The 56,163-nt window shown below is 41.5% G+C and overlaps 1 protein-coding gene and 2 pseudogenes across 3 annotated transcripts; 2 read left to right on the forward strand and 1 right to left on the reverse strand.

Moving 5' to 3' along the window:
- The first annotated feature begins 299 nt into the window (after positions 1-299).
- On the forward strand, positions 300-55,041 carry LOC147200764 (sodium/potassium/calcium exchanger 3-like). 2 transcript variants are annotated; one of them, XM_086120537.1, is made up of 17 exons: positions 300-1,040; positions 11,603-11,716; positions 30,814-30,890; positions 35,409-35,483; positions 39,982-40,066; positions 40,447-40,550; positions 45,458-45,532; positions 46,068-46,093; positions 46,180-46,233; positions 47,147-47,277; positions 48,174-48,340; positions 49,344-49,593; positions 49,692-49,858; positions 50,017-50,131; positions 52,018-52,130; positions 52,435-52,500; positions 53,044-55,041. In XM_086120537.1, exons 1-17 carry the CDS (start codon positions 419-421, stop codon positions 53,194-53,196), a joined length of 2,394 nt encoding a protein of 797 aa, XP_085976663.1. In that variant the 5' UTR covers positions 300-418; the 3' UTR covers positions 53,197-55,041. The 2 variants fall into 2 exon arrangements, with proteins under 2 accessions (XP_085976663.1, XP_085976664.1); XM_086120538.1 differs by lacking the exon at positions 35,409-35,483.
- On the forward strand, positions 14,854-16,303 carry LOC147200765 (uncharacterized; annotated as a pseudogene).
- On the reverse strand, positions 16,464-17,491 carry LOC147200766 (uncharacterized; annotated as a pseudogene). Its single transcript, XR_015101846.1, has 2 exons — positions 17,201-17,491; positions 16,464-16,918 (listed from the first exon to the last, which is right to left on the reverse strand). The product of XR_015101846.1 is annotated as an uncharacterized LOC147200766 (transcript).
- Positions 55,042-56,163: the final 1,122 nt, after the last annotated feature.

Below are 56,163 nucleotides of genomic sequence, written 5' to 3' on the forward strand. Positions count from 1 at the left end.
CTTTATTTTCTATCTCCACTTGAGAACGCTTCTTGGCGCTTTCCTGAGAGTTTTTATTCTCCCTGGATGACCTTATAGTTGTTCGACAGCCAAGAATTGACTTTATAACATTTTTTTAAATCCAAACCTCTGACGTGCATGTAGTAGTTGGAAGGCTTTTATTTTGAAGGTAGTCAACGCCGCTCGCTGGCGGCAGATTACCGTGATGCACAGTAATGACAATCGCAGTGGCGGCTCACTTGACTTAAATTTTGCGAGTGGAGGCTGGTTTGACCGCAGTTCTGAACTAGTTAACTAGCGTGCGTAGACCATCACATGAGTAGTTTGTCGGGAAAATACTTAAAACAAAACTCGCCTCGAGGCTGCAGTTGTCAATCATGTAATTGTGGTGCACGGTGCTCCGTCATTGCTTGAAAACATGCAAACCTCTGCCAAAAATGTTAGAAGCGGTTCATGTATACAGACGTTCACCAAGACTTTAAAAAAGTGCGGGCACGCATGCGTGCGTCCACTGCAGGTGCCAAATCCACAAACTCAACATTCCCGCTGGGAGCAAGCATGGAGGGTGAGCGAATCCGTACCACCGCAGTGGAACATTGAGCCAAGAAGAAAGAAGCGATCGACTGCTCGTGTTGGTTATTGTTGGGCTTTTCTCGCGGAGCAGTCCTCGCAACACAACGTCGCAGGAGCCCTCCCGCTCCCCCCCCAAAATAAAATATCATCCCTCTTGCCACTCGAAGGCTACTCTTCAGTAATATTTCATCTGCTCACGACACGAGAGGGAAATCAGTTCCATCACGAAGTGAAGGAGGTCACAACTGGTTTCCTCCTACTCGCGACAAGCATGGATGTCGCAACCGAGGAAGGGGTGTCTCTGTCGGGTATCCGACTCCGGAATTGTCCGGGGCAAGTGATGGCCAAGTTGAGGAAGACGAAAGCAAAGAGGAAAAGGCGGAACGAGTTGCTTCTAATACAGATTTGCTTGTTCGGAGCTTTGCTACTCGTCTTCAAGGGATTCTCCTTCTTGGCTGACGGTTCAGGTGAGAATGGAATTTTTTTTTCTTCCTCTCGCAGTGTGCGATGAGAGTGAGACCTGAGTGAGTATCATGTGTGTTGAAATGGGTTCCGACCCGTTGTTATTGAACAATGAGAGTTAACATTATACTCGTTAAAAGGTTGTTTGTTCAGCGGTGTAGAACATGGTGGAATGGATAATTGTATAATATATCATTTGAAATGGCTTCTGCTCATGTCTGATGTGAGTTTTATGGTGAAAATCACTATGATCTTTTTTTGTATGAAAAGTGAGAATTCACTTTTCGGGGTTAATAATTAATGGGCTATTTGCCCTTCTTAATTTTACAAAATATGCGCCGGCGAAATGCGTTCCTTTAAGTCCCCAACAAATACAGGTCGAGATCGGTCGAGATGACCATGACTGTGATGCTCCTTAATATATTGGCTCCTGCAGTGTTTCTTTTGGCAGAGTTGTACGCACAGCAGCAGCATCTGTTTTCAGGATGAACTAACCACTGCGGTCAAGCCAGCCTCCACTCGCAAAATCGAAGTCAAGTGAGCCGCCACTGCGATTGTCAATACTGTGCATTACGGTAATCTGTCGCCAGCGAGCGGCGTTGGCCACCTTCAAAATAAAAGACCATTTGTTTGGGTTAAAAGAAATTAATAAAAGTATTAAATAAGTAATTTCTTGGCTGTCGGGTAAAGATTCACAGAGGAAGAACAAGAACTCTCAGAACAGCACCAATAAGCGTTCTCAAGTGGAGATAGAAAATAAAGTCAATGGTAATTCTACATCAATTTCACCTGCTAGTAAAAAATAATAATAATAATTAAAGAAACCAATCTAGGTGATCGCGCAACCACACCAGGTTGTCGACACACTAGGGCACGCCAGGTATACAAGCACAGTACTGGCATTATTATGTTAGGCGTTCAGGGCAACTTGTCAGAAATCAAGTCAACATGACAGTTTTCAGAGGCCTTTTATTTCAAAATGCAAAATCGGATCCGGACGAGGGTGGTCTGGGTGGAGAGCCGGGGTGCTGGATTCCTTCTTTTAGATGTTCTAAAAATGGACGAAAAGATCAACATGTTCGAATGCAGGTCATCTTGTCACTTTTCAGAGGCCGACATCAGATCCGAATGGTCTTGTTGGATACCTGGAGTGCTCTCGTGTCCTGCAGGTCTGGTTCGATTGAGGGATAACTGAAATTCGTTTTCAAGAATCTTTTGAAATTTGGAGAGGAGCTCAAAATGTCATATTTGAGAGGCATTTTAATTGGTAATGGAATATTCAATCTGAATGCCTGTACTGAGGTTGGATACCTGGGGTGCCCGAGTGTGTCAACAACCTGGTGTGGTTGCGCGATCACCCAGATTGATTAAAAAAAAAATTTTTTAATATCAGATGAAATTGATGTGGAATTATCATTGACTTTATTTTCTATCTCCACTTGAGAACGCTTTTTTGTGCTGTTGTGAGAGTTCTTGTTCTTCCGGGGTGAACGTATCGTTAGCTGACAGCCAAGAAATTACTTATTTTATATTTTTATTAATTTCTTTTAACCCGAACAAATGACGTTTATGCATGAGTGGTGGCTCTTTTATTTTGAAGGTGGCCAACGCCGCTCGCTGGCGGCACACGACCGTAATGTTTGTTTGTTTGTTTGTTTGTTTGTTTGTTTATTGAACATAAAACATATATACAGTAATAATTTGACAGAAAATAAGGTAGATAAAAAAAGTAAAAAGAAAGAAATCAATCTTCATTCAACACAGTTATTATGTTCAAGGGAGTAGGAAGAAGTAAAAAACTTATCTAGTCCTACCCCGTTATGTGATTGTATCTAATAAATCATTTTTATATCAATCAGAAAAGAAAAAAGTAAGAAGAAAGAAGTCTCCATTAAGGCTCATACTTTACCCTTAACCGTGATATTTTTACAACTTTTGGTTTGTATCGGGATTATATACTTCCACACCCTGACACTCTTGTGTCAATTTTCTCTTAAATTCATAATGGATATTTATATACCTTTCTCTATTTATCAACTTAGTTCTGATTTATCATTATATTTAATGTTTTGAATTTATCATTTTAACTCTGATTGATGTAGGTTGTTTGTACTATTTTTTTGAATTTGTTTTTTAACTCAGCAAGCGATTTACTCATTTTCAGGTCCGTTTCGAGATTATTCCACAGATTAACACCTTTGATAGATACACTTCTTTGCTTGATGTTTGTTCTTGTTTTGAGTTTTTTGAATAAGTTGGTACCTCTTAAATCATAGCTGCTTTCTCGAATTTCGAAAAACTTCTGAATGTTTTGGCAGAGCAGGTTATTGTGTGCTTTGTACATTAATTGGGCGATTTTAAAGTCAACCAGGTCATAAAATTTCATCGTATTTAATTTGATAAATAGTGGATTTGTGGGTTCCGTATATTTTGATCTATTAATAATTCGAATTGCTTTTTTTTGTAGGTTGAGAATAGGGAGTGTGTTTGTTTTGCAGGCATTTCCCCATATTTCCACACAGTAGGTCATATATGGTAATAATAATGAAGTGTACAATGTGTACAAAGATCTCTTATTTAGCACTTCCTTGGTTTTGTAGAGGATCCCTACGGTTTTGGCTATTTTTCTTTTTACGTTATCGATATGTGGCTTCCAACATAGTTTTGAGTCTATTACTAATCTGAGAAACTTGGTTTCATACGCTCTTTCTATCTCAATTGAGTTTACCATAATTTTAGCTTGGTGTTTGATTGGTCTTGTGCCAAAAACAATTAACTTCGATTTTTTCAGGTTAAGTGACAATTTATTTCTGTCGAACCAGTTTTTTAATTTGTTTAATTCGTTTTCTACGGTTGTCAGGAGCTGTTTCAGATTTATTCCAGAACAGTAGAAAGTTGTATCATCAGCAAATAGGACACATTTAAATTGTTTTGAGACCTTGCAGATATCATTTATATATAAGATGAATAGTTTTGGACCAAGCACTGACCCCTGAGGAACTCCGTGAGTGATTTTTAGTTGATTCGTTTTTTTATTGTTGAGTTGCACGTACTGATATCTGTTTTCTAAATAACTTTTTATCCATTTATAAGCTACACCTCTAATGCCATATCTTTCGAGTTTGTTCAATAATATACTGTGATCTATTGTGTCAAAAGCTTTTTTTAGATCTAGGAAAACCCCAACAGTAAATTCTTTGTTGTCTATATTAGTGGCTATTGCTTCCACAAACTCCATAACTGCCATTGAGGTGGTCCGCTTTTCCCTGAAGCCATATTGATTCTCACTTAACAGCGCATGCTTTTGTATAAAGCTATCAAGTCTGCGAGAAAATAGTTTTTCTAATATTTTTGAAAATTGTGGTAGTAGTGATATTGGTCTATAATTTGTAAACCGATGTCTTTCTCCACTTTTATAGATTGGAATAACTTTAGCAATTTTCATTTTTGATGGAAAGATACCAGCTTTGAATGACAGGTTGCATATGTGCGTGAAAGGTCGCACTACATATTCTATAATCTTCTTTATTATTGTCATGTCAATATTAAAGCAATCAGTTGACTTTTTATTTTTAAAAGTTTTTATAATATTTGATACTTCTTCTTGTTTTACAGCAGTAAGGAACATCGTGGAGGAGTTTTTTTCTACATATCTATCTATTTCAAACAAGTTTGTTGGATCAGGAATTTGTTTTGCTAGGTTACTGCCGATGTTGACAAAATACTCATTAAATTCAGTTGCTATTTCTGCAGTTTTTTCCAAAATAGTATTTTTGCCTTTGATAAAATACTCTGGATAATCCATTTTTTTAGGACTATTTCTGATTACTTGGTTAAGTATCTTCCATATTTCTTGTGTGTTACTTTTATTCTGCTCTAATAGTGCATGAAAATGATCTCTTTTACTGGTTCTTATAATATTTACTAGTTTATTTTTATAGGTCTTATATTTTTTCTGCTTCTTCAGTTCTCAATTTTAAAAACAATTTATATAAATTGTTTTTCTTTTTACATGCGTTTTCTATGCCTTTCGTTATCCATGGCTTACTTGGGTCTTTATACTTTTTGGAGACTTTAGTTAATGGAAAATGTTTATCATATAAGGAGATTATGGTAGACTGAAATACTTCAAACGCTGTATTTGGGTCTTCGTTTGAATAGACCTCGGTCCAGTTTTGTTTTTCTAGGTCTTGCTTAAAGGCGTCGGTGGAGCGTTGGGTTCTTTCAGGTGGTACTTCACATAGCCGTTGTTTCTTGGTTGCCCAGCTTTCATTCTCGCCATGATCTTAGCTTTCAGGTCAGTAGCTGCCTCGCTCAGCATTTCATTCATTGGGGCTGGCCTCCCAATCTCATCATCTGCATTCATTGGGGCTTGCCTCCCAATCTCTGGTATGACCTCCTCCTCTGATCTGGCAGCCTGGGGCCCTTCACCATGGAACCTGCGTTGTACCTCATCAATCTCAAGTTGTGACAGCAGTTGCCGTTTGTGGATGTTGGAACACTGAGCTACTAGTTGTTTCGTGGTCAACCGTGACTGTGGGTTTCGAAGTAACCATTTAGCCCACATTCTCTGCATGTAACCCCTCTGACTAGGGTTGCTTGAGTAGTAGCATTCCAACAGAGCCATGTTATCGCATCTCGCCCATCTCCGCTTTGTTCCAGTAGCCCATTTTTCATCAAGGTGCTCTGGTTCCCCAGCACCTGACGCAGACCTTGTTTGGCCGGGCGACGTCTGAGCCGGCATGTCATTCATTTTACTGTCTCTCAACATTGTATGAGGTAGGCATTAGCGTGAAGGATCTTGCCCAAGGACCCACACTGGATGGTGTTATGTGCTCATTTTTTGCCCCAGGCGGGATTCGAACCACCGTCTCCCGTATGCCAAAAACTGCAAATGTGTATCGTACCACGTTCAAGAGACGTGTAGGCGTACTCGTGCTGGACAATATGGTAAAAATCTTCAATCATTATTTTGGCCAGGGGGGGGGGCAACCAGTCAGAGACTAAGAGCCAAATCTTTTACTGTGTTACTGTAAAGAGCCACATCTTACACATGGGCATCCCGTCCTCGCACGCACGCACACACACACACACACACACACACACACACACACACACACACACACACACACACACACACACACACACACACACACACACACACACACACACTCTCGACTGAAATTGCCAAAATGACCCTGAATTAAAATAGCTCACAACGCCAATACGTCATTCATTAAGCACACAACTAATTGCTTACATTTTCAGTCATAGTCAATAATAGATAAGGTAATATCATGACTGTAATGCCTCTCTGTACCTTGCCTGAAATTAACTTGGTTCATGCAAATGGTAATTTTCAAGTTTTGCCTCGAACACTGCTTATGCCTCCTGACAAAGGGGGGGAAATTCTAACAATTCTACAGGCCCATTACTGACAGGGGCCTTACAAAACACTATTTTCAGTCAGAAGCATTGAAGTGGTGCGGTCCAAATCCCTGGCAGTGCCTTGGCTGGGTCTATCCAATGAGGTGTAGCTGGCATAACCCTTGGGTGTTAAATGCATTTCTGTTGTCCCTATTGTGTTCTTGCTCACTCTTAATTAGTGAGCTGGAAGATCAATTAATTGGATTATTTATGATGTGCTTAATTAATGAGACTCTGCCTAATTGAGCTTGACGTTGCGGAACAGGAAGCAGGGCACTCAGCGCCTCTTCACAAGGGCCCATTAATCATTTCTACACTCTTTTATTCGTGTGCAGGATAGCAAAACAGGACAGGAGGCAGGGAAGGGGCAAACAGTGGAGCATTGGCATACACACGGGCGTCTTCCACTGCTGCTGTGTGATGTGGTGAAGGTGAGGCCAAGTAAGAAGTTCGATTGTGCCCAGAAAACATCTTAATAACTGGGATTTTTTTTTTTTAAATTCAATTTGAATCAATACCCTCAACTCCGGATTTGGCAATGATTGAGCAGCCCTCCAGCAGAGTTCTCCCAAGTATGAAGAAAATGCACCGGCGTTGGTGTTGAAGAATGCGCAGATTTAGGCACAGTCGAAAACCCAGTGAATGCTCAGTCATTACTCCATTCACCCCTTCCTTGTTTAGACAATTTTGTTTTGGACAAGTCATTATAAAGTCTTGTAGGAAGTCTGATCAGGTAGGTCAGTGGCACTCCAAACTGTGATCTGTGGTTACCATCATCATTTGCTTCTCGTTTATCACATTCATATCGCAGCTTGCTGTAAATGTGACAGGTGAGCATAACTTGGTAGTACATTTAAATGAAAGTATTTGACATGTATTTAAACAAAATATTGTCATGCTTGGCATTGCATTAGCGACACAAGAACAGGACTTGGAAATCGGAATCTGAAACATGTCCCTTCACAACAGTATGTCTTCAGAATAAAAATATTTTGTGATCTTTGATTTAATAAAGGCTTCTGAACGTGTTAACCCATTTAATCCCAAATTTTTCCCAGACATTTAAAAGTCAAAATCAGGTGTCATTGGTAGCCCTTTTAAGTAATCAATAATAAAACATTTTAGAGCCCTGTAAATTAAATCATTGTTGTCCTTCACAAATGTGACCGGTGGGATTAAATGGGTTAAATGAGATAACCTGTGTAAAATCACCATTGCTCCCATTTGCTGAATCTGGATCAAATTTCAATGACATTTTTTTATCATTGTGCATGCACACCTGTGCACCACTTCTGTGGACCCTTGATCATATTAATACAAATAGAGGAAACGGGAGAAATAGAGGAGTGTGGATATTTGAGATGCAGTTGCAACCTCATTTATGATCACCCCATTCACTGATTCCACTCATGCATTTTGGTGACAGAAATTCTCCATGCTTCACCTTTTTGCCACAGTTACATGAGAAATTATAAATATAATGAAGTATTCATGTACAACACTATTCTAACAAAAGAAAAGTGGCTTCACTCGCGAACAATGCCGCCAATTCGCCGTCGGGAGACGTGAAGCCACCGGCGACCATATTATTTTGCCACTCGCTAAACCCGCCTAACTTAAATACATTGATTTCTCGACGGGATTTTGGATTGGATACAATTTTATTGTCAAATGTGCAGATGAAATTTCTTCCCTCTCAAGATATTTTCCCTGTTTCTATGGTAAAAATACCACCGTGTATGACACACAGTTGTGCTAATAAGTCTGGGAGAAGCGCTACATCCACATTTCTTCAGTAAGAATGCGATTTACATTTTTCTCTTATAAGGTATAACTGTGAGTGCTACTCAAATATTCGTCTGCATCATGGTGTCAGAACGATCAACATTGAAATGAAAGTGAAGCCCAGTGGGACAAGATTTGCTGTGAAAAGTAAACCTAACCTCTGTCCAAGTGCAGAGCGACAAACTTGAATGTGGTGCGCTTGAAATATTTTCAGTGAGCATGCACACCTGCGCACTACTTACAGTATGTGCATCCCTGATTATAATATAAATATTTCATGGGTCAAAGTCCGGAATTTCACTGATCGGTATCACTGAAGATGACAAAATGTAGTCACAATTTTCCAAAATGTACATGTACATTGATGACTTTTTGGTAGGATGACCCTTCCCGGGTGGTGCTTTGTCACCGTTATCAGCACATTAATTTAATTCCTCTATTCAAGAAACTGGATTCTTGGGGCTGGTGCATTTTCTTGTGAATGCTCAGGTTCAGATCTTTCCCAATCCTTTTGGAGTGTTTGTGCAACTTTTTAAAGGAGGGTTTCTTAGCTTTCATTTAAACCCCTTTTTACGCCTGTTTCACCAAAAAGAAAGCACATCAGAAGTTCAGAAGTGAACGTTAGGCGAAACAGTCATCAGAAACGTTTCTTTTTTAACAGAATGAAAAAACAGAATCCAAAGACGCTCTTTTGAACCACAAAATAGATAGAGGAGACCAAAAACACAACAAGGAGCTTGTCTTGTAGGCTGATAGAAATCTCTTGGGGCGTATGATCATTGCTTCACAAAGTAGAGATCTTCACATTAGAGATGGCTCATCCACTTTTTCCGCTTGGTCACTTTCAAATCCAGCCGGTTCACTGAGAAAGACCAACAAGACTGCACTGCAAAAATCATCTATGGACATTTACCTTTTGAAAAATAATTTCTAGACTTTGCCACTCTGAGTGGTACCAAATTTTAGTTTGGCCCATGGATTAAAAGAGAGGAAACAGGTGAGAAATAAAGGAGTGTGGACATTTGAAGGCTTTTGTGACTCCAATCATGCATTTTCTCCACACTTCGCTTTTTAGCCACAGCCACATGTGAAACTATAAATATAATTATTATTGTAAAACACGAGTGCAACCAAATAAAAGCCGCTTGAATCGCAGTACATTGTTAAACCACACATACGTAACATTAGAAATGTTTCATAGTAACTGTCCATCATTAAAAGTTGTATGGTACAATACAAACAAATGACCTTTGCGGTGTTTGGAAGCAGTCAAAAATATGCAAACAGTACCGAGACATACAGTATGTCACGAATGAATTATGATAATTGTGTCCTTTAGTGAACAGTCTTAAACTATGTGTCGCACAGCACAATGCTGCCCCAAGAAGATTTGATTTGTCGGCGCACTGCAAACCGAGTGGATGCCTGTCGTATGTCAGATGAGGTTTTGGAGATGACACACTGTGTCTTCAGAGTTAATCAATAAAAGTAGAGTGGATAAGAGCGGCGATACTTGCCTTTTGAAATTTGAAATTAATGAGTTCCACAGAAACATAATTTTTTTTGTCTCAAAAGCTGTTGTGCATTTCCTTAACAGAGACTCTCTGCGCTTAACTTTTTAGCCATAGGCACATTTTGTCACTGTCAGGTGGAAACGTCGCATGTCCAAAATGCTGGTCTGCTTGGTCTGTCCTCATGTCGACTGATATTTTTACACATTATTCAGCAATTTAAAGTGTTGACAATCGAAAAATAAATCTCTTAAACTGTCAACTGTGACAATAACTCCACTTACTCACTTCGGAGGCCCCCTGCAACATAATGTTTCCTCAAGTTTCAAAGTCTGGGATGTTTTAGATAATAATACGTGAACATGATTATGTTAGAGACATTGGACGAAGTATGTATTGTGAAAAATAAATTGCTGTTATATTTCAGTGCAGAAGGAACTGGTCACCATGAAGGTATGTTCAGACAGATTAATTTCCGCCCCATTAAACTGCTAAATTATCCTCTAGTTTTATTTATTGTTGGTTTGTGAAGATGATGTATTCACAGTCGTTTGTCGCTTTTATGAAACATGAATGGCTTTTTGTCCAGTCTGGGGTCAGCTTAAATGTTGAATTTAAATGAGCTACTGAACATGATTTTGGGGAAAGTATGTTCATGTTGGTGCGCAACGTTATGGGAGAAACATAAAAGCTGCTACCTTGAGCCATGCAGTGTATGGTGTCTTTTTTTTTATGTTTTTGCCTTCTTAAGATAGATACAGAACTGTAAATGACATTCAATCACTATTTGGGTTAAAAAACAGCATATGCTGAAAATTTAGGAACTTAGTGTAACAATACGTGGTGGTATCACAATATGAAATTTCATATACCCATAAAGCGGTCCAATGGTTAGCGAGTCGACCTCACAGAGCAGAGGTACCGGGATTAAATTCCAGCTCTGGCCTCCCTGTGTGGAGTTTGCATGTTCTCCCTGGGCCTGTGTGGGGTTTCTCTGGGTACTCCGGTTTCCTCCCACATTCCAAAAACATGCATGGCAGGCTGATTGAACACTCAAAATTGTCCCTAGGTGTGAGCGCGAGGGCGGGTGATTTTTCGTCTCTGTGTGCCCTGCAATTGGCTGGCAACCGGTTCAGGATGTCCCCACCTACTGCCTGAAGACAGCTGGGATAGGCACCAGCACCCCCCGCGACCCTTGTGAGGATAAGCGAATCGGAAAATGAATGAATGAATATACCCATAAATGTGTATTTTGCTGGGCTCGAATAGCTGAAACTAGCGACCCTAATTCTAACCCTTAGGCTAACCCTTATTCCCACCGACATCCAGTGCTGATATATGGCAGCAGGCAGGTGAGGCAAAAGTCCTCTTTAAATTGACTGACTAAACGACGGGAGGCCTCCAAGCCTTAAATATCAATGTGGTGTAGTAAAGTTGGCTTGTCAAATAATCTGTAAAAATCCTGCTTGATATAAATTCAGGGTGGTGATCACAAAAATAAATTAAAGCATTTGATGAATGCGTGTGTTTGCTGTTGTTTTGGGCAAAACAATTGCTGGTTCTATTTATTATGAGACGAAATTCGGTTGTAATGGAAAATCTGATCAAAAGTGATATGTAGGAAAATAACACAACTGCCCCACAATCTTACATTCTGACAAGATTATATTGTTTGTGATTTGTTGTATATAATATACAATGGTCCATTCACAGTATTTAATTTATTGTGAATTAATTTAATTCGGTCACAACCATTTTGTATTTGTAGACAAAATGTTACTGAGACCCTAAAACATCAATTTCTTCAGTAGTAGGTTTATTTTCCTGTGGTACATATCACCCAGGTTCCAACCACGGGAGCAATCATCAAGAGAGATGGGAGGGAAGAAAGCTACTGCAGAAAATGGACAACAGCAGCCCAGTGGAAATGGACACGGAAAAAAATTGCACTTCTCCAGGTAAGAATTAACATGATAGGTGTTGTTTCACCATTAAAAACCTGATATAGTCTAAAATAGCCTTCTACTGCTCTATTAAACATGCATTCTTAATTAAACTTAGAATCACTTAAATGTTGCTATTTTTAGAGGTGGATGGAACGAAATTCACTCGTGTCATAATTGATGTCACATGATGGAGTGACACAACTGTGTTAAAGATTACACAGAAAATTATATCGTTACCTTGAACAAAAGGACTTTTGGGGACTGAGGGAGAACAAAATGGCCACCATAAATCGAAAAAACAAGGATCAAAGTCCAACATAATTTCTCCCCTTGCTTATTAAAACTGCTGTTTTTTATCTCTGTTAAATTTAAAGGACATACTGCATCTCTGGTAGTCTTCTGCCCTTATCGGTACCGTGTTGAGAAATGCAAAACGTTTTTAATCCTACCCTGTTGCTTCTGTTCTTATCGAATAAAATTTCAATTAGGGATGTCTAAACAGAATGTAATGTGAGGAATGAAAACATATTTTCACACTGCGCTTAGTAGAGCGCAGCACACCATCGACAAACTAATTTATTGTGACAAACTAATATATGTGCTGCGATGACGCAACTTCATTTGAAAAATGATTGGGGAGTGGAGTTGCTGTGAGGTAAAATGGCGCATCCAATAGGTGATTTCAGAGTGCAAACCCCATAAAATGTTGGCAGCATGAAGAAAATGGTGGAAGGAATGATAAATGTGCCATCCCAGTGTCCCGAGCTTCGGGACTCAACAGAAATGACATATGGCCCACTTCAGAGGAAAAAGCACCCAGGCTATTTCCTGCTAGGCTCCAAAGCAATCTCTTCCAAATATGCGCAAGAAAGTGAAGTGCAGTGTAGAAAGGACTATATATATATATATATATTTATTTATTTCATGAATTGGGACGGTGCACATTAATCAACACAACAGTGTAATTGCGCCAGACTTACCATAAATGTTAGCTTTCAGCCATAGTCCCAAGGCAGGTTTCTTAACAAGGTTCGATTGTTTTCTGTTGAACCAGCAAAATTTGTTCAGAAAAGCATGACATGATTTTTTTTCTAACTATTAAGGTACTCCTTGTGGTTTCTTTCTGACTTCCGGGTTGAGTGAACGCTGGCGCGTTTTGGCTGCCGCTGCTCAACCCGTATTGTTTTGTGTTTTTTGTTATTGTAAAGTGTCCTTGGGTGTCTTGAAAGGTGCTTATAAATAAAATGTATTATTATTATTATTATTAACAGAAGCATAACATAAACAGTTAACATAAAATAAAAAAATAATATAACACAACACATACATAACATAAAACATGAACAGTCATGCAGTTTTAGCCACTAGGCCTTTAGGTGGGCTCAGGTATTAAAAGGCAGCAAAGTCAAATGTTTGTGGTAAAACATGCCTTCCAATGAACATTGATCATTTCAGTGTGCAAGACTGTTCAAGACTCTGACTACTGGACTAGCTAGAGCTGATTATTACACAAATGGCGCTTTTCCTTTCATGGAGGCACAGCGCTCGTCTGGTTAGCACATCCGCCTCACAATGCAGAGGTGCAGGGTTTGATTCCAGCTCTGGCCTTCCTGTGTGTGGTTTGCATGTTACCCCTGAGCCTGTGTGGGGTTTTTTGGGTAATTCGGTGACATCCCGCATTCCAAAAACAAGCGTAGTAGGTTAATGGAACACGCTAAATAGGTGTACCCGGAGAAAACCCACGCAGGCCCGGGGAGAACAGTCAGGGTATGTGTTATTTATACTGAGAAAAACAAAAATAAAAGCTTATGATATACATTTATGAATTAATGTTTTAGTGCAGTCGTTTCTTAATATGAAGCAAATCAACACTCAACAGGGATGACATGGCACGGAAGACAAGTTGAGAAATGACTTTGCATAGAAGTCAATCACTGAGTGCAGAAAAAGCGATAATCTCTGCAGTGATAATTTTACAGTTTACCGGCAGCGAGTCCCAGGGACTCGCTGATCAGAAAAGTATGAGTGCCATTATGCATTGAGAGAGTCCCAAATTTCGAATTCTGAAAGGGTCTACTTATTCAATTGCATATGATAATAACACAAACAACAACACATACATACAATGATAAACAAATGCTGCAAAAATTTAAATAATTCAGGAGCAGGCCTGAGGATTTCGGAAATTCATGGTAACCGTTTTTCGGTTCCGTCGGATTACCCAATGGGAAACCACGATAACAAATGTTGGGTTCCGTAAACGTTCATCATGGGAACCCATTTTTCTATTTTGACTGATAATCAAGAAGTCCGAAACTCAAAAGTATAATGTTTCAAGGGTCAATGTTTGAAAACTATGCATTAACAATGAACATTACATCAGCAGCTGTGTACTCCAGGTTTATTCCAAAAAATAAATGGATCAAAAACTGGTGTACTCATGTGGCATCATCAGAGTATTTTTTCCAAACTCACACTGCAAAGATTAATTGACTGGTAATCATTAATACAGGTAAGTATTGATGTGGCTTGACATCCTCTTCCCAAGATGAAGCATGTGTAATCTACTATCAATTTGAGGAAAGAATTTAACAGACGTCATCATGAGTTCTACCAACAGTTAACATTAGCATTACTACACCTTGTGACGAATGTTTTATTCATAAAGTTACCATGCTACAACCAGTAAATTATAGAATAACCAATACTGTTTCATAATATTTTTCATAACGATTAGCCTACAAATCTAATGACCAACTTGCCTCGTAATTGCGCCTCTCGTCGTATCTTGCTCTCGCGTTCTGTGCATACATCCCAGGTGAGTTTAGTGATACGCCCTTTAGACGATTCATACGAAAAATCAGACAAGCATTCCCATTTCTTAAATATCGTAATTAGTAGACCTTGGTGAGTTTTTTTCGCCGCCATCTCAAACTTTTATCCCCGCGATTCCTCAGTTTGCGGACTAAAATAACAACCCGCATGCGCACATAACGTCATCTGTTGCGTCCCCTCCAACACTGAAAACAAAACAAAACGAAAGTAAATTAGAAGAAACACACTCACACACCACACCACACCACAAGCACACATACAGGTGCAGTGAAATCGCGTTGATGACACAGTCAACTCGTGTGCGGTGACTTTTATGGTTAAACTATTTTTCGGTACCGTGAAAATGACGCCACGGAAACGTCACACTACCGGTAACGATTGTTCCTGTGAAATCCTCAGGCTTGCCGTAGTTTTTTTACTTCATAATTTTTGCGGGCCTCGGGCCTACTTTATACCTGTGGACAAAGGATTAGAGTCTCAAATCCCTCAGGACCGGCAACCCAAGTTCAATGACCAAGGACTTGACTCAAAGGCCAAGGACCAAGGACCAACCTTCGGTCCTCCAGCCGGTCCTCGAGGCCAAGGACCGGCTCGAGGAACACATCACTGCCTGGAGCCTTGCCAACAAGGAGCTTTTTGACCACATCGGTGACTTTAACCACAGAGATATGAGAGCCCACCTCAGAGTCTTCAGACTCTACTTCCTCCAAGGGAGGCGTGTTGGTGAACACACCCACCCTGTCTCCGTAAAAAAAAGATATATTCCCGTATTCACTTGTACGGAGCCCCTAAGGGGACATGGAAGGAAAAAAAAATAAAACTTTGCGAGATCTCACAAAGTATTCCAAAGTATTGCGAGATCTCGCAAAGTATTCCAAAGTATTGCGAGATCTCGCAATCTTTATTTATTTGTAATGCTCGTTGACGTGCTTCCGGGTCATCGTACGTGTAACCGCAAACAACAATGATGGAGCGTGTTCAACCGTTCGTGAGTTTAATAGAATTTTACTTTGAAATTGGCTTGAAATACAAATACATTAAATCTGTTCTTGATATTAAGTACGGTTTCCAAATAAGCGAAAGACATTTGAAGCGAGTGTTGAACCAAAGAGGACTATTTCGTCGAAAAACGTTCAATGACTTGGAAGTCCTGGTTGACTTCATTCGCAACCAATTGCACCATTCCGGACAGCTACACGGTTACAGGTGGATGTACAGTAAGTGCAGAGAATATGGACTTCTTGTCAGGAAAAAGGACGTTCGTCTGGTCCTGAAAGAGTTGGATCCGAGAGGAGTGTCGTTAAGGCAAGCAAGACGTCGGAGACGGCGAAACTACTTCTCCAAAGGGCCAAATTTTATATGGCACATGGACTCCTATGACAAACTGAAGCAATTTGGAATTTGTATCAATGGAGCTATTGATGGTTTTTCAAGGAAAATAATGTCGCTCAATGCCTACATAACAAGTAGTGACCCGAAGTTGATTGGAGGTTACTACATCGACGTTGTGCACCGTTTGCGGGGTTGTCCTCGAATCGTTCGAGCTGATCTTGGGACTGAAAATGGTCACGTTAAAGGTCTCCAAAGAATGAGAGACTAAATAAGATCGAGGAAAAAATGTGTACTGGGTGGATCTCCAAGTGTGCTCCAAAACCATGATGAGAGAATGGCACGACTTAAAAATGTTTCTGCTGAAAAGACTCACAATTTTGAAATTGATGTTTGTAAGAATTTGTCAATGTGAATAAAATGTGTTCCAAATCATTCTTAACAGTTTTTTTAAACACAAGAAACCACCTGCTGTCGAAAGTGAGGAGTGACAATTACGTAGTCATCATTTACAGGCAGGTGAAAATTCAATTGGGATGATGTACAATTATGCAGGAATACTCTTCAGCATCCACGTTGGTTAAGTATTTGTGGATAAAGTCAGCAACCAAGAAAGAATGTTTATTTACACCAATAATGCTTTGACAAACAAACATTTTATATTGTAGATCAAATATATTGTCCTTATACAGGAAGAAAAACAGCAGATAAAGTTTTATTATCTTAAAGAGTAGCAGTGAGGGCCTCTCTGAGGTGTAAATACAAGTTCACAGCCTGAAATGGATCTTTTGGTGACATTAGATCGGACTGGGCCATTAAAAAAGCACACAATGAAAATACATCCGGATCACAAGGCATGGTCAAACAAAAGACACACTGGCTTTTGCACAGTTGAACTTGTTAATTTTCAACTGGGGAGAGGAAGTCCCTTGTACCATAAAGTTCAGGTAACGTATACATCACGTTGGGCCGACCACTGGGGACATTTATGTTCTTTGAGGGCCTGATGAGATGGCTGTTCCAAACTAGGGCCGTGTCATCCAACTCATCCTGTTGAAAATAATATACAGACAGATTAAATAAGCGTTGCACAGTCATATCAGCTTTTATGAGCAACAAATTTTAGCATGAAGCTGCATTTTTTGTCTCACTCCTCCCCTCTCATGTGTGCCACATCTCACCACTCCCCACTTTTCCTTCACCTTCACCCTGTGATAACACACCATTATCTTCTTTCCTTCTTTCGTGTTCCTGTACACTTTCCCATCAACTCACTCTCGTATACAAAAATACACATTTAATTAATGAGTCTATCAGAACGTATGAACTCACCTGAATAAGTCCCATGCAACAAAATTGTAGGATGTTTTTGTCCAGAAATCCACCATCAAAGAAGCCATTGTCTCTGAGGTCTGTGAAGAGGGATAACCAGAACTCCATGCACTGGCTGCGAAGAAACCGCCACCAATATTCAATTCTTTGATTGGCGGTGCTGGCTCCATCCAAGTAACTGTCAAGAGTGCTGCCTGGCGGTATTGGCACCAGGAAACGCTGGAAGCCTTTAACGTGACCATTTTCAGTTACCGTACTTAATATCAAGAACAGATTTAATGTCTTTGTATTTCAAGCCAATTTCAAAGTAAAATTCTATTAAACTCAGGAACGGTTGAACACGCTCCATCATTGTTGTTTGCGGTTACACGTACGATGACCCGGAAGCACGTCAACGAGCATTAAAAATAAATAAATAAAGTTTGCGAGATCTCGCAATACTTTGGAAGACTTTGCGAGATCTCGCAATACTTTGGAAGACTTTGCGAGGTCTCGCAATACTTTGGAAGACTTTGCGAGATCTCGCAAAGTTTTTTTTCTTCCTTCCATGTCCCCTTAGGGGCTCCGTACACTTGAAAGGACAAATCTGCTGAGGTTCAAATGTACACAATGTGATATTAGCTGGTTGTGTTACTGAATACCTTGTTTAAAACCGCTCGCTGAGCTGTAATTGTACCTGGATTGTTTTGCAGTCTTTTGGGGTAATAAGCTGTCAGTAAGGCACATCTTCACTTGTCTTGTTTTGCAAAGTCTTCCAACTCTGTCAGACTGTAAGTGTATCAGTTGTACACAACCGTTTTCAGATCACGTCACAGATTTTCAATTCAAAGAAAAACAGGCATTTTTACTGAGTGTGTTCACTTATATATTTGATTACTTAACATTGTGATATGAAAGTACAAGTGGGACGTGGCTATGTTGCGGTAGTACATCAAATCCAAAGGTGTCTTTAAAATATGTATACGCAAAAGGAAGACTATTTATCCTATAGTTTCTATCGGCAGCACTGCCGCGCGTGTACTTCAAACCATCTTACTTCACACATGGACACTTGGACGCTTTTATTTCACCAACCGTTGAGATATTAACCCTTTCATGCACTCTGTCACCTGATAACATGATAAGCTGTCCACTGTAGTAACCGTTGTCCCTGAAAGGGGTTTTTACTATACGCCCCGCTTTAGTTGCTCTTCGTGCCTTCTTTCCGTCTTGAATTGAAAGACATTTGAAAACAAACCCGCTTATATAGTCATCCAATAGAGCTTTGGGTACATATGTTCTCTCCAGGGGTCTTTTACTGTGGACACCGTCCTCTTGCTTGTTAAAGATTTGTTCTGCTCAGCACACCTCGGTTCTCACGCAACACTCCATTTTACGAGAACAGGCCGGGATGACTTAATCAGCGCTTCCCTCTGAAAAATGTGTTGGCTGTGCGCAGGCCTGTGGCTGCAAGTTGAACTGTTTGCAGGAGCTCCCCGTTAAGAATCTTGCTGATTGATTGGAGGGTGGTGGTTTATAATGCACTAAACTTCTACAGCCAAAAATGTTAAGGCCTTAGCATTCAGTTGCACCATCATTTGCTTGTATGAACATGTCAGGAATGCTGGTAAAAGCTGTATTGAATAAATTAGTTACTCTTAAATTGTCTTTATTTTTAGTTGGCGTGTTGCTTAATACTGCAGGTGCTTGCTGGTGTTATATGCTGGGATTTACATAGGATCCGATTCGTCGACTTTACAGGCCAACTATTGGTGACTAGTCAACTAGCAAAATAATCATCCATGGCAGCTCTAGTTTAGAAATGTTATTGCATCGCCTGCAAGGACTGGGTTAGTGCTCAACATTAAGATATGTTATTTGCATGATGTGCATAAAATCTGCCAGGAAACACAGAAAAAGAACCCAAAATTTTAAATGTGTGCTGGTGGAGGGGGGCATAAGCTCTGCACTCCCAACTGAACCACCACTGTCGCTAAATATCGCAAACATGTCACTAAGTTTGCTACCCTGCAGACACGAGTCATTACTTCTGCTCGCTACCTTACATCCACATGTGTGGACGTAAAATGAAAGCACAACTTTCAAAACAAAGGCTCCATATATTTTATATGGTTAACGTGAGGATGCCCCACAAATGCTCAACAGGGTTTAGATCCTGAGACATGCTCGGCCAGTCCATCATTTTTACCCTCACCTTCTTGAGCAAGGCATTGGTCGCCTTGCCTGTGCGTTTATAGTTGTTGGAATACATCTCTGCAGCCCAGTTTCCAAAGGGAGGGGATCATACTCTGCTGCATTACATCAAAAAATGTTGCCGTTCATGGTTTCTTCAATTTATTTTAGCTCCCCAATGCCAACAGCCTGGCCCTGATGGTCACACACACACACACACACACACACGCACACACACACACGCACACACACACACACACACATCAGTTTTCCCCACAGCTGGCTGATATTATCTGAACCAACTAAATCAATTAATTTTGGTCTTATCTGGACATGGTTCGAGTAATCCATGTCTTAGTCTTATTGTCACTATCGAACTGTTTGCGGGCTTTCTTGTGCATCATTTTATGTCGAGGACACGGGCGCAAGGCAGTCTCCAAGTGCCCATCCACAGCGGCTAATGTTGTCATCCCCAAGTGTAGGAGATCTTCAGTTCTTTCGACCATTTGAAAAAATTTTAAGGTCTCCCTATATCAAAACGTGACTGCAACCTAACATCAGCTTGTTTCTCAGGAAGTGAGCTAGTTTCTCTGGTGGCATACTTGACGGTGATTGGCTCACATAAGTTTTGATATAAAACCTCTGACAGATGAAAAATTGTGCTTTAAAGAAATGCATTTGTGGCCTGAATCAATATACTGTAGATGGGAGACTTTGTCTCCCCTTCACTACAGCATTATTCCATGTACCGGTATTCTGGCACACTTAAGGATGACCTGAATATTATGCCCTACTTAACTAAACATATTTCCCCTATTTATCATATACAGGGTGTCCATAAAGTCTCTTAACCATTTCAAAAATTTATTAAAAATGCAATTGATTAGATATTTTACTCCAATTTGTTCTACTGTATTCAGCGTTTATGAAGGTTTTCTTTTAACCTCTTTTAATACACTTCAACATGGGCACCATTAGTTGCACGAAGCACATCAAGACGGTACTCGATTTCTTGCCATGTTCGCTGTAGCATAGCCTTATCAATTGTGGCAATGGCATCAGTAATCCTTTGCTTTAGGTCAGTAATGTCCCTTATCTTTGTTCGAAACACGATATCTTTAACATAGCCCCATAGAAAGAAGTCCAGGGGAGTGATATCTGGTGAACGTGGCGGCCAAGGAATTGGCCCATCCCTTCCAATCCACCGGTCTGGAAATGTTTGATTGAGGAGCCCACGAACATGCAGCCCCCAATGTGGTGGTGCACCATCTTGCTGAAAAATGATGGTTGGTTGAAGGTCATTCAGTTGTGGTGCCACATATTCAGTTAAAATTGATGTCTCGTTGAAGAAAAATGGACAATTATTCAATTGCATATGATACACACAAATGCAGTGTGATAAAAAAAACCTTAAATAAACACTGAATACAATAGAACAAATCTGAATAAAATATCTAATCAATTGCATTTTTCATACATTTTTGAAATGGTAAAGAGACTTTATGGACACCCTGTACATTCAAATGTTGACTGCTGAGATTATTTTGGGAAGTTTTTCCAACAGCTTGTTTTCATATCGTTGGGTGAAAAAATGGCACAATAGCCGAGTGGTGCGTGTTAACAACCTTTGTTGTGCTTGGATACCAGAATTGCCAGCAGTATTCACATTCATTACTCAAGTAGATATTGGGATTGAAAAAGACTTTCGTAGGACTACAAGTTGAAGTATCAACTCCAGATTTTTCATTGAATAAAAATCTAAATGTAATTCTTTTAAAACTACTTCAAGCACAAAAATAAAAGTAATGCAAAGAGAAAAAAATGGAAGCAAAAAGAGTCAAACATTTTCAACATGTTCTTTGTGATCTTTGATCATCTAGAAACTTTTTTTTTCTGATTGCGCTCGTGAAATAACAAAAATGAGATGATGGCCACAATGATTGTAATGTTTTATTAAAATGTTACGTTGAAGGCTCGTTGTTTCAGCTGCATATACTGTATGCCCATTAAAAATTATCACATTTCTTAGGTGTACACGGCATATGCATTAAAGTGCCATGTGTATTACTGAGCATTTATGTGCGTTTCATGGAGCGGATAACTACCGGTAGTAGTAGTAGTTGTCATGGTGCAAAAAGTCCTCTTTGAATATGTCATCACTAACCTTTATTGGAAGGTACCTGTGCGTCCAAACTTGGAATGTGTGAGGGCCACAGATGGAAGACGACAAAATTGGCCAAAAGTAATTAGTGTGACTTACAAATAATGCCAAGAGCAATAATATAACTTCTTAACATATAACAAATAACAATAGCAGATATCTATATTAGGGATAGGTTTAACCCTTTCACGCACCCCGTCACCTGATAACATGATAAGCTTTCCACTGAAGTAACCGCTGTCCCTGAAAGGGTTTTGAAAAATCGATTACATCATAGGTATCAAACTCAAGGCCCAGGGGCCATATCTGGCCCACCACGTTATATTATGAGGCCCGCGAAAGCAAATCATGTGTGTCAACTTCCATGATCCTTGGTCAAATTTGTACTAGAATGTCAAATTGAGATGTGAAGTAAATAACTTTTTCAATAATTTTGTTATCCTGTTTACACTCACTTGAACAATAAGTGGACAAACAACAAACAAGTAGTTGACTGATTTCAAAACTAGTTATCCATCAATATATTGTGTACAAGTAATAATATGACGTGATGGTTAAACATTTATTCGGTTTCACTGTCGTAATGGCCCTCGCCAAACCTGCGTGGGTTTTCTCCGGGTACTCCGGTTTCCTCTCACATTTGAAAAACATGCACGGCAGGCTGATTAAACACTCTAAATTGTCCCTAGGTGTGAGTGTGGGCGCGGATGGTTGTTCGTCTGTGTGCCCTGCGATTGGTTGGCAACCGGTTCAGGGTATCTCCTGCCTATTGCCCGAAGACATCGGAAATGAATGAATGAATGTTGTGAGAAATGCACTCACTGTTTTGCTAATATCGATTCTGATCGGAGAAATGAACAAAACCGACTGAAAAACTGTAAACAAACCACAAGACGAGGTGTACTAACCTAATAGGTGTCTTTTTTCCCAGATTTCCTTTGTATTCAAAAAGTTGAATGAAGAAAAAGGTACACACAAAAATACATTATAGGTAACAACACTGTTGTGAATATGTAAGGACGTCTGTCTTCAACCCCCTTAGAATGCATGTCTTCTCAGCAAGCTAAGACACCATGTGAGTGTGCGTGTGAGCATTTTTATGTGTGCTGTTTGTTTGGGTATGGCGTGTGTGTAACGGACTGTGCAAAGACAGGAGGTGGGGCGTGGTGGGTGGGGGTTGGGGGCAATACAAAAGTCCTTAAATATCACATTACTCAGCACGGTAACTACACTGGCGACATGCGATGTGTCAGCCTGCATCATCATCGCACACTGAGCATGTGCCGAACAGGGCCCCCAGCCCTCCACGTGCAGTCATATTATGCATGAGATGCACACGGAATGGACTTGTTCCAATTCCCTTGGGTGAACAATGCAACTTTTATCAACTTGTGGGGTGTACTGAGCACCAGCATCCCTTGAGTTGTTTTTGCTATTGTTCGTCTGCTATCGTTGGCCTGAAGTTATTAAAGCATTGGCAGCTTTTGTTCGTCTGCTATCGTTGGCCTGAAGTTATTAAAGCATTGGCAGCTTCATGGGTAATGGTAATGGATCAGGGGTAAACTCGACTTCTGGTTGTAAGACTGCCAAGTTCTCTTGTGCCATTACTGCAACTGAAGTTATTTTTAGGACTTGAGGTTAAAAAAAAAAGAACACAAAATATGACAAATACTTTAGTGCCTTGAATTTTTGTCTGTTCTAAGTAGGTGGACAGTTTCCAACAGACGGCAGTTGATAAAACTTGCAAATCTATACATGAAGGAATTCAGGAGGAAAGTCAATGGAATGCATGGATGTATCTACAGTAGACAGTTTGGATGGGCAATGAAAGCTTGTCGCAAGTGAAATTGATCAACGTATGACTCATGATCCATCACCCCTGCATTTTTTCAAGTTTCATGAACACTACATTGCAGAAGCGTGAAATGGGAATTGAAGTTCAGCATACAATCGATGTCGGCAACCCAAAATGTTGAAAGAGCCATATAGGACAAAAAAAACAAAAAACAAATATGTCTGGAGCCGCAAAAAAATTAAAGCCTTCTATAAAACTTACAATGAAGGAAACACATGCTGTATGTATGTAGGAGACTGGACTGTCCCAGAATTGTTTGTTATTTATTCCTTTGTTGTGTGTTCACAAACACCCGCATAGAATTTATTTTGTGATTTCCTCACTTAATTTTTTTGTTTTGGTACATTATTTTCGCTTTTCTTCGTGCCAATGAGGTGATTATGAATTTCCGTTTTTCACAGGCTGTCTTTGAACGCCTCTTGAGTTGAACGAGAAGAGAGAAGGCACGGAGTCGGACGACGTGTTTGTATTTGTCCAGACTGTTCAAAGCATAAATAAAGTGCACGTTTTAAAAAACCAACACCACAGCTCTCTTTTTTCGGAGCTGCAACATGTGTCTACTGTATATCTATTTGAGCTACAGTATATTAGCCTACTATCAAAATATTTTTCCATTTTCAAGCTTTTTTTATAAAGCTCCAGGGAGCCACTAGATGACGCTAAAGAGCCGCATGCGTTGTTGTGGGGCAACAAGATTCGCTGTGTATACTGAGATCTGATCTGATTTCCTTGCACTTAAGCCTTTCAAGTTGCCACAGAAAAGCCAAAAGAATTCTGGCCTATTTAGTGTACCTCAACGAGTTTGGCACTTGTAATTCTAACACTCAATTGTGCATATAATTTCTGGGAAAATATGGTTTAAAATTCAAACAAGAACAAAATCATGGGAAGCGACTATATTAGCTAACCTCCCTCACTCCTTTGCCTCCCCAAAACTAACACTCATTCCTATTTAAGTGACCACGAGCAGCCATTATTTACTACATTTGAAAAATGGATTTAAAGAAAAATGTCATCAATTTGAAAGAGCTTCCACTGTAATTTCAGATTAGTTATTCATTACGTTACCATGCTTGCTATATAAATAGACTTATTCCAAATTGGAAAACAGGGGATTTTAATGTATATAAATTTATTCCTCGCCACTTAGCGTTTCAAGCTTTGTGACTTCAGTGTTTTGCGTTTCTTTTTTTTCAGCCATTTTCAACAGTGCTTATTCAGAACAGGGTCGCGGGTAGTTGCTGGAGCATATCCCAGCAGACTTCGGGCGGAAGGCAGACTACACCCAGAACTGGTCGCCAGTCAGTCGCAGGCCACATATAGAGACAAATGACCATTCCCCCATCCACATCCACATCGTCACTGAGTGGGAACCGATCCCATGCTGCCCACACACAAGTCTGGCATGTGTATCACTGGCATGTGTATCACTTGCGTGACTTGCCTTTTTTTTCCCCCAGTATGAATTTAAAAAAAAATACAGCCATAAGAGCACTATTGCAGAAGACGCGCTGTTTTATGTTGATGCGGCGACAGAGGTTTCCTTGCCGAAAAAGAGAGAATGACTACTACGCAATTTTTCACTTTTCGCGGTGGGGTCCAGATCCAATTAACTGCCAATAATGAGGGATTACTGTATACATCAATTACAGTACATCATTTTAACCCTTGTGCCCACCTTGAGCATTTTTGTGGGGGGTGGGGTCCCCTCAATGTATGTATTTATTTATTTGGACAATCTTTTTTTTATTTTTTTTTATTACAGCTTGTGGCATTCATTTTCTTAATTTAATGCCTTTTACATGTTTTTTTGTCCTCTGTTGATACATTTTGCACCCTCAGGACACATTGGTGTACATGCGCAAAACACAGCTATTAAATTCGTATCCTAGTATTGTCACAATTCCAAAATTTTGATTTTGATACTATTCCTGCAAGTAACTCGATAGCGTCACTGAAACAATACCCTGGCAAACATTTACAATACAGTGAAACTCCTCTACAACGAAATCATGTTTGCAGCAAGACATTTTTCACAACAGGGTTTTTTTCACTGTTGCAAATTTGATCTCAGATGTAACCACACACACAAACGTATGTGTACTCTATTTTTATTCCAATAGTGCATAAGTATGAGCACACACTTATTTGACACTTCATATTGTCAGTGTAGAAAGAAAAAAAGGTAAAGAAATTGCGAAATTTACGATCATCATTCTTTCACTTACATCAATTTCTTGGATAATGTATTTTATTTTGCTTGCTCCGTCTTTCATTTTGATCACTTTTACCCTCTCTTCCAGCATCAGAGCTCTTCTTGTCTTAGCTGCTTGACATCCAAAGGTCCGTTTTGTAGCCATTTTAGCAATGCAACGTCCATGCGCGTCTGAATCTAACAATAACAAATACTTCCTGGACCCGGTGGCTTTTCTTTCCACCATCTCACTGTCTCTAACTCGACTTCCCCTTGATCGCCACCCAAGACAGCGTTGCTCAGCTGATGACATGCAATGAACTTTTAAGCCAGCCACGGGATGCTTTGTCGTCCTCGATGGCCATAGTTAGCTCTTGAAGGCTAAAAACCTTACGGTAACCGGAGCGCTTCTCTCTCATTAGCGCTCCAGTTAGCGTAAGGTTTTTAGCATGATAACAAGTAAAGCATTTTCAAGGAAAATGCTGTACTTGTCATACTAGGAAACGTTCGTTTATTTGAATGTCCGTCGAGCCATTAGCAATTTACTCTGAGCAGCTAATCGGATGCATTCCACTCTATCTTCTACGGATCTAGCTTCAGTATCTACACACATAGACAGTGAGGTCCCTCTTGGCCAATCGGAGGCCAGGATGATGCTCGGTAAGCCAATGGCAGAGCAGCTATGAGTATGTTGCGTTCAGGAAACTCGCAGCTGTGACTGAAATAAACATTGTTCACTACGTAAACCAGTGTGGTGGTTGCTTTTGCCGTTTCCGAACGAAGCATTAGAGGTCACTGTTGGATTAGACTTCGTTGTAGTGAATGTCTTCGCGAGGTTGGAGCAGAGAAAATTATTTAGTATCACGCAACAGGGGTTTTTTTCGTCGTATGGGGGGCAGTAGAATGGGGATGGTGTTAATGCATGAAGATTTTTTCACATTAGGGGGTATTTCGCCCATGTAGGTTTTGTTCTAGAGGAGTTTCACTGTATCAGAAAAGCAATGTAATAAAAACTAACAGCTGAGCAACCTCAAATTCTTCTTGTATAAAAATGACGAATTACAATACTTTTGTAACATTTACACTTTAAATGCAAAACGACCAAAAGATGTGGTCCTGATATTTTTATTGAGTTATTTATTTATTTGAACCTACTGCGATTGGTTGGCAAATCAGTTCAGGGTGTATAGCAAATGCAAAAAATGGCCTCCCATTCAAGTACCGGTAGTTATCACCAAATTTATTTCACAATATTATTGACAAATCCACCGCCAGTGCTTGTTCATTTTGCCAACCACCCAAAAATATTACGGGACATCAACAGTGAGAATGGAGCAGGACAAGATTTTGCATGCATGCAGTCTCTCTTTCCTGCTCTGCCATATACTGTCCGTGTTAATTTTGAAATATCCTCTCCTCAACCTCCCTGGGAGACATATGAAGCCTTGGCTCGTCTTATGTAAGACTTCCAGCTTCCTACTTCGAAGAGATGAAATTATCAAATGTGTTCAGACGGAGAAGAAAAAGTGGTGCTTATGATGTTTCTGAATTGCTGACTCATTGGCCAAGCCAATGCAATACACTGAGCTTTTTATGATGCAGACAAAAGCTGCTTATCATTAAGCGAAGGAGCATCACTGCCAGCCATGCTGCCAGAAAAAAAGAAAGCAGCATTTAGAGGAAAATTGCAAGTACCTGATTTACTAAAGATTCGTGTGTGCAAAAATGAGTTCACACTTGCTTGCTCACACTAGCAGGTGTGGAGGCTAATCTATTAACTGAGCACTCAGACATATTTCGGAGTTTTCATCTTTGAATGTGGCAGCTGAAAGGACGGTGCAAACCGAAACACAGACGAGTGAACTTTTCTGCTTGTACACAGACGAGTGAACTTTTCCGCTTGTGTAACACATATTTTAAATTGAATTGACAAGGATTATTGCAACATTTTGCTGGCTGAGCAATGTAATTCTGGAGCTTCTGAATAATCTCAGGTTCGATTTCAATGTCACAAAGGAAGGCCGGGGCCAGATTCGATCCCTCCACCTCTGCACTGTGAGGCAGCCGTTACGAACCATTCTTCCACCGGGCTGCTCTGGTTTATGTCCGTCACTGTCAGAGTTTTTCTCGGACAAAGTAAAAGAAATTACTCGGCACACAGGGAAAATTGTCTTCATTAACGGCGGGAGGGATCTCTGAGGGCGAACGACGGTTGTTGCCCCGGTAATCACGCTCAGAGTTCTCTGTTCGCCAGTTTGAACATTTATTGTTTTACATATGCAAAATACAAGAAAAACATTGCCCCGATATTTGCATACTGCGCCCCCGGTCCAACCTCTCGGTAGTGATTTTTGCAGACTTTGCAGATGACAAATCTTCTTTTGTTGTTTAACAACGCTTTGTTCCCGAATTGTTTATTCCCACTTTGTGACCGAGTCTAGCCTTCTTCCCTCTGTTCGCCCCCTTGCTTTGACGTGACAATTGTGGATTTCAAAAGCCCTCCGCCCAGACGTCCGACGCCTTTGCGCACGGGCATTTGGGGACGCCGGATACGCACCCAAACCTCTAGATGCACCCAAATTAAATGAAACTTTAAACATGATACAATTTTGCTCATAGATTTCTCTGACAGTCGCTCAATTTTTCATGTGATGTTTCAAAAGAAACCAGAGCAGAATGTGAATGTTAGATTTGCACCCTTGTCAAGCAAAATGAAGGAGATGTAAAAGAATGACAGTTCATGTGCTTTTGTTGTATTTTGTCATGATCTTTGAAGCAATATGTTGTTGTTTGTGCATAGTTTTCACTATATTTAATAAGTGAAAAAGTTACCTGATTTTACCAAAGTAAAAATGTCTCCATTGTGCAATGAACCAAGGGGATCGCTACATACTTAAAAAGGTGCCGATACAAAATTGACAATGAAAGGCCCCATACTCTTGTGTCAATGTTGTAAAGCAGGTGGAATGGCTTCACAAATTGGAGGACTGGATTCAGAATCATTATCAAAATGAATGCTCCTGCAGGTAAAAAAACTCAAAACAAAACCATCCATCATTAGGTCAGGCCAAGTGGTCTGTGATAGTTACGGTAGGTGTAGTGTGAATGCTAATTGCATCTCTTTTCAAACTTCTTTTTACATAGCCATTCGAGACCAAATGTACTACAACAGTACACTTTGTATATATGGCACTGAAATGGTGGACACTGATGTGCTTTTTCGTGTCCTGGAGTCACAGTGTCAGTGACGCAAATGGTAGAATACATCAGCTCGCGTGACAAGTTTGTATTTCTGAACATATTCAACAGAGCGGAACAGCAAAGCAAAGGTGCCACAGAGCACCGGCAGTGGGAAAACAAGCCAAACTAAATCATGCTACATTTCCAGTCAGAGCCTCTTAGTGCCAAGCGGTGGCTTCTTCAAAATTCCCGAGCAAATTAAGACTGGCATGAGATGATGCAGTAAGGCAGGCAAATAAGTGGGCAGGAGGCAACTCGAATGTCACAATGAGGCAGAATTTGTCCCTCAAGCAAGCTGAGGCCTCATTGTTGATTACTTGATGGACTAAGTGTGATGTCGTGAGGAACAACAGAAATTTAAGGTGATTGCAGATGAGGAAAAAGATTTATCATTTGTCTGTATGTCTACAGTATGCTGCATGTCTTAAGTCATTACATAGGTTGGGCCAGTATTGCCCTCCATCCATCCATCGTCTACCCTGTTTATCCTCACAAGGTTCGCAGGTGGGCTGGAGCCTACCTTGGCTTACATAATAGGCAACGTTCACACTGCAGGGTGTGATAAGATAAGATAAGAAAACTTTTATTTGTCTCACAATGGAGAAATTCCCATTGATGACCAATTCGGATTTTTGTTATATCCGACATTTTTAGTGCAAGGTGCATGCATATTGACATTTAAAATGATACAAAAGTAACTCGCAAATTTTAAAGTACAGTACTTATAAGTTATTGTCAGGTTTGTCCAATTTGACACTAAGGAATAAAACACAAGGAGGAGACAGGAGACTCAATTCTGGTACCAGGAGGGAACGAGGAGAAGCGTTCGGTTTCAGTTCTCGGCACGTCACCCTAACGCTCTCCCCCTTCACCTCCTCATTTATTGGGAAATCTACTACATACTGTAGGTGTGTCCAACCTAAAGGGTGGGGGCTGTTGAACACACACTGAACTTGTTTGACTATGTGTGTGAGTGTAAATTACGTACATGTGTGCAATTGTTACAAAAACATCACGTTGCAGCTGATGTTGATGGCTCCATTCACTGTCCAACCTTGCTCACTTTTTAGTCTTAACACTTATCTCTTTCCAACCACGTCCTCGGAAAGGTGATTGCGTCCCTAAACTTCCACACAGTGCACCAAGCATTCTTGATTATAAATGTGAGTATATAATGGATAAATGTGAGTACATAATGAAGAATAGATCTTTATTAAAAGCAGAGGCGTTCTTCATTGCAGGCATAGTCAATTAATGATTGCAGGCATCAGCGTTCTTCTTTGCAAGCATAATCAATTTATCATGTCAGGCATAAGCTTTCTTCTTTGCGAGCATAATTAATCAATCAATCACTCAATATCAATATAACATTAATAATAACATTAATGATAAGCGAATGTATGATAACTAAAAATAATCAACCTATCAGTTATTTTTAGGGCCCGAGCAGCGATTCCTGCAAAGTCCCGATTGTTTTTGTCACAATTCTTAATGTGAAAAGGGAACTGTAGGTGCAGTCAAGGAGCAACACGGAGTAAAATGCTTCAGGCAATTTGAAAAAAACAAAAATCTGCCGGTCCTCTCATTCATCGAGCTATCTTTTCTCTGAACTCTGTTTTTCCTATCAACTTTCCTCTCATCATACTCTGCATATTTTACACATTGTTTTGGGACTATTATTAGTTCTGTGCAAAATGTTTTCACTTTGCCTCTTCTTTTGTTCTCCTCCATCTTTCGATACCCGAAATATCTCGCTCACTGTTGTACAACTCGATACGGCCGTGTCCCAATTATCTGGTGGCTTATCAAGGAAGCACGCCCATTCATATTGGGCTGAGTTAGACAACCACATGGAGTTAAGATATGTTTGACCACTCTGCCCGCCATTACAAAGTTTTTTGTGATGTGTAGAACATTCCTGAACTCAAATGAAGACAAAAAAAAAGAGACGCCACCCCCCCTTTAACTCCTGTGGAATGTTTCTTTTGCAGCTCTGCACGAGTTCCCCACAGACCTGTTCACAAACAAAGAGAGAACAGAAGGAGCAGTGGCCTTGCATGTCCTGTGTGTAAGTTAACCGTACACCTTTATAATTCAAGAGTGGTCTTTTATCAATTTATGAGCTCAGTAATTTTACATTTTAAACCAGCTCAGTAACATGCTCCATTTTTGGAGACCAAATGGATGGGCATTTGACAAACTTGACTAAACTAAGATGGCAGAAAATACCAGGGATTTAGTTTATATTATATTACTGTAGTTTGAACTAGCATAACATAACATTGAAAAAAAATAACGTGTTGTATTTGTAGACAGCAAAATACAGTACACACACACACACACACACACACACACAGGCAGTATGGTGGGTGACTGATTTGAACGTCCGCCTCACAGTGCAGAAGTGCAACGTTCGGTTCCGGCACCGGCCTTCCTGTGTGGAGTTTGCATGTTCTCCCCCGTGCCTGGGTGTGTTTTCTCCGGGGACTCCGTTTTCCTCCCGCATTCCCAAAACATGCAAAGCAGGTTAATAGAACACTCTGATTTCTTTATTTAAATCAATTTAAGCAATTATTCCCCAATGTGAGCCATCACCTTTCCGTGGTGGAGGAAGGGGTTTGCTTGTCCCAATGATTCTAGGAGATAAGTTGTCTGACACTTTATGCCTCTGGCAAACAGGTCCTAGGTGAGGGACCAGACAAGGCACGGCTTTGATGTGTCAAATTATTGTTCCACGTTTTTCCTTGCCCAAACGCGGATCACTGAGGCACCTTGAGGTGGGGCTCCATGGCAAGTGCCTGGTGAGCAGGCCTGCGCCCATTGGGTCCGGCCAGGCACAGCCCAAAAAAGCTCATGGGTCCCCCTTCCCATGGACTCATCACCTGTAGAGGGGCCATGGGCCCTGTGAGCTCGGATGTGGCAGGGACCTTTATGGGTCCAATCTCCGGCAACATAAACTAGCATTAGGGACATGGAATGAGCCAGGGCTTGTGTGAGAGGTAAGAGAGTTCTGACTCGATATAATAATAATATATTTTATTTGAAAGCGCTTTTCATCATACTCAAAGACACTTTAGAAGAGCTTAAAACACAGAATAAAAATGTGCACTTAAAACATCCATCCATCCATCCATTTTCCGAACCGCTTGATCCTCACTAGGGTCGCGGGGGGTGCTGGAGCCTATCCCAGCCGTCTTCGGGCAGTAGGCGGGGACACCCTGAATCAGTTGCCAGCCAATCGCAGGGCACACAGAGACGAACAACCATTCACGCCCACACTCACACCTAGGGACAATTTAGAGCGTCCAATCAGCCTGCCATGCATGTTTTTGGAATGTGGGAGGAAACCGGAGCACCCGGAGAAAACCCACGCAGGCCCAGGGAGAACATGCAAACTCCACACAGGGAGGCCGGAGCTGGAATCGAACCCGGTACCTCTGCACTGTGAAGCCGACGTGCTAACCACTGGACTACCGGGCCGCCCTGCACTTAAAACAAGCATACATAATTTACAAAAGCACATTTAGATGAACAAAAAAAATGGGTAAAAGAGATTAAAAGGTGTTAAAAGCATTGCGAATCAGATGTGTTGTGGTAGAGCGTTCCAGAGGGTGGGGGTGGCGACAGAGAAGGCTCAGTTCCCCCACGTTTTGTGCTTGGTCACAGGGATGGCGAGGAGGTTTGTGTTTGAGGAGCGGATATAGTCGGGCTCACCTCTATGCACATCTTTGACTGTGGCACCAGTTCTCTTGAGAAAGGGTTGCACACTCTTGCACTCTGGAGTTGCCCATGGTGAGAGGTGCCGAGCAAGTGTGGGCATAGTTATTGCCCCTGGTTTGTATCATGTATGTTTGGGTTCACCCTGGTGGGCAAGAGGGTAGCCTCCCGCTGCCTTTGAATGTGTCACGGTTCTGTTTTCGGTCTAGCCAGCAGGTGGCATGAGCGGACTTCGGTACGCACCTGCTGCCAATCTGTAATTTGTAGACTCTGTATTTAAGGTCTCTTCTGCCATGCACCTGTGTCGGAGTATTGTTTCTGGTATTGCTATTTTCTCTGCTCATGGACTATTTGGCTATTGACTTCGTCGTGTTTCGCGTTTTGTACTCTCGGTACCCCTGCTTTTTGTAAGTACGATTTTGGTTTTGTGATTTGGCTTTTCGCTCGCGTGTATTTTGATACATTGTTTTCGTTTGTATTCGCGGTCTTTATTTTTCTGCCTTGCCTTTTGTGCAAGCGCTTTTTGTTATTCGTTTATGTTCTCTCTGGTCCTTGTTTTGACCAGCGCTTTATGTTACCTCTTTATCGGTGCGATTATTAGCATTAAAACATATTTTTGTTACGGAGACCTTGTTTACGTCTACGTTTTTGGGATCCAGACTTAACTCGGCTTGTCCGAGTCGTGACAGAATGGTGGCGATGGGTACTGAGTGACTGTTGCACCAAAGACCAGTTCAGAGTACCCACCTTTTCCGAAGTTGCACCAAAGACCAGTTCAGAGTACCCACCTTTTCCGAAGTCCTTGGAGGGTGTGCTGGACAGTGCTCGCCCTGGGGACTCCATCGTTCTGTTGGGCGAATTTAATGGTCAAATGTCCAATGAAAGTGAGACCTGGAAGGCCACGATAGAGAGGAACTTTTGCCCACCTTAACCCCCTCCCCCTCGAACTGAAGCCGAGTGGTGTCATGGTGATAATCACCAAACCCGCTGGTTGACCCACCAACACGCCTTCTTTGGAGGAAGAAGAGCCTGGAGACTCTGAGGTGGACGCTCCTATCTCTGGACATGAAGTCACCGAGGTGGTTAAAAAGCTATTCGTGGCAGAGCCCTGGAGGTAGATGAGATCCGCCCAGAGTTTAAAAGCTCTGGATGCTTTGGGGCCGTCCTGGTTCGCACGCGTCTAAAACAGCGAGTGGAAATCATGTGCCTCTTGATTGGCAGACCGGGAATTGGTCCCCCTTTTAAAGAAGGGGGACAGGAGTGTGTGTTGGAGCTAAATAGGAATCACACTCTTCAGCCTCCCTGGTAAGGTCTATTCAGGAGGCCTTGAAAGGAGGATCTGTCAAGAGGTTAATTCTCAGATTCAGGAGGAGCAATGTGGTTTTGGTCCCAGCCATGGAATGGCGGACCAGCTCTGCAACCTTTAGCAAGGTCTTTGAGGGTTTGCATTGCCGGCAGTAATTCCCATTTATTTCTAGTTAGGGTTGGACCTCTCCAAGGCTGCCCTTTGTCACTGATTCTGTTCATTCCTTTTATGGACAGAATTTCTAGGCACACCTGAGACTTTGAGGGAGTCCGGTTTGGTGGCCTTAGGATGCATCTGTGCTTTTTGCAGATGATGTGGTGCTATTGGCTTCTTCAAGTTGCAATCCAACTCTCAATGTAGTGGCTCGCAGCTGAATGTGAAGCAGTTGGGATAAAAAACAGTACCTCCAAGTCTGAGACCATGGGAAAAGGGTGGAATGTCCTTTGCGAGTCTGCCCCAAGTGGAGGAGTTCAATTTTATTTAAGTTTCTTGGGGTCTTGTTCCCGATTGAGGGCAGGATGGAGCAGGAGATTGTCAGGCGGATTGGTGCAGCGTTTGCTGTGATATTGACTCTCTATTGCCCCATCTCAGTGAGGAAGGAGCTGAGCCAAAAGACGGCGCTCTTGGTTTACCAGTCGATCTATGTTCCTACTCTCACATTTGGTCACAAGCTGTGGGTCAGGATGACTTAAAGAACAAGATCCCGGCTACAAGTGGCCAAAATGAGTTTTGTCACCACGGCTCTGCTTTAGAGATAATGTGAGAAGCTCAATCATTTAGGAGTTACTCAGATTTAAGCTGCTGCTCCTCTACGTTGAGAGGAGACGGATGAGGTGGCTTGGGCATCTAATCAGGATGCTTCCTGGACGCCACCCTGGTGAGGTGTTCTGGGCATGTTCCACTGGCAGGGGACCTTGGGGACAACACAGGACACGCTGGTGAGACTGTGTCTCCTGACTGGCCGAGGAAGGCTTTGTGATCACTCCGGAAGAGTTGGAGGAAGTGGCTGGGGAGAGAGAAGTCTGGTTTCCCCTATCAAAGGTTCTGCCCCCATGATCCGGCCACGTATAAGCAGTAGATAATGGATGGATGGATGGGTGGATGGATAGATGAATAAACAGTTCCTCATGAAATAAGGTTCTAAATTTTCCTTTTCTCAGTATGATTTACAAGAAGACTTAATCTTACCATACTTTATAAAACATAATTATTCAATCGGATTATTCATGACAATGTAATTAGTCAATGATCCATTTATGGACTGCCCACGTTTGCATGAGTTCAGATCACCGGCTGTACCACCATTATCTCACTTCCTATTTTATTTTCCCTGCTGCATATAAATTTAATGTAGCAATAGGTGATAGGCTGTTGGTATTCAATGGTTACATTGAGTAAAGGAGAAACTTATATGGTGAAAGTCACAGGGTTACAGCAAAATATCAATACATGACTACAAGAACAGTGTGACAAAGCCTTTGAACTTGGATGCTTAAGCTAACATCCCATTTAACAGCATAGTTAACACTCACTGATGCTTATTTTATCACTTTCTCTTCACAGACTATATACATGTTCTGTGCTCTAGCCGTGGTCTGTGATGACTACTTTGTTCCCTCCCTGGAGAAGATATGTGAGGTATAAATATGTAGATAAACAATTCTGTCTCTTTGCATAACTTTTGACTGTGGATGGCTTGACATGATCACCTCTCACATATTCAATTTGGCTCAGATTAAATCAGATTGGAGACGGATTCGATTTAAAAAAAACATTTGCACCATTATAATAATTGGGTTTCCAACTTTTATAATTACATCAGGATTCTCATCAAATTTGAATTGGAACATCTTTGTGAGATCATCACAAAGGAAAAAAAAGTCCAAGTTGAACACAAATAAAAACACACAAACAAAACTCAACATCCTCAGAAGTACAGTATATACAATGTCTCTGTCCATCCATCCATCCATCCATCCATCCATCCATCCATCCATCCATCCATCCATCCATCCAACCATATTTGTTACATCTTATTCTCATTAGAGTCTATACCAGCTGACTTTGGAAAAGAGGCAAGATACATCTTGGACAGTATCTATCAGTATCTAACATGATGTCAGTATCTAGAGACTGGTCTTGAGACCATATTTTGAAAGTTTCTCTGTCCCTACACTTAAAAGTCTTGGGGCACCATTTTTGTAAGCCGGCGCTTGAGATAAAAAGGGTCGCCCACTGTTTTGGTACCAAGGCATTTCTAGTTTAGTCCAGTGTTTTTAATCTTTTTTGAGCCACGGCCCATTTCTTTCATTGAAAAAAATCTCGTGGCACACCACCAGCTGAAAATGTGGGGAAAAAAAGCTTATTTTAACATTTAAAGCGTTATATGATAACATTTAAAGCGGGGTTTTTTTTTACTTTGAAGAATGACGTTATATTACAACATGTTGAATAGGAATCAAATAAACACAAGGAAAAAAAGTATTTATAATCTTTCATATTCATTCTCACTGATATCCTGGCAAGAATCGATGAAAGACACACACAAAGCTCTTCCTCCACAGCTATCACTCTTTCTCTGTTTTTAGTTTTTACAGCAGTAAGGCATAGGTATGTTGTGGAAAAAGGGAGCAATGTAAAATAGTTTGTTGGCCAGCATGGGGAACTCCTTGGCAAATTTATTAATGATATGGATCTTGTCAAAACCACACTTTCGATGTCTGCAGACATATCATCAATACATCTGTAAATTGTGTTACCTGAAAGAGGGACATCCGCTATTTCTTTAGCCACTTTGGGTCCGAGCATCTCATTTACAATGGCTTTGCAAGCGGGAAGTATTAATTGCTCTGCCACAGTGTGGGACTTTTTTGATTTAGCCACAAGTTCAGCGATGTGATAGCTAGCTTTAAGGGCTTTCTTGTTTACCTTTGCAGGTTTTCTCATGTACGTTGCTTGTTTCTCCGCATATACCCGCCGGCGAACAAACTACTCCACATTTTTGCTTCGAAGTGAAGGATGTTTTGTTTGGAGATGGCGTTTAAGTTTATTTGGGACCATAGCGCTGTTGGAGAGCTTTTCACCACCAACCAAGCACAATGGAGTCGGTGCCGTTGCATCTCCGGTAAAAGTAAATCCAAATGAAAGATAGCTTTCGTTGTATTGCCTCACGCCAGAAACTTTGCTGGACGTCTTTGCTTTCTTTTGACCTCCACTCATACTAGGACCTTCATCTGGGTCCGGATTTTGTCCAGGGTCCAGTTCAGAGTCAGCATTTTTCCTCTTCAAAAACGTATCCAGCCTGCATTCATGCGTCACTCGTTCACTTGTCTCTAAGCACGAGGCAATTAGCTAGCTGCTGCTGCTGCTACCTACCGGTATGGAAGAGTACTACATGATTACTCTGCCAGGCGATAGACTGCATAGGCATACAAATTTCCCATGGCACACCTGACAATATATCGACAGAGTGTTTGAAAAACACTGGTCTAGTCTACCATGTTTAGGATTGCATTGCATCTTTCTGTGCATTCCGGTGGATGGAACTGATGTGCCTGTAGTGCATCTGGCAATTTGGTGACAAAAAGTAGACCTAAGATGTGGACATTTTTATGCGCAGCACATTTTCCTGCCGCGGCAAGTGTAATTTAGGGTTTCTGTATATTTTGTAGATGGACTATCCTCTACTGGCCGTTGGGGCTGATGCTGTCACAATTTGCGTGGTGGTAGTTGGAGGACCACAAAAAGCAGGGAGGCAGGGAAGAGCAGGGTGGAACTGACCAAGATGTATTTAACAAAAATACAAACAGGAGTACACTGGACAATTACGAACGAGAAGTATTCAAACAAAGTCCTGGAAATCACAAGGAAGCCAAAGTAACAAAAGAAACTAGTGATGGGTCCAGTGATGCGTCGGGCTCACAGAGCAATCCACGTGTCGGTGCGTGTACTGCTTAATGAGATCACGTGATCAACACGTGAACTGCGTTGGCGCAGCCTGGACTGTGTCGACGGGCTGCGTGACACAGTCCAGGCGGCGTCGACTCAGTCCAAGGGGCGTCGACTCAGTCCAGGGGGCGTTGACGCAGCAAAAGCCCGCCACACAGTGTTTATAAGGGAGTGCGCCTGGCGACAGATGCTGCCTGCCGAAACAAGCCAGACCTCACCCTCGCTCGAATAAAAATATATATTTGGGCAAAAAGGAAAACACACAGATTATTAGAAAAACGTGTCCGTCTGACTTCGAGCGTCGTGTCGGCTGTCATATAATAGGCTATTATTATATGAGGAGTGCTTTATAAAAATGTGTACTGTATGTCATACTCTAGTTGATTGAGAGGTCCCGCCTATAAGGGGGAGTTCCAGGAAGTGACTGCGAGTGAGCACACCACTTGTTTGACAACTCTGCCACGTTGTTATTAAAAGTCACATAAAATGTAAACCTTGTCTGCTGACCATCATTACATCGGCTAGACTAGCTTAGCTGTTGTCGTAGTTCAAAGCTTCTTTAATATGTGGCGTGGGTTGCGTCGGCGCCCTGAGTACGTGCTTGCGCTCATGTGCGCACAGCAGAGAACAGCAGACTATCGAGTGCTGAGTCGAGTGACGTTGCTACAGTACGTGCATATTATGGAGCAGCTTCCGGACAAACGCAAATTGTCCGCTGTATATAGCCATTTTGATCTCCTTGTATTCAAATCTTGTCTCACCAAGTGCCTCTCGGATTTCTGACATGTTTTATTCCATTGTGTGTGTGTGTTCTCCACAGCAGGGGAAATAGCATGCAAGAAACGCAACAGACTGAAATTTAAAACACTGGAGCATCTTATTATTCTAAATAAAAATTTGTGAAGACAAAGCCCACAAGCATCCTCATTCACATGATTTTCACATTATTGAAACACATTGAATGATACAATATGAATGCATGGATGTGAATGATATTGTATACACTTCATCATCAAATCAGTCAGTTCAGTCTGTCAAGTGGATTGGCTGCAGGGATTTCGAAGGTCCAGCAGGTGGCAGTGGTCAGCGACACAGTATCAACACAGCGTGTCAGTGTGTCGATACGCCTCATGAGGCCGCATGGACCCATCACTAAAAGAAACCTGTGACAGAAAAACAAAACTTGACAGGAGCGGAGCACACTGATACTCACAATGACCCAACAAAGACTGACAGAACTCAGGGAACTAAATACAAGCAAAATGACGAGATAACGAGAAACACCTGGACAAGACACAAAGGGTTCACAGTGCTGATTGGTTCAACACAAGGGACAAATCTTCAGATGAAAGTCAATTTTGCATTTCACTTGGAAATACAGGTCCCAGAGTCACAAAAGTCACACTGCCAATCAGTTCAGTGTGAAGTTTCCACAGTTAGAAATGGTTTGGGTGCCATGTCATTTGCTCATGTGGGTCCATTGTCTTTTATCGAGTCAATGCAGCTATCTACCAGGAAATTTTAGAGCATTTCATGCTTCGCACTGCCGACAACGATTTTATTTTTCAACACAATTTGGCACCTGCCCACAAACCCAAAAAGTACCAATACCAGCCATGAAACAGTACTTCAGCAAACTCACCTGACGTGAACCCCATTGAAAATGTATGGGGTCTTGTCAAGAGGAAGGTGAGGGAAAAGAAACCCTAAAATGCAGACAATTTGAAGACTAATAACACATCTTGAGCTACAATAACTCCTGAACTGTACTAAAGGCTGATCACCTCCATTGCACACCACTTTGATGCTGCAATTAATGCAAAAGGCGGCCCAAGAAATTGCTCAGGGCATATTACTTCCATACACTTTTCAAAAAGCCAACATTTCTGTGGTTAAGATCCTTTCTTGTTGCTCACATGAAATATTCTTTTGTATTTATTTAATTTAGAGAAAGACTGGATTATTTTTTTACTTTTTTTTGTGTCTTCCTGCCATAGTCATCCAAATTCAAACAAATTAAGACTTGAAATATTTCGATTTGTCAGTGGTGAACTAATAAAGCATACAAGTTTCACTTTTTGAAACAAATGATTGAAATAAATGGACTTTCCCTCGATATTCATTTGTTTTTGGCACCCACCTGTACAATTCTCACCACTTTTGTCTTTTTCCATCCTGGGTGTTGCAGCATCTTCATCTCAGTGAGGACGTGGCAGGTGCAACCTTCATGGCCGCAGGCAGCTCAGCTCCTGAGCTCTTCACGTCCATCATTGGTAGGAAGAGATACAATCAGCCGGAACATGCGCCGCATGGCTGTAGCATGTCCATAAAAAAAATAACAAATTAAAAATCACACAAGGCCAAGTAGCTTGAAATAGCTTTATTTCTGTCATCCGTAAAATGATGTCTTTGTCCGATACATTGGGTTGATAAACATGAAAGTCTCGGCAAATTATGTTGAGAAGAGCCCAATTGTGTTCACAGCACTGTATGTATATTTGTATAAGTATCTTTGAATGCGTGTATGTATATATGTATGTACTCATATGTATGCCTGTGTGTACTGCAAGCTTGTATGTATGCATCTATTTATATCTATGTAGGTATGTGTGTGTCTGTGTTTTTATGTGTAATTTGGCACTTTCTTCCCCAGGGGTGTTTGTCACCAAAGGTGATGTGGGTGTTGGCACCATTGTTGGCTCAGCAGTATTTAACATACTCTGCATCATCGGCGTGTGTGGCTTCTTTGCAGGACAGGTATGATATATTTGTCGATTTGCTGAGCTGGTGAGCGGCTTTGAGTATTGAGCAAAGTGAATGAACGAATAAACTTTCGATAATCATGTCTGTGTTGTTTTGTACAACCTACAGTCTCCTGTTCCCAAACGTTGACAGTGTTCCTATTCAAGACAGTTATTATATAAATGGAAATACAGTACCAAGATTACATTGCACCCCATCACACTCGTGGTTCTGCACCTGTGTATTCACCTAATTGTTGAATTAAAAAAGAATAAAAGTATACTTTTTATTTTTTGCTCTGTTGTTTTTTTGGAGCCAACCCCCATTTGTCATGGAAACCGCTTAATGGATGTTTATCCCTGTTTTTTCAGGAATTTTAGGGGTGAAACTGATCTTTTTTTTATGCATGTATAATTGGCATCAATCATACTCGGGTTTTTGATATTCCCTATCACCTACAACTGGCGTGGGTCTACTGTAATACGATTTTTACAAGCGTGAGACTCAACATTGCAGGCACACAAATCATATAAATATCATCCTCAGACTGACGCTCTGTATTTGACGCTGTACAATTTTACATTGTACAAGAATAAGCTCTTTGCTCTGAAAAATACACCCGACTCGATGCAATCCCCGATTGCACATTATGTAATCATCGTAAGATAATGATGAAGCAACGCAGGCTATATGATGGCTTGGAGTGATGCAGTGCAGAAAATTCTGCATCGTGTCCGTCAAATACACTTTATAGCACAATGCTCATTGACTCTAGTAGTGAAAATAATGACAAGAATAGTAGTAGTCGTAGTAGTAGTCGTAATAATACATCAAAAAATTCTCGGTTGGAAATCTCATCCTCTGTGGAGTTTGCATGTTCTCCCTATGATTGTGCCCGGCCTCCGACTTTCTCCCAAATGCTGTATGTATGGCAACATGGTGTGCTACATGATTATCATGTATGATCACAGCTTTATGGTTCTTTCTTAAATTCTTGGCTCATGACACCCACATCCTATAAGCACAATGCTCACGTCTTTGCACAGACTTCCTGTTGCTCAGACAATAGACTTTAAAACATCTCTGTTTTGGGACAAGTCTCTTCATGGTCTACGCCAAAGGGCATCTTTGACACGTTAGAGCCATATGAACTTCAACCTTCTCAGGCTGTGAGAATGTCAGCAAGGATTCTCCCGCTGGTGGTCAGTTTCGACTAAAGTTTCGACTCAGTTGCTTTTTTTCCATTATAGCTTGCTAAAATCTTCAAGTCTTGTAGAACGTGTGAAACAGGTGTCAACTATATATATATATATATATATATATGCGCCGCTGGTGTAAGATTCCCATTCTTGCGACCCGGGTTCGATTCCCGGGCGCACCTACATGGCGGCTGGATAGCTCAGTTGGTAAGGCATCGGTTTGGCATACGGCAGACGGTGGTTCGAATCCCGCTTGGGGCAGAAGAATGAGCACATAACACCATCCAGTGTGGGTCCTTGGGCAAGATCCTTCACGCTAATGCCTACCTCATACAATGATGAGAGACAATAAAATGAATGACATGCCGGCTCAGACGTCGCCCGGCCAAACAAGGTCTGCGTCAGGTGCTGGGGAACCAGAGCACCATGATGAAAAATGGGCCCTTCACCGTGATGGTGAAGGGCCCCAGGCTGCCAGATCAGAGGAGGAGGTCATACCAGAGATTGGGAGGCAAGCCCCAATGAATGCAGATGATGAGATTGGGAGGCCAGCCCCAATGAATGAAATGCTGAGCGAGGCAGCAACTGACCTGAAAGCTAAGATCATGGCGAGAATGAAAGCTGGGCAACCTAGAAACCGATTACAACGGCTATGTGAAGTACCACCTGAAAGTCTCATGGAAAGTGTGAATGCAGCACTGAGGGCGATCCCTACCGTAACGATCACGGAAACCAATGAGCTGATATACGCTTCAGCATCAGTGATCCTTGAGATGCTTGGCTATAAGAGCAACCATGGAAGCCATGAGATACGTTACCCACCATGGAAAAGACGGTTGGAGGCTAAGCTCAAGGCGGCTCGGAAAGATGTGAGTCAATTGACTGAGGCCCAGAGAGGTGTGATGAAAAGGCCGATACCCGAGAGGTACATCCAGACGACCATACCTGAAGCACTCGAAACTGCCAAACAAAGGCTCCAAGCCTTGTCCAGCCGCCTAAAGCGGTACACGAAAGAGAATGAGGCCAGACGAATAAACAGGCTGTTCGCAACACAACCTGCGAAAGTGTACGCTCAGTGGCAGGGTCCTAACAACAGAGCTGACCCACCAAGACTGGAAACTGAAAGGTACTGGAAAGGCATATGGGAGAAGGAGGTTGCACATAACAGCAGTGCACAATGGCTGGTGACCCTGAGAGAGGAGCACAGCAACCTCCCTGAACAGAACCTAGTTACCATAACAGTGGCAGACATACAGGAAAGAATCTCAGATATGAAGAACTGGACAGCACCAGGCCCGGACATGGTCCACACCTACTGGCTAAAGAAACTCACAGCACTCCATGAGCGCCTAGCAGCACAAATGAACCAGCTGCTGAGGGATGGGACTCACCCAGGATGGCTAACCGATCCTGATCATGAAGGATCCCTCAAAGGGTGCAGTCCCATCCAACTATCGGCCAATAACCTGTCTCTCCACAACATGGAAGCTCATGTCAGGCATCATTGCGGCTAAGATAAGTGGACACATGGATCAATACATGAGCGAAGCACAGAAGGGCATTGGTAGAGATACCAGAGGAGCCAAACATCAGCTCCTGGTTGACAGAACAGTCGCACAAGACTGCAGGTCCCGACGTACCAACCTGTGCACAGCCTGGATTGATTACAAGAAAGCCTATGACTCGATGCCACATACATGGATCACTGAATGCTTGGAGTTGTATAAGGTGAACAGGACCCTAAGAGCCTTCGTTGCGAACTCGATGAGGATGTGGAAAACCACACTTGAAGCCAATGGCAAGCCACTTACCCAAGTGTCCATTAAATGTGGCATATACCAAGGTGATGCACTCTCCCCACTGCTGTTCTGCATAGGACTGAACCCCCTAAGCCAAGTAATCACCAAGACAGGCTATGGATACCGCCTCAGAAATGGAGCTACAATCACTCACCTCCTCTACATGAATGACATAAAGCTGTATGCTAAGAGCGAAAGGGACATAGACTCCCTGATCCACACAACCAGGATCTACAGCAGCGACATCGAGATGTCATTCGGGCTTGAGAAATGTAGTCGGATGGTCAAGTCAAGTCAAGTCAACAGTATTTATAGAGCACTTTCAAACAGCCATCGCTGCATACAAAGTGCTGTACATGGAGCAATTTAACATGCACAATAAACAGTAAGACAAATCGGTAATAAAGGCGGTAGAAAGCACCAAACAGTAAAACCAAGAACAAATCTAAGTCATGCTGAGTCGAATGCCAAAGAATACAAGTGAGTTTTGAGGAGGGTTTTGAAGATGGGCAGCGAGGAGGCTTGCCGAATGTTTAGTGGGAGGTCATTCCAGAGAGAGGGACCAGCAACAGAAAAGGCTCGATCCCCTCTGAGCCTGGATGGTGACTAAGAGAGGAAAGGTAGTCCGCACTGAAGGGGTCTCACTCCCTGAAGGAACAATAGCAGACATTGAGGACAGCCCTCAAGCTTCCTGGCCTCTGGTAGAGGACCCGAGCTGAATGAGGGACGGACACCAGCCGAGAGGGGGTGAGACGAGGAATTTTATATATATTAACACAGTTCTATTTAGCTGTGCGTATGGAAATGGAAAATACTTTATTTTCTTCACTCCTCACCTTTAATTTGATATTATTTATGATTTTGCTTTCTGGAATGACCTAAATTGCCTTCTTAAAAATTTTCACACAAAATGGAAGGCAGCTGCAGGACGCAGCATCACAGATTGCAATTGAGAGGGAGTTACTGGGGGTTGTGGAGTGGGGTGGGGGGGGGGGGGGAGACTTTCAAAACCGTAATTGTGAAAGATGTCACCCTTTTATTTGCAGAGCACAAAATAAATCAAGCATGAGTAAATATTTTCAACTTTGCCATTCTTTGACATTAAGCCTTCAGCTGGTCCAGAATGCCGCCGCTCGCCTCTTGACTGGTACTCGTAAGAGGGAGCACATAACTCCTACTCTGGCATCCCTTCACTGGCTCCCCATTCATTTTAGAGTTATTTTCAAGATCCTCTTATTTGTTTTCAAATCTCTGAATAATCTCGCGCCACCTTACCTCTCTGAGCTCATCCGCCCCTACACACCTGCCCGGCGCCTCAGGTCTGTGGACCAGACTTTATTAGAAGTACCAAGAACTAAACTGAGGCTCAGAGGGGATCGAGCCTTTTCTGTTGCTGGTCCCTCTCTCTGGAATGACCTCCCACTAAACATTCGGCAAGCCTCCTCGCTGCCCATCTTCAAAACCCTCCTCAAAACTCACTTGTATTCTTTGGCATTCGACTCAGCATGACTTAGATTTGTTCTTGGTTTTACTGTTTGGTGCTTTCTACCGCCTTTATTACCGATTTGTCTTACTGTTTATTGTGCATGTTAAATTGCTCCATGTACAGCACTTTGTATGCAGTGATGGCTGTTTGAAAGTGCTCTATAAATACTGTTGACTTGACTTGATTTTACTTTACAACAGCACTCATAGCATACTTAGCTGGAAGTAGTGCCTTCAAGACTTGACAGAAAGGGAACCCCTGTTTTTTCTTTTGAATCTTATTTCAAAAATACTCCAGCACCTTTTTTTTTCTATATGACGGTATACACTGAAGCCAGTTTTATAATTCTTATGTTCACGTCATTATGTTGATTGATGTATGTGTGGAAGAAACCCTCGCCGTTTCACTATTCAAGTGTATTTCTCTGTATCCCTCTAGGCAGTGAAGCTCTCTCACTGGGCTCTCCTCCGAGATTCCGTATACTATATCTTTTCTATCACAGCCCTTATTGTGGTAAGAGACTCATTTCGGGACCCTGCACCCTTCAAATTTCATGCATTGGATTTCTCGACCACTACAATATCATAACGATCATTTTTTTTCTTCTAAAAAATTGGGTTGAAACATTCTGTTTCATCTTGTTTCCCTCTGATGGTTGAATGTTTGAAAATCATATATTGCGAAACAAGCATAGCTTTTAGGGTGAAATTTCAGGGTAACACCTGTGAATTTTGCCATTCAGCTTCTTGTTGGACAACATGAAGGTGTGCAAAAAGTACTGAAATGTTGAGTAGGTGAATATGTACGTTAAAAAGTTGAGAAAAGGTCAAATTAAGTTAACCTTGAAAGATTAAAATGAGTCTTACGTGTGTCCTGACATTTCCCCCATCGACAATCACTGATTCTTGATACAGTATATTTTGTTTAATGTAGTGTTCTCTGGGGGGGGATGAAAAAGATTCCGACTCGACCTTGAATGCTCACACCTCACATAGTTTTGTCAGTTATAATAAAATAACACGTCCCATTTTTCTGTGTGCTTCTCTAGTTCATCTATGATGAAAAGGTGTGCTGGTAAGAAAAACAAAATATTGAATTATTTTGAATCCAATTGTTCATCTAAGAGAATAACTCGATTTGTTGTCTGTGCTTGTGTCAAGGTGGGAGTCTCTTGTCCTGGTTCTGATGTATGCAATCTACATCCTCATCATGAAGTGAGTTACCTTCTGTCATGTTCCTGTTCTGGGTCTGGCCAGCAGGTGGCAACTGAGTGAACTTGCTGGCTGCACACCTGCTACCAATCTGTCAATTATGGAACTGTGTATTTAAGCACCCGCAATCTGTCTTCTGGTTGTGGGAGTATTGTTTATGCCTTGCTATTTCCATGCCCATAGACTATTCTGGCTTTAGATCTCGTCGTGTTTCGCTTTCAAACTCTCGGTACCAATGGTTTTGTAAGTATTGGATTTTATTTTGTGATTTGGCTTTTGCTTGCGTGTAGTTTGATACATTGTTTTTGTTTGTCTTCGCGGTCCTCATTTTCCCCCCTTGCCTTTTATGCAAGCGCTTTTTGTTGTTTGTTTTTTGTGCCCTCTGGTCCTTGTTTTGACCAGCGCTTTATGTTATCTCTTAGTCGTGGCGATTTTTGTATTAAAAACATAATTTTTGCAACGGAGACCTTGTTGACGTCTACACTTTGGGGTCCAAAACTTAATTCGGCTTGTCCGAATCGTAACACCTTCGGCTGAACCTCAATCTGCTGAAGAGACAAATGGGCTCTTTGCACTTCATTTCCCGTGTTGCTGAAATACAACTGTCTTTTGTTTGTCTTCTGTCTCTGTTTTGGAAAAATATTGTATGATATGTAGGTTATTCGATGCATGTTTTTTCCATTTTTTTTTTTTTTTTTTTGTTCCTGGATTTCCTTCTCAGTTTTTCATTCGTGTTTTAGGATTATTATGTGCCGTTTACTCGAGGCAGTGAATCCACCGCTGTCATCCTGCCCAATATTCGAAATGGGTCAACTGTATTATCTGCTACGGATAGGACGTCACGTTAGGCACGTGTGCAAAGGGAGTCAAGTTCTGGATGATGCAACTGTGTTTTTTGTCCATCTGTCACGATCAGGTTTAACAACAGTGTCCAGAGTTACCTCAGCCATCGGAAGAAAAGCTCAGTGAATCTGGTCAATGCGTTAACAGGAAGCAGCGATCTGGAGGATATTATTTGCGATAGTAACTCCGCCTTGCTCAAGAAAGGTAACAATATGTTCATCCGTTTCACGCAATCCTCAGTCCACATCATCCAAAATGGTATCTGGGTTTTAGCAGCATATGCAATGTTTTCACTCTTCTGTGCTTGCTCAATCTGTTCATGGTGTGATGTCCAAATGTATTTTCCTCATTACATTATTTCTACTCGGCGATGTTTGCTTTCAATTTCATCTATATAAAAACCACACGACTGTCATGTTTTGAGTGATGTGGTGGACTGAACCCAATATATTTACGACAAAAATACTTGCAGGAGTACACTGGGAAAAACTACCGGTAACTCAAATACACGAACAAAGTCCTGAAAACCAAATTAACAAACAAACAAAAAACATCAGGGGAGCACAATGATCTGACAAAGACCAACAGAACCCAAGAAACTAAATACAAGCAACGTGACGAGACAACAACCGCCTGGACAAAACACAAAGGGTTGAGGGAGCTGATTGGTGTAACACAAGGGACCCGGATGACAAGAATAGGTGGAGACAAAAAGGCACATGAGGGAACAAAACCAAATGTAATCTAAATAAAAACATAATCATAACACATACCACCAGTGTTTTCCACAAAAGACGGGGGTTGGTTCAAAATATATATTTTCTTTGATTAAAAAACAAAATACTGAAAGAACTGCAAATATGCTGGGATCCACTTAATCTAAATTCAGTAATACTTTTGCATACCATTAGATGGAGCCGATGTACACTTGATAGTCACATCCATCCATTATCTGAACCGCTTGTGCCCACAAGGGACGCAGGTGTGCTGGAGCCGAGACCGGCTAGGATTTGCAGTATTTAAATGCATGAATAAATGAATTATTTGGATTTGAATTCCCGGTGAACACTCAAATGACAAATGGTTTTGTTTATTCCCAGCTAACCTCCAAAATGAACCATCTGTAGGCCTGCTGATGGTCGATGAGCTCCTGTCTGCATACCCACACCAATTGACTTTCTCTGAAGCTGGCATGAGGATCATGATCACAAGTCATTTCTCCCCAAGGACACGGCTGACAATGGCCTCTCGGATGATTATCAATGAGGTGTTGTTTTTTGTTTTTATTGTCTTGCTATTTATACTTCACTCGTGTTCAATGGCTATTTTAGACAATTGGGATGACACGGTAGCCGCCACAATCTCGCTCATCTCTCTGCCTGGGAAAGCAGTTATTGGAATGAAACCCCAACAAGGAATATTAGTTTTCAATCATAATGTACACAGCTAAATTATTGACAGCCAGTATTGGAATACTCTGACAATGGTTTTAATTTTACTTCAAACAAAAGCCTGTATGAGAAATGTATAAACTTCTTTTTGTAATTGGGCGGCTATTTAAAGCTTTCCATATTTAACTGTCAGAGATTTTCTCGGACAAAGTTAAAGAAATGACTCGGCACACAGGAAAATTGTCTTCAATATCGGCGGAAGCGGATCTCTGAGAGCGAACGACGGTTAGTTGCTCCTCGATCACACTCGAAGTCCCGCCACCGCGAGTTCGACCTTTTATTGTAACATATGCAAAATACAAGAAAAACACTGCCCCCGATATTTGCATGCCGCACCCCCGGTCCGGCTCCTCGGTAGTGATTCGTTACCCGTTTTTCAAACTTGAACCACCAGTACATTGGCGCCTTTTCTGGCTGGTCTACATCGAATTAGCATGTTGTAGACTTTGCGGATGGTCAATGTCGTCTGGGCGCGACGGGTGTTCTCAACTCGTCTTTTGTTGCTCAACCGCTGTTCCCGAATTATTCATTCCCCTTTTGTGACCGAGTTTCGTCCCCCCCCCCTGTAATCGCCCACCTGCATTGACGTGCTAATTGTGGACTTCAACAGCCCTCCGGCCAGGTAGCCGGCGCCTTTATGCACAGGCATTTGGGAGGTGCTGGATATGCACCCAAACGTTTCGATGTGCCCAAATTAAGATGAAACTTTAAACATGATCAATTTTGCTCATAGATTTCTCTATCATTAACTCCAGCATGTCCAAATCTTCTAGTAGTCACAGCTCAAGGTGGTTTATTGTAATGTCTAATCACTGCCAGAGACAAAGAGTGATCAACACCACCGAGACTCGAGTCTACCGCATCCCCAATGATGACTCTGATTCGACAGCCAGGGCCCAGGGAAGCCGGAGCTTCGAGAATGGCGGTGCTGAGCAGGGCCAGAACGGGAGGTACACGTCTGAGCGGCTGGAGTCTGTGATGGAGAATGAAAATGAGGATAATGAGAATGATGAGGAAGGAGAGGGAGACGATGGCAATGAAGGCCCGTTGGTGCCTTTTAAAGCTCCAGGTGATGTTTTGGAAAATCATGCTCAGAGTTCTTTTCGTTTGATCGGTTGTCTTAATACTAGAACTGACACGATCTGCTATCCTCCTACCTTCTGCCAGCGGGTGTGTGTAACAAGCTGAAGTGGTTGACCATGTGGCCGTTATCGGTGCTCCTCTTCTTCACCGTGCCCAACTGTGGCAAGCGACGTTGGGAGAAATGGTTCATGGTCACCTTTTTCATCGCGACCGTCTGGATCGCTGGCCTCTCCTACATCATGGTCTGGATGGTCAGTCTGATGTCACACATCCAACATCAGTATCCTCCAGTTAACGATACTCTTCCCATCCTACCTTTTGTAGAGGCTGTCTCTAACATTGTATGACTGTCTTTTCGCATTTTAACTGAAAGACAGCATTCAACTGTTCTACTCGTTCCTGTCTTCAGGTGACTGTGATTGGCTTCACGCTCGGCATCCCTGACGTCATTATGGGAATCACCTTTCTGGCTGCAGGCACCAGTGTCCCAGACTGCATGGCCAGTGTTATCGTCGCTAGGCAGGGTATGTCTACACAGTCTTTGCCACTGCAAATAATTTAAAAAAGTTATGTCAAGGTAATAATTCTCGGACAAAGTCAATCAAAAAGGAAAATGCATGTTACATGTAGCCTGCAGATTTATTTTATACACGCACACATACACACATAGTCTTAGATTTTCTGCACTATAAGGCGCACTTAAAGCATTCAATTTTCTCAAAAGCCGACAGTGCGCCCTATAATCCGATGCACCTTATATGTGATGTTACAGTCTCTTAATATTCCCCACTGAGTTGTTTCCCTGTTCGTGTTCCTATGCCAGCTAGTGGTAATTATTAGCAGGAGCCAATTGTAACCGAAAAGGGTTCTGCCCGACACTAACTGACATGTGCAGTCGCCAACACACACTCAAACAGACAACTACTTTGTGAGCTTGCAGCCATTATGAAATGAATACCGAAAGCGTAGTTAACTACTGACTAAGCGAAAGAAGAAGACAAGCAAGACTGCTAAGGATATTGAGCCCTTTGTGGATATGAGGTTTGTTTGCTTTTTGCTTTTTTGTTGAATCAATTGTCTTCATAACTATTGTCTTTCATTTATTGTATTGTAATACCATTTGTATTTATATGTTTCATGTCCGTGTTCGTGAGACCAGTTCTCATAGCTTTGTTACAGCTGCAGGTGGTTGTGAAGGCTCTACATCAGTGGTTCTTAACTTTGTTAGATGTAACGAACCCAACCGGTTCATATGCACATTCACTGAACCCTTCATTTGTGAAAAATAAAGAGATGATTTTTTATTTATTTTTTTTACAAATGTATCGCATAAGAAACACATTTATGAAAAATAGAAAAAAAACAAATACAATTTCAAGTCATAACTATTACGTTGTTGTTTTTTTATTGTGCACAAAATGAACCAGCCAGTGATGGCCAAGCGAGCGTGTCCTAACGAATTGACATATTGAGTCGAGTGTGTCTTAATGTTAGGTTGATTGTTTTTAATTGTCATACATTTGCATATTATTAATGATAAATTGATTATGCTTGCAATGAAGAACGCTTATGCTTTTAATAAAAATACAATGCTTTTAATGAAGATATATTCACATTTATAATATAATAATGCTTAGTGCACTTTGTGGCAGTTGAGGGATGCAACCACCTTTCCGAGAAAGTGGTTGGAAAGAGATAAGTACTGTATTAAGACAAAACAAGAGCAAGGTCGGACGTGGACAGAACTGTCAACACCAGCTGCAACTTGGTGTTTTTGTAATGATTGCACACATGTACGTCATTTTCACTCACATACACACACATAGTCAAACAAGTTCAATGTGTCTTCAACAGCCCTCACCTTTTAGGTTGGACACACCCATGTATTAGATTCCCAATAAATGAGAGGGCGAGCGGGGAGATCCTTGGGTGACGTGCAGAGAACTGAAACCTAACGCTTCTCCTCGTTCCCCCCGGTACCAAAATTGAGTCTCCTGTCTCCTCCTTGTGTTTTATTTCTGAATGTCAAATTGATGAACCTGACACTTAATCTCCATGGCTGAGGCCCCGTTGAACCCCTGAGACCGATTCACCGAACCCTTGGGGTTCGATTGAACCCAGGTTAAGAACCACTGCGATACATAAATAAAGCTGTATGGTATTCCCTTTAGTGTACCACCATCTAGTGGATGCATAGCGCAACCGCAGCCACTATTGTAGCTTCTGTTCTATGCTCCTTATAATGCAGTGCACCCTACATATGACAACTTTTAAATAGGCCATTCATTGAACCGCACCTTATAGTCCAAGGCGCCCTATATTGCAGAAAAGACTATATGTATATGAAATAAACAATAGGTATCGATAGACTGTCTCACAGACCTTGACAGCGTTGTTCCCCTTGCCACAGGTCTGGGCGATATGGCCATATCCAACTCGATCGGCAGTAATGTGTTTGACATCCTGGTGGGCCTGGGCCTGCCGTGGGCACTGCAAACACTCTGCATAGACTACGGCTCCATTGTGAGTGCTTGTCAGAGCCCCCAAAGGAAAGACTGCTGGACTTGAGACCAGAATACAACAGAGCTAAGTTTGTAAAAGACATGACCAATTGTCAGCAGTGAGGTTAATGCTTTCCAAGAATGGACTGTCACTTTTTTAATAGGCATTCCACAGGAATATTTTTACAAGGTGTTCAATGACTGAAAGGATTGCAAAGCCTTGAGAATTTAGGATAAGATTATGATTATTTCAAGAGACCACATATTGTAAGTTCTTTGAAGAGCAGAGCGGCAATTTGCTTTGAAGTGGTCTCTTCTTTCTTCAGGTCCATCTGAACAGCAGGGGACTCATATTCTCCGTTGGACTCTTATTGGCCTCAGTCTTCTTTATTGTGAGTGTAGCATACTTATTTCTAAATAAACAGCCTTTGAAACGGATGAAACGTCTCAACTTCCAACTTCTAGACTTATTTCGATTTAGCACAGATCAATCCAAAATATATATATATATCAAACATACCGGTATGCTTTTCTTTCCACTGCTAGAATACAATATGTACAATAACATATAGAATACAACCCAAGAGGAAAACAAGAAAATTGTTTTAGTGCAGGCAGTACATATTGGACTTATAGTACTATGTTGTTATATCACATCTTGTCACACACACACACACACATTCACACGCGCGCACCCAGGCACACAATTTTATCACAATTATCAGTCATCAGGCACCTCATTAGGTGCATAATATAATATTGATGGACGGATGATGGATGGATGGCTACGGATAGCTTGATAAATGAAGTTTGCAGTGATATAAAACTGTGAGTTGTTGCTAATATGATCTATATTTCTTTCAAGATTTGATCTCCAAATGAGTTGTTTTAATAATCCCACTTGCCTTATCTTGCGCTGTCTTTCTTACGTGCAGGTCTTGGGGGTCCATTTGAACAAATGGACTCTGGACTGGAAATTGGGCTTGGTCTGCCTCATCCTGTACGCCATCTTCCTCTGTTTCTCTATCCTCATTGAGTTCAACGTCTTTTTTTTTGTCAATCTCCCCATGTGCCGGGACATCCGCTGACCTTGATCGTCCTCTGCTGTTTTTTTTTTTTCTCTGGGAAAGGGAAGCGGGGGCTTCACTTTGCTCTTGGCACGAACGATTGTGCTACCAATGATTAATCTTTGGTGCAATGCACATCATAGAGGACAGTGGCTTGTTGCCAAAAAGTCTCAACAACAGAGGTTGCTGCCAATTACTTTTGAATGCATCGCATCTTTGGATGCCGCGAAAACTGTATCCTCAGCCCACCATCTGTGAAGAAGCTGCTTATGTAACTGCCTGACTGACAGAGGAATAGAACTTGATGTTTCGCTGGATTGTTTGTTACTCTTTGTAACAAGTCTTGGATAAAATCACATAGTCATGGTTTTACTTTACAAAACAAAACTGAAAACATCGTTCTCTCTATGTATTAAAACTGGGAGGGGCTAGAATACTCTTCTGCATAAAATCGGTGATCCAATGGCAGTGATCATTTTTAACGTGAGCACAGTATACTGGTGAAGGATGCCACGACTGTCATTCACTCCAAAGTTTCAACCTTTCTCCTTTGTTTTTTCTGAGGACATGGCATGCTGTCATCTCACACTTTGCACTGACACAGGAACTGGAGATGTTTGAAAATATTTATTATAAGTTTTCAAATTGAGATTCTGTACGTTTTGATGCCTGCAAGTTGCATCTCGCACTGACACTTTATTTACTGGCTATTTGTGAGTACTGGCAGGCACTGGACTGAAAAATGCTCTCGACATGGGGAAGCCTTTGGACAAGATTATTAAAAAAAAAAAAAGTCCAACATGTTGTTTTTGTATGTGAGCGTTAGCTTTGGATTTGGTACTTTGTGTGTGCAAGTGGATGAGCGCGTGTTTGTCCGCATGAAGAAAATGCAACAGCAACATTTATTTATGACTCAAATATCATGTCCACCACCAGTTTCAGCGCTGGGTCAAAGTGAAAGTGGTGATGATGATTATGGAGCTGATGCACGGTACCAAACACAGAATCTGGGAAATGACATGATGCTTATACTCAACAATAATACTTCATACTATACATGTTTTGTGTAAGTTGGAAATATATTGATACAGATGTATCTAAGAAAGAACAGAAAATGCAATTGTCTTTGGGGTTAGATTTTTTTTTCATTTTGGATGGATAAATGGAAGGAAATCTTGTATGGTGAAGCAAATACGTAGAGGTTGTGTGACTGACAGCAGAGACATTTTATCTTTCACATTATCTTGTCTCTTTAACTCTGTGTCAGTGTTTCAAATCGTGTATTATCACCACTTATGATTTGAGGTGCGAATAGAGCATAGCTTTTGGCCATTTTCCTGCTTACATTTGTGCCAAATGACACATATTTTTGTACACGGTATTGCCACTTTCACCTTGTCATTGATTCTTAGCCTTGAGGATTTTTATCTGACAAATTCTTGCTGATAGGTTAAGGAATTTCGTTGCAACGTTAAAACAAACTGAAATGTTCACATTTTTATTCCCTCTGGTACACCAGAAATGTTCCGAACAGAATAAGAACCAATACAAATGCTTCAGTTTGCATGCCTCTGTTGCAAGAAAAGAAATGTGACTCATGTTAATGTATTTTCATCACTGTTGTTACTGTTCTGTATATTTCAAAGCGATATGCTGCCATAAGCAGATTTTGGAATAATATCTTAACTAGCAATTATATTTGCAGTATTTAGTTGGAAGTTAATATAGCTTGTTTTTGTTGTCATAGTGTCAATGCTCATTGTTTGTATATTCTAATCTTTTGTTGTTGCAGGTCTGTGGGCAAGAGCTTATAGCCAGTAAGACACTCTACAAAAGTCTTGTAATAAACAGACTTACATGCACTTGAACCACATGAAAACGGGGTTGTTACCAGTCATTTATTTCTTTATAAAGAAACAGGACTGGTTTTCAGTGAATAACGGTTTTGACATCACAACTGTGTACTTCCAATCCATGTACCGGTAACTGGATCCAACAACGCATTATATTGTGCTCATAATGGAGTGAATTTGGAGTGAATTCATTTTTTACGCTCTCGAGCTCTATCAGAATTAAAATCTGATTTATTAGCAATGTAAAACACATAAAGAATTTACGTTCCCAGTTACAACCCAGTCGGGAGGAACAAACAAAACGATGACCAACAGAAGGGGACAGAATGAGAAGCCTGGTGGTTTGCTGTTAAATGCCCGATATCTTAGATGTGAAAAGAAAACAATTGGCAAGAGGAGGAAAAAAATAACGGACCCCAACTGTTCTCCTTAAATGGGTGCGTGGTTTGAGCCAGAGTAAAAAAATACCTCCGCACATGTCGCGTGCATTTAAAAGACATGTACGACAGATCTCGAGACTTAAAATGTAGCTAACGGGGAGGATGTAAGTGTGGAGAGGGGGTCAGACAGCAGCTCAGATAGGAGCGTTGTCAGTCAAGTAAGGAGCGAAGGAGGAATCCAACGAAGCCGTTGACATTTCAAGGGCATTATGTAGCGTGTAATTGTCGTTTGTTTGTGTATGCATGTCAGGCATCCCGGAGATGCAAAGGCATCAGTCTCAGCTCGGGAAGGAGAGGTAAGGAGGCTGATCGGAATGCTAGCATCTGAGAGTATTTTTCCATCCAGAGGAAAGTCCAGAGAACAGTTGTTTTGAGAACAGGCCATCCACAATTTCGGACAGCCTTGAAGGTCAATTAGCCGAATCCACGATCAATCAATCCAATTTTCCAGGCCGGGCCAACGACTCGTTCTTTTCCATTTTGCAAAGCGACTCCCAACACCGCATCCACTTTGCGATTGAGTTTGCTCAACGCATGAGTCTGAGTGTTGATCACCCACCCCACATCATCCAGAAAGACCGGCAGCTTGTTCCCTTCTAATGAAGCTGCTCCCGCCGACTAAATTTTGCCATAAATCAGGAAACTACCGACTCCAAACAGCAGGATACCTGTTATCATAAGGTCAATAATGTGGA

This window comes from Hippocampus guttulatus, chromosome 9 (genome assembly GCF_054856545.1).
Source record: "Hippocampus guttulatus isolate MCC_2025c chromosome 9, RoL_Hgut_1.0, whole genome shotgun sequence".
Taxonomy (NCBI): domain Eukaryota; kingdom Metazoa; phylum Chordata; class Actinopteri; order Syngnathiformes; family Syngnathidae; genus Hippocampus; species Hippocampus guttulatus.

What these genes read in the sequence shown, in the direction of transcription:
- LOC147200764 (XM_086120537.1), top strand. Translation starts at nt 419, where the DNA reads ATGCAAACCTCTGCCAAAAATGTTAGAAGCGGTTCATGTATACAGACG. An exon ending in TGGCCTTGCATGTCCTGTGT is followed by an intron (nt 30,891 to 35,408) that starts GTAAGTTAACCG and finishes TTCTCTTCACAG; the next exon opens with ACTATATACATGTTCTGTGC. An exon ending in TATGATGAAAAGGTGTGCTG is followed by an intron (nt 46,094 to 46,179) that starts GTAAGAAAAACA and finishes GCTTGTGTCAAG; the next exon opens with GTGGGAGTCTCTTGTCCTGG.